We start from the raw sequence: 71,164 nt of genomic DNA, 5'->3' as shown, positions 1-71,164 counted from the left end.
AATCTGAAGAAGTTAGCTAAAGATGGCCTCAGCCAATTAATATCTCCTAATAATTTTTTTAAATCCTTAAAGGTGTGTAGCTCCTTGACTCTCATTTGTAAGTTTTGAGGATGGATTGTATGTCCTTCAATCACATGACCTAGATATTGAAAAGGAAATCTTTTGCACCTTCTGATATGCAATGCACAAACCCATTGCTGTGAGTGAAGTCTCTAATTGGGCAGAAATTTTTAAGAGTACATTTGAATTAGCATCAGCTAAAAGTATGTCATCCATAAAATGAATAATATATGCATTGGGGAATTTTTTTCTCACAGGCATAATACCCTGTGCCACAAAATTTTGACATAGGGCAGTACTGTTATGCATTCCCTGAGGCAACACTTTCCAGCAATGTCTTTTAACTGGTTATTTAAAATTAATTGCTGGGACACTAAATGCAAACTCTTTATACCCATCTGGGTGCAAAGGAAAAAACAATCTTGTAAATCTACTACTGTCAAATAATAATCTAAGGAATAGCTGCAGGAGAAGGCAGCCCAGATTTAAGGCTCCCATGGGCTCTACAACAATATTAATAGCTCTAAGGTCTTATAATGATCTCCAATTACCAGATTGTTTTCTTAATTACAAAGATGGATGTGTTTCAAGGGCTGAGTGTAGGCTCTAAATGACCAGCCTGAAGTTGTTCCTCAACCAACATGTGAGCTATTTAAGTTTTTACTCTGATAGGGGACAGTGACTAATCCAGATTGGCTCTTCTGTGAGCAAATTAATTTTTTCTGCTGTTGTTTGGGACAGGAAAAAGATCAGGGGCCCTACAAAAAATTTTGGCTGGATGCATTAATTAATCTCTATTGGGGAGATTTATTTATAGGTAGGTACACTGCCTGTAAGTTTCCCTCAACTTCCCTAGGAATAAAACCTTGATTAAGCCCCTCAAATGACATGATAGAATTTGGAGTTACTTATAATAATCCTAAACTGCTTAAAATATCTCTACCCCATAAATTTACTGATAACATCTAAAACATAGGCTTGAAAATTCCAGGATTACTATCTTGGACTTCCCAGCAAAGATCCTAGGCACTCTGAGCAGATTGAAATATCTGTCCTATGCCTTCTAAATTGGCAGGAGAAAGAACGATCAAGGCTTGCCATCGGAGAAAATGCCCTTTTATTGAGGAACAGCTCTACATATTTATAGAGCCAGGGGTAGTTTGACAGTTGGCATGGGGTGCTTTTTGATTGGTGGGTAAGGATCAGGTGAGCCAGCAGGACTAGTCTGATTGGTGGGTAAGGATCATGTGAGCCAGTATGGCTTACCATTGGACGGCAAGGACCTTCTTAGCAAGGGGTACCTCCATCCTGCTCATTCCCCTTACTCCCATACTAGTGGAAGAAAAGCCCAACGGGTCCTATCTACTACTCATCAACACCTCCGTTAGGCCCATACATCCTTTGGTTCTCAACCCATACACCCACCAGTTAACATTCATCTCAAAGATCCTAACACCTTCCCTGAGCCAGCAGGGCTAGTCTGGTGGGTAAGGATCAGGTGAGCCAGCAGGGCTCATCATTGGATAGCAGGATCATATGAGCCAGCAGGGTTAGTCTGATTGATGGGTAAGGATCATGTGAGCCAGCAGGGCTCACCATTGGACAGCAGGATCATATGAGCCAGCAGGGCTCACCATTGGATGGCTCTTCTTGGGAGATGGGGAAGTTAATCTTTAGAGCCAGGACAACTCCCAACATTCCCCCCCTCTTTGTTATTAAATGAGAGTGGGCATCAACTCATTCTGGGTGCTTCCTGCTGAGATGGGGCTGTGTGGGAGAAAGAGGAAGGAAGGAAGGAGCCCCCACAGGAGGGCAGAGAAGACCAATATCAACAAAGGTTCCTTGCCATCACAGATCCATGATGATGTCAGTCCATTCGGCATAGGTCTCAACTGGAGGTATCATCAGTAGCCAGAAGTTGGTAATTTCTGAGGAGAATCTGGTTAAAAGCTTGATTCGAAATTTTACCCACCTGAGTCTGAATGAACTTTATGATAGGAGGAAGGAACAGGCACAGGGAGTTTTTGTTTTTATATCCCAAATCCAATGGGGTCTCTGGGTCTGCAAGCTGCCTTATTGGCCCAAGGGGGGTTAAGTGTTCAACCCTGAGTGGGGGGGGGTACAGTGTTCAGCCTTTAGCGGGGGCTTGGGCATTTGGGCTTGAAGCAAACAGGTGATATAGAACCAGACAGAGGGTTTGAGAAGCCAGGTCATTCTGCAGCTAACTTTGTTTGGCATGACCTGCAGACCAGCTGTCCTGCACCTAACACCCTCAATTCCACTCTTCATTCCTAGTCCAATCTAGCTCCCTCCCCTCTCTATTAAGGCTGCTCTTCAAACTTTCTCCTAACTGGGTGTATTCAACTTCAGACAGGCTACACAGGGGCTTTGACCGTGATCATCTGGCAAACCTCTGACGCCCAAATCTGGAGGAGAGAATGCACCCCACCATGACCTTCATGTCACGGTGGACTCTCTGGATTCATGAGCGGGAGGTCCTGGGGGGTGGAAGAACAGGCACTCCTCTCTCTCTCTCTCTCTCTCTCTCTCTCTCTCTCTCTCTCTCTCCCACCCTTGTCTCTCTCCTAACCTATGGGAGCCTCTTATTCCCTCCCTGCAGACTCCCCCTTATTAAATTCTGCACACAAGTTTGGCCTTACTATCAATTAGACAATCAAAGTCAATGGCTCCCAGGAGGATCCCTAGATCCCACAATTCTCGGAGATCTGTTTAATTTCTGTGAGTGCTCAAAAAAGTGGAAGGAGATGTTGAGGCTTTTTCTCTTCTTCATTCTCACCCCTACCTATCCGACAGACGAAACCCCTCCCTACCAACCTCCCCTGTCAGCTCCGTCTAGCCCTTCAGGTGCTCCCCCTGACTAGGCCAACACCTTTATTTCCCCCCAAACTAGGTCCTGCCCCTAGTCCCACATATCATGGCCCCTTTAAGAGAGGTTTCGGACTTGAGGGCATTATCCTGGTACATGTCTGATTCTCTATGAATGACCCCATGCAACTCAAGCAAAGGTTGGGCTCATTCACCACAGATCCCACCACTTACATAAGAGAGTTTCAGTGGGTCCTCCAGGCTTAGAGCCTCCCTTATATGTTATTGGCCAATACTCTCCTTCTTGAGGAACGTACCAGAGTCTGGGAACTTGCCAGAGCCCATGCGGATGAAACTCACGGAGTTAATCCCAATTACCCTCCAGGGCCACTTGCTGCCCCAGATCAAACTCCCAAAGCCCCAGATGGCCATCATGTCCTTATGACATATTTCCTCTCGCAGAGCTACGATGACATCTGGGCCAAACTGAAAAAGCTCAAACAAGGCCCTGCCACCACCCAGACTGAGATCTTGGTGGTAGCCTTTAAGGATTTTATGCTCGCCCAGGTCCTGCAGGGTGCTTCCTTGGGTCACCACCCATCACTGAAACCCCCCCTGGGTGCCTGCTTCAAGTGTGGCAAGGAGGGACATTGGTCCAGGGCATGCCCTACACCATGAACTCTGCATACTCCATGCCCTAAATGTCAACAATAAGGTCATTGGGGCTCTGACTGTCGTAGATCCCGTAGGAGGCCTATGGCCAGGGAACCCTCCAAATTTCTGGGCATGGCAATCAATTGACGGAGCCTTGGGTCCTTGTCCCCAGCCATAATGATCAATAGACAGGAACCCAAGGTGCGGTTTCTGGTGGATGGGTGCAAGGTTGACTTTCTCCTTGACACCGGGGCTACCTTCTCAGTCCTGACAGAATTCTGGGGGCAAACAGTGCCATCCACCTCTCCTATTGTCAGGGTAGGAGGAAATACCATCTATCCAAGAAAGACTCCCCTATTACCCTGTTCCATAGACAATTTCCCATTCTCTCAGACGTTCCTAGTTATGCCCCAATGTCCAGTTCTTTTGCTTGGCCAAGATATTCTCTCTAAATTCAATACAACAATCAACATTTGGGCTCCTGGCATCAGTCAGGCCCCAGAATCGACCTGTTCATCTTTTCTGGCCCTTTTAGCAGAAGACTGGCCATTCTGCTCCACTTGTGAGGCTGACATGAAATACCATACTAACCTGGTTGACCAGATTGTATGGGATACCCACATCCCCTCTACCATTTCCTGCCCACCAGTTAATATTCATCTCAAAGATACTAACATCTTCCCCAATCAGGCTCAATACCCCCTGTCCACAAAAGCTCTTCTGAGCCTACAACCTATTATTCAGGACCTTCTTAGCAAGGGTAACCTCCATCCTGCTCATTCCCCTTACTCCCATACTAGTGGTAGAAAAGCCCAACGGGTCCTATCTACTACTCATCAACACCTCCGTTAGGCCCATACATCCTTTGGTTCCCAACCCATACACCCTGCTGTCTCAGATCCCCCACACTGCCACCCACTTCTTGGTCATAGATTTAAAGGATATCTTTTTGCCTTTAACCTGGACTGTCCTTCCTCAGGGATTTTAAGGTAGTCCACACCTCTTTGAACAAACCTTGGCCTCTGACTTCCAATCTTTTCACCCCCAGTGCCCCAAATCCACCCTCTTGCAATATGTTGATTAATGTTCAGCAAATCTCTTTGCCCACCTGCGGGGAGGAAAGCACCCCACCACAGCTTTAAGGCTAAGGTGGCCCTCAGGGACTCCTTCCTTGGGCAGATTCGAAAGTCCTAGTCCTCTCATCTTTAAGACTCGGCTGCTAGAGAGACGCTTACCCGCCCCTTTCTCTCCTCTCTTTGCAGCCCTGGGAGTATCCTGCCTCTCCAGAAGGTCTCCCATGGATCCGGCTCTGTCCAGGACGAGAGCTTCGACTGTCAGGATTCGGTGATGACCAATCTCTGCAGCTCGAACCTGCCACTTAGGCACTCTTGATTTTTTGGCTCTAGCAGGGATGCCCTTTTGCCAATAAATCATTTTCCTCCTTCTCTGTGTCCTCTTCCCTCCTCCTTACATGGATAATGTGTCCTCTCTGCCAGTCGACTCTCCCCTACAATGCCTCTTGGATCAAATATAGCACCCAGGCCTGGTCCACTTATACTTTAGGCAACCAACACAGATGGGCCCTTTTTGGGTCCCTGGATCCCTCCATTCTAAGGGATCTCTACCAGGCTTTCTTCTTGCTCCAATCCAATCCTGCTCTCTGCACCTCTTGCAAACCTCTACAAATTCTTCTAGCCTGACAAAGGGCGCTCAACAGATGACACAGTTCTTTTACTTAATTTCTTGGCCTTAAAGGGATATTGGGCCTCTCCACAAAAGGCCCAAATAGCATGTATTTAGGGTTCTCTATCTCTCAAGGGAAAAAGGCCACTACAGTAGACAGAAAACAGCTTATTGTGTCTATATCTACACCAAAGACTAAAGATGACTCTCCTTCTTGTTTGGCTGGGTACTTCAGGGCCTGGATTCATATATAATCTGGCCAAGGGCCCCCAAGATGAACCCCTACTCTCAGCGGTAGGGAAGCCCTTTAAAAAGGCCCTCCTCTGGGCACCCACCCTGCATCTCTCTGACCTCTCCCAACTCTTCACCTCTATGTAAAAACAGGGACAAAGTCTGGCCATTCTGGGTCAGGAATATGGCCCCATATTTGCACTAGTGGCCTACTTATCCAAACAGTTTGACCCCACAATCAGGGGCTGGCCCCCATGCCTCAGAGCCCTAGCAGTGGCCCATGACCTCCAGAAAGAAGCTTACAATCTTACCTTTGGCTCCCTGATAACCATCTCATCTCCTCACCATCTAAAGGATTTTCTCACTTACAAGGGGCTACAGTCACTTCCTCCTTCCAGGGTTCTATCCCTCCTTGTCTCTCCTTTAAAATCCCTCCATCTCTTTTAAGCCCTGCTCTCCATTAAACCCTGCCTCCCTCCTCCCATCTTCTCCCTCACAAGATTCCATCCACAAATGCCTGGAGATGATTTTACCCTGCCCTACCACCATTTCTGAGGGACCCCTGCCCTCTTCAGATCTTGTCTGGTTCTCAGATGGTAGCTCCTTTATACATAAAGGGGTTAAAGTAGCAGGGTATGCTGTAATTTCCCTCTCATCCATCATAGAGGCAAAACCTCTCCCACCCAATACCATCAACCAACAAGCTGAACTCATAGGTGACACAAGAGCATGCGAGCTAGCGGAGAGAAAAACCCTCTTCCTATATACAGATCTCCCATGCAGCCATTTGGAAGAAAGAGGGCTATTGACCACCAGAGGGATGGCAGTCATTAATTCCACACTTATTTCTGGCCTACTCTGAGCCTCCAGGCTGCCTTCTCCTCAGAAATTACCAACTCCTGGCTACTGATGATACCTCCAGTTGAGACCTATGCCGAATGGACTGACATCATCATGGATCTGTGATGGCAAGGAACATTTGTTGATATAGGTCTTCTCTGCACTCCTGTGGGGGCCCCTTACTTCCTTCCTCTCTTTCTCCCACACAGCCCCATCTCAGCAGGAAGCACCCAGAATGAGTCAACGCCTTCCACCATGCGACCAGCGCACTGGTTTCATTAATGAGGTTCTTGGCATAAAAGTTAACTAGTGAGATCAAAATAAACACACAGACTCAGTTACCTTTTTCTATGACCAGGTCCGAGATGGCTCCCCCTCTGGCTCCCATCTCGAACCACCCAGTAGGGCAGCAAGGATTACTCAGGGCTAGCAGGAGAGAGAGAGAGGGAGCACGCCAGGGAGTAGCCTTTTACTGGGGAACAAGAAATTCAGGAAAGAATTCCATCCAATGAAGGTTGAGGGGGGCAGCACTCCAAGGTCAGGGTCAGTGACTGGCCCCAGGGTCAGTGGTCAAGTCACACCCCCACACAGACAGGCTCTTGCACCAGGAGAGGGTCGGGAAAGCTCCAACACAGTTTAGCCAGAGCGCCTCAGACCCAAACCGGGAGTTGCCCAGTCACGTGTGAGAATGGCTCCCCACATATTCCCCCTTTCTTTTCTTAAAAATGAGGCAGCGGTTCACTCTTTGGAGTTTCTGCATTCTTGTTCCAAAGACTCGCCATCCTATAATTACAAAACAAAAGAGAATTAACAGCAAAGAGAATAATCCAATAATGTACCAGGCCGAGTGTTTAAGAATATTTCCAGGGTTGAATCCATTCAACTCCTTCAATATTTGGTTAGCCAAAGAAGAAGGATCCAAAAAAATCAGCTCTATTATTTTGAATGTCTTGGATATGGTGATGAAGTTCCAGAATATCCAAGCTATTATTACTATTTTGCCAAATACCTAACGCTTACAGAACTTGCCTAAACTATGGGTCACTTGTTGAGATGTTGAGAGCCACAGCCAAAGGGGTCCCAGCAAACTTCCAGCTGCAAACTTCCAGCTGCCGGCTGATGATTGGCTCACTGTGGCCCCAGCAACATCTAGCTGATTGGCTCCTCTGCAGTGATGTTCATTGGGCTGTTTCCCTGCCCTTCAGACTGCCAGCTGATGATTGGCTCACAGCGGCCCCAGCAACATCTAGCTGATTGGCTCCTCCACGGAGTTGCTCATTGGGCTGTTTCCCTGCCCTTTCAGACCACGGAGCTGCTCATTGGGGGACTTCTTTGGCTCAGCCCACGCGACCCAGCCAATCGGCCTGAAGAGCAGGAGGATGGGGGGAGGTGGTGAGGTTTGTGTAGGAGAGAGGCTTGTGGAAGCCGGTGGTGGCAGTTGGGCTCTGAGGTTTTTTTTTTTTTCCTGAGGAGCTGTTTTGCTTGGCGTTTGTAGTTCTAAAAATAAAGTTAGTTTCTTTTGACAAGTGGCTCCTGAATTGTGCCCAGCCAGACTGCAGCACCTAACAAATGCTTTTTAACCTTCTCCCAATCCCAGAGAGAAGCATTGTACTTGGCAGCTGTAACACACACATATTTATAATTTGCATGGCATTTAAGCCTTTCTTTAAATTTTAAAGCTGAAAGTTCATTACCTATGTCTATAACAGTCACCTCTAAGGCATTTAATTTAGTCTCAATCCTTTCATCAATATTTACTTGATTACGCAGAGCCTTGGAAGTATTTTGAGCTAAATTATTAAGAAACTTTGCATGCTGAATATTTTGAGACAATGTCAGAGACGCAGAAACAGTGGAGGCAATAAAAGAGACTAGCACTAAAACACCAACAATTATAATTCCAATAGCACATTTAGGTCTTGCTAGCTGGGCATGAATTTTCTGCAAGACTTGTAAACCAGTATCAGCATACCATGGCTCTGAAATATTAGCAGGTAATAAAACAAAAGAGGGCTGATGAAGTATCAGTATTCCTTTTCCTCCATTATAACTAGTAATACAATTGGTTAGGTTACATGTATTACAAGTAACAATATATCTGTCATCTATCTATTTAACTTTTACATTTCCAATAATTAAAACATACGGAGACTGGACACAGGCTCGTAAGCCATAGCAAGATCCCTCCTTACAGTTCTTGCCAACAAATTTTGGTAAAGGCTTGTCTGTAAAATGTAAGAACTCTGAGGCAGCAATTAAATGCCAAACATCCTTTTGAATACCACCTTCATTATAAGTCAAAATATTACTAACAAATCCTGCAGGTGTCATAGCAGAATTTCTTCGTAATTGTCTCTTATCAATTTTTGGAGACCAGTCTAAAATATACCCACTATCTTTAGACACCTTATGTTGTACAGGAAAAGTATTTACACAATCCATCCATCTAGGAAAGGTGCCAATCTCAATTGTAGAACTATTTGGACAGTGGGATATCCGTGGAGGTTTTGCAGAAATGACTGGCTTGTTATGGGAAAGTCCCATCTTAATTACTGATCCAGTATAAGGTTTTAAATCTCCATAAATAGAATTATCTGTCAGTCTAGGTCTACCAATCACTGTCTTTTCCTCGAATGATACTTTCAGACAGCCAGCATGTTTATCATAGGACCAACACAAAGGTAATTGGGCACTGTAGCCAGAGTAATTAAATCTAGTCACATGATTGGGAGTAATATGAGTATCTGTAAATCCTCCCATCATGAATGAGTCATTAGTAAATACTAGAATAGATTCTCCAGTCCATACAGCTGGGTGTACCAGGGGTGGATCTGGGAAATATGTCCAGTAAGTGTCTATCTGATTCCCCTTTGCCTGACATCCCAGTAGGGCAATTACTGTTGCTATCATCATCACTGGGGTCCTGTTCTTTCCTAGGAGTCACAGTATTCGGGAAGCCTGTGTTGTTAGCTTCTTCAAGTCTTCCCATGAAATCAGCTTTTCGGCTGGGTCAATCTGGTCTTTCTTCATCTTTTTCCAATATCTCTTCCTTTTGGATAGGGGCTTCTCCAGGTCGATCTTCAGTCACTTGAATCTGGGTTCTGTCTCTTCCATGTCTGATAGCGGGTTCAGGCACCCAAATAGGACGAAAAGCACCTTCTGGAAAGATACAAGCATGACCTCTGCCCCACATAATCACTGGGTCTGGGCCTTTCCATTGACCAGTCTGTAAATCTTTCCACAGAACTCTGCCTAAAGGGCCTGTTACTGAGAGACACATTTGCCTCTCAGCAGCAGTGTGACCTTCTGCGTCACAGTTTAAAAAATTTAAAACAAACAAAGCATGATTGAGGCTATTTTGGGGAGTCATAACCCTATCCCCCCCCTTTTAATTTTTGTAATTGAAGCTTAATAGATAAATGAGCTCATTCTACAATGGCTTGACCTTGGGGGTTATAAGGAATTCCTGTTTTATGATTAATTTGAAACTCTTGGCAAAATTGTTGAAAAGAAGAGCTTACATAAGTGGTGCATTATCTGTTTTAATCTGTAAAGGGCAACCTAACACAGAAAAACCTGATAGGCAATGAGAAATTACATGTTGAGTATTTTCCTTAGTACGTGCTATGGCAAAAATAAATCTGGAATAAGTGTCCACTATGACTTGCACATAACATAGCTTACCAAAATGAGGAATATGAGTTACATCCATTTGCCATATTTGATTTGGCTTTAATCCATGGGGATTTACCACTGATGGTGGAGATGGAGTGTGAATAACACACTTAGGGCATTGGCTTACAATTTGACGAGCTTGTTCTCTGGTAATATTAAATTTTTTATGTAAGCTAGAAGCATTTTGATGATGCAAGGAATGGGAAGCTTGTGCACACTAATATGAAGACATCTGTTGACAAAAAGTTACTAATTTATCAATTCTGTCATTACCTGAAACTAAAGGTCCTGGAAGATTAGTATGAGCTCGTATGTGTCCTATGAAACATGGGTATTTTCGCATTAGCACTGCTTTCTGTAAATTATGAAATAATTCAAATAACTCTTGTGATGAAGTATACCCAATAACTGAAGTTTCAATATTTTTAGTAACTCCGACTGCATATAAACTGTCAGAATAAATATTAATAGGCTCATTTGAAAAGTAATTTAAGGCACAAATCAGAGCTTGAAGCTCTGCTCTTTGGGCAGAAGTATAAGAAGTTTGCATTACCTCTGTGTGAACACGACTATAAAAACCTGCTTTACCTGAGCTTGAACCATCAGTGAACACCGATAAAGCTTCATCTATAGGATGTGCATGCACAATCTTTGGAAAAATAAGTGACATTAATGATGCAAATTGGATAATATTATCACAAGGATAATGGCTATCTATCTGGCCAGGAAAATCAGCAAAAGCTATCTGCCATGAGCTAGAAGTTTGAAAAAGCAAATTAGTCTGTTGAACAGAAAATGGAATAATTATGATATCAGGCTCAGATTCAATTAATTGTAAAATCCTAGTTCTGCCCTTAATTACTAATTGAGCTATGGAATCATGAAAAGGAACTAATGTTTTTTGAGGGGAGTGGAATAAATAAATCCACTCGATAACTCCTAATCTTTGCCATATGGCTCCAGTTGGGGTATGCTCAGTTGGAAATATTAATAAATACACTATTTCTTTAGGATCAACTCTAGTAAGCTGTGCATTTTTAATTGCATTTTCAACTCTCCTTAAAGCTAATTTAGCTTCTAAGGTTAGCTGACGTGGAGAGGTTGGAGAAGGATTTCCTTGTAATATCTGAAATAAAGGACTTAACTCAGAAGTAGTTACTTTTAAGGATGGCCTCAGCCAATTAATATCTCCTAATAGCTTTTGAAAATCATTAACTCCTTAACTCTTATCTGAAGATTTTGAGGATGGATCATACGTCCTTGAGTTATCTGATCTAGATATTGAAAAGGAGGCACCTGTTGAATTTTTTGAAGAGCGATGCATAAACCCATTGCTGTAAGCGAAGCCTCTGAGTAAAAATTTCTGAAAGTACCTCTTGATTAGCATGAGCCAATAATATATCATCCATAAAATGAATAATATACGCATCAGGAAAGCTATTTCTTCTGTGATCTATTGCCTGGTCGACATATTTTTGGCACAGGGTAGGACTATTATGCATTCCCTGGGGGAGTACCTTCCAGCAATATCTTTTAACAGGTTCCTTAAAGTTAATTGCTGGAACAGTGAAAGCAAATCTTTCACAATCTCTAGGATGTAATCTTATAGAGAAAAAAACAGTCTTTTAAATCTATTACCATCAAGCTATAGTCTAAAGGGATGGCTGTGGGGGAGGGAAGTCCTGGCTATAATGATCCCACAGGCCAAATTACATGATTTATCGCCCTTAAATCCTGGAGCAATCTCCAATTTCCTGACTTTTCCTTAATAACAAAAATAGGTGTGTTCCAAGGACTAAGTGTTGGTTCTATATGACCAGCCTGAAGTTGTTCCTCAACTAACCTATGAATTATTTTAAGTTTTTCCCATGAGATGGGCCACTGAGAAATCCATAGAGGCTTCTCTGTGAGCCAGGTGATTTTTTCAGCTGTCTTAGGGATCGGGGAAGTACTCAGGGTCCCTAGTAAAAATTTTGGCTTGGAGTATTTACTAATTTTTGTCGTGGAGACTGGTTTGTAAACAGATACTCTTCCTGAAGGGTCTTCTTATCATCTCCAGGAAAATACCTCTGATTAACTTCCTCAACTGACCTTATAGAATTTGGAGTAACTAATAACAATACCATTTTGGCTAAAATATCCCTTCCCCATAGGTTAGCTGGTAAAGACTCTAACACATAAGGCTTAAATACTCCACTGTTCCCATCGGAATTTTCCCAATGGAGATAGTTGGCACTTTGAGCGGGCTGTGAAATCTGTCCTATTCCCTCTAGGTTAGCTGGTGCTACATGTAAGGGTCAATTCCTAGGCCAGAATCTACTAGAAAAGACAAGATATAAGCCCCTGTGTCTAGGATACCTAGGAACTTTTTATTATTAATTTTAAGTTCTAATAAAGGGCGCTCTTGTCACACTGAGACCAGTACACTCTGTCCGGCGTTTTAGAAACTGAATTTACTGGCGGGCGTTTCTCTGAATCACAGGGCAATAAAATCAATTGGGCAAATGTATCCTTTGGAGTTTGCCTTAGGGCATAATTGGACCTTACAGTAACATTTACTTGTCCTTTAAAATTTGAATCTATCACACCAGGTATCACCTCAATGGCTCCCTTTAAATTATTACGTCCCAAAATTAAACCTGTAGTATTATCAGGAAGCGGCCGGAAAATCCCAGTAGGGATTTGTTTTGGCCCTGATTCAGAATTTAATTCAACTGTCATTGAGGGTCCTAAGAAAACTGTCTGCGATCTACATTCCGGTAAAAATCGCGGGCTGTCCTGGTCGGCGCCAGTGACATCACACCGTGCGACCTCTCCTCGAATTCCCCGTATTGTTGCTCAGCCCGGGGAGGGCTAGGAGGAAATGACGTTGAGAAGGCAGGCTGATCCCCGCCATCTTGATCTGCCATGTGGGACTGAGTCCTGCAATATCTATTATCACCAGTAGATGGAGCCCTGAACTTAAAATTGTGCATGCGACATTCCCACGCAAAATGGTTATTTTTCCCACAAACATAGCATCTCCCGAGGGGCTTTCGTACTAATTTTTGTGGCTTTAATGTTTCCTTTAGTGCCGCTGCTAGGGCTACTGTCTGCAAATGGGTAGAGTCTATCTCAGAACATAAGCTGATAAACTCAGAAACTGTCCCTTTTTTACGGTGCAGCCTAAGAACTTCCTGACAATATTTATTTGCATTTTCAAATGCCAATTGCCTAACAATAAACTCACACGCCCCCGGTCCCCGATCGACCTGTTTGCGGTCTTACAATCGGGCTACGAAATCTGAGTATGGTTCACTCGCACCTTGCCTGATTTTGGTAAGAATTAAATTGGATTGGTCTTTAGAGATAATCTGCTTCCAGGCACGTTTCGCACAATCAGTTATTTGATCGTATACTACAAATTCATAATTTAACTGTCTTTCTAAATCAGCAAATTCACATGTTCCTAAAAACATTTCTACCAGCGTCTGTAAATTTTGTCTTCTATTTCTTTCTGCCTGTTCAGTACAAAAATCCGTCCAATAAGAACGTCAAAGTAAGAAATCTCCTCCACTCAAACAAGATCTAGCTAACAAAATCCAATCACTAGGCGGGAGGGGCTGCGAGCAAATATTATCTATCAGGCTCTGTATAAAAGGCGTATTCAGACCATACGTCTCACATGCACTTTTTAGTTCCTTAATGGTTTTAAATGGGATTACAGCATGAACTCTAACTCTCTGATCTTGCTGATTAACTTGCTCAAAAACTGGAAAAAGTTGAAAACCGCTAGTATCTTCCCCCGCTTCTTGAGCCTTCTTAATACCTCACTGGAACGGGGTAAGAAAAGTCATTGTTAATTCAGAGTACCTGTTAAATTTTGTCCTTTTAGCAGGTAATGGCCGAATTCGAATAGCCTGGGCAGGCGGTGTTAAACGCAGCCTGTTAAAATTTCTCTAAGTCCTGAATTTCAACATCTGATTCTTCTCCCTCGGACTGCAAGTCATGGAAAGAATCTGCACTGTCGCCATTTTGAAATTGGGCTTCTAAGCCACGTGGCAGAGAAGAACTCTGTGCCCCTCTAAGAATCTCTTCCGGATTTTCCTCTTCCATCTCTTCAGGAGGACCTTCTAGGACTGTGGAGGTTTCTTCTCTATGACCTTCCTCTCTATAATCTCCCTGCGGGCTAGCCTGATCATGCAAGTTTAAAGTCACATTCCTAACTTTTGGTTTAGCCCCTAGAGCCTTTGTTTTTAATTGGCTCAAGGGAAAGGGAATTAACTTAGCCTCAGGTGGATTTTCCATTTGAATAGACCTAATAGCTCTCTGAATGCCTTTTAATAGATCTTCAGGGGGCCATGAACTCTGGCCCATATATTCAAAAAGACAACCTTCCAGAGCCGTCCATGTTTTTTGAATATTTTCTATACCTCCTGGTAATTCATTAGAAAGACAAACTTTTTGTAACTTCCTTCCTTATTTCTCCCAAGTAAGTAAATTTGGGGACTCTTGTTCACAAAACCAAGGGCAAAATTTGCCTACAATCTTTAAGAATTGTAATAACTGAGTTTTCTTTATCTGTTTTCCTTTCTGATTAATTATAGTGTCTAAAATAGTCAGATACATTTCCTTATCCGTAGAAGTTGAATTTCCCATTTTAATTAATTTAACGTCTCTTTCCTTCAATATCTCCAGGTACTTTTGTGACTCTAAATTGTCACCACTTCCTTTATCTTTATCTTTATCTTTATAGCGTGCTCCCACTCAATCTAGCTAATCTAGAATGCCCCCCTTGTGGGCGCCAAATTCCACCATGTGACCAGCGCACTGGTTTCATTAATGAGGTTCTTGGCATGAAAGTTAACTAGTGAGATCGAAATAAACACACAGACTCAGTTACCTTTTTCTATGACCAGGTCTGAGATGGCTCCCCCTCTGGCTCCCACTTCGAACTATCCGGTAGGGCAGCAAGGATTACTCAGGGCTAGCAGGAGAGAGAGAGAGGGAGCACGCCAGGGAGTAGCCTTTTACTGGGGAACAAGAAATTCAGGGGAGAATTCCATCCAATGAAGGTTGAGGGGGGCAGCACTCCAAGGTCAGGGTCAGTGACTGGCCCCAGGGTCAGTGGTCAAGTCACACCCCCACACAGACAGGCTCTCACACCAGGAGAGGGTCGGGAAAGCTCCAACACAGTTTAGCCAGAGTGCCTCAGACCCAAACAGGGAGTTGCCCAGTCACGTGTAAGAATGGCTCCCCACAGACACCCACTCTCATTTAATAACAAAGAGGGGGGAATGTTGGGAGTTGCCCTGACTCCAAAGACTAACTTCCCCATCTGCCAAGAAGAGCCATCCAATGGTGAGCCCTTCTGGCTCATATGATCCTGCTATCCTATGGTGAGCCCTGCTGGCTCTGACCCCTCGTCCTGCACATACTCCAGAGCCCCCATTGTTTGTTGAGCCGAGGGTAGCCCCTGCCCCCCCATATTTTGGTCCTGAAGGACTCAGGCTGCTGCCATGTCTGTTCCCATCCCCCCTCACCATGCAGCTTTATGTCTAGAAGCACCACCAGCGCAAACTGGGAGAAGTCTCTGCCCTACTGTGCCAAATGCCCAGTCCTGCCACAATTGAAACACTGCTCTCGAGAATGGGGTCTCTGGGATTGGGGCTGGAGTACCTGTTTTAAAGCCGCAGTGAGAATAAAACCTTGTAATTGTGTGGGACCAACATCCGCACAAAGGCGAATGAACTCAAAAACTGTCCCTTTTTTCTGATGGGGTCGGAGGATGTCCTGACAAACTTTATTGACATTTTCAAATGCTAGCTGTTTGTGAACTCAGAGGTGTCTGAGTCTCCAATGGATTTGTTTGCTGCCCAGTACAGGCACGCTATGAAATCAGAGAATTGTTGTTCTGATCCCTGTTTAATCTGACTAAAATCCATTTTAGACTGAACCCAGGAAGATATTTGGTGCCACGCCCTTTTGGCACATGAAGTGATCTGATCAGAAATGGCTAGATCATAATTCAATCATCTTTTTAGGTCTGTAAATTGCCCAGTTACCATTAACATCTCCAAAGGGGCATCAAAAGCCTTGCCTCCTATTCGTCTCAGCCTGTTTGGTACAGTCATCAGTTCAGTGAGATCGCCAAAGGAGATAATCACCCCCAGAAAGGCAAGATTTTGCCATAAAAACCAGTCATTTTGGGTTAAAGACTCATGGCATAATGAATCAAGCAGACTTGCTCCTGCCACAGGTGCTGAGCAAGCATGATTATAGAAGAAGAATCCAGCAGGTTGCAGCTATTAACAGAGATAAAAAGAAACATCTTAGGAAGGAGTTGCTGCTTCACAGTCATGGTGGAAATCACTATGGAAATCACCACAGATCCAGCTACCATTCCTCAGTATTTATCCTGAAGAATTAAAGTCGTCATGCTACAGTGAGACCTGCAAACCTATGTTTATAGCAGCACAATTCACAATAACCAAACAATGGGACCAGCCGAGGTGTCCATCAACAGATGAATGAATAATGAAAATATGGTAGGGAGAGAGAGAAAGAGAGAGGGAGGGAGGGAGGAGTAAAGAAGAGTAGAGGTTTATTCAGCCATAAAGAAAAATGAAATTATGCTATTTGCAGGAAAATGAGTGGAACTTAAAGACACCATTGTGTTAAACAAAATAAGCCAAACTCAGAAGGTCAAGGGGCCTATGTTTTCTGTCATATAAGGAAGCTAGAGAGGAAAAAGGAAAAGAAAGTTGTAAGGGAAGGGTGGGGGTACCATGAAAATTGAAGAAAGATCAGTAGAATAGAGGAAAGGGGCCAGGGGAGTGAGGAAAAGAGAGAAAGGGGAAACACTGGGAAATGATATTGGCCAAATTATATTGTTCTATCGTGTGCATGTATGGATATGCAAAATCTCACCATTTATGTACAGCTATAATTCACCAATAAAAATATGGAAAAATAAGTTAAAAAAATAAAGTGTCATGTCAATGGTATAGTCTAGTAGCTATCTAAACGGAACTCTTGTTGATGTTTCTTTTTCCTTAATTTATTCACTAAACAATTAGTCACATAAAATATTATGTTAGGCTGTAACCAAAGGATCAAAGTTCAAACTGTAAAGTAGAATAAAAACTGTTGATTAAATAGCTGCACTTTGTAAAATATTTATTTTATTTTATTTTTTACTGGCAATATGTCTACAAAATTAATTTAAAAGACTTTTCTTCACTGTCTATTGATTTTTTTATTATTTATTTCACCTCATGATGAGTACTGGAAATAATTTTGTCACATAGAGGATTAAAATATGAAGTACTTCAGGAGGCAGATGCACTAGGTACTGCCCCTGTAAAATTGATTAATTAATAACAGAAGGGACCTGAGCATGATTGCCGGCAGCACTCTGGCTTAAACATTTCCCTGCACAAAGGTTAGGGAACAGCAGAGTACAGCCAGCCAGCCCTATACTGGAGAGACCGTGACAACAAACCCAAACCACCAAGGCATCCAGTAAGTCAAGAGAACTTTTGAAGAAGTGAGGACTGAGAGTTTCTGAATCTTGAGGCCCCCTAGTGGAACACTGTAGGAACTACACCCTTGGCAGTTCAGCCAGATGACGGGTGGACGAACAGAGACCAGACAGAGTGAGTTATACTGAGGCAGGGGACTAGTGAGGACAGACTCTGCCTTCTTCCTGTGTCCATTAGATACCACCCTCAGGGAAAATAAAGAAAAGCAAATATTCTGGAATGCCTAAATTTAAACTTGAAATAGCTCAGGGTACCAAAACTTGTGTGACGCAGGACTGGGGCTCTAATGAAGGTGAAGCTATATTTTTTCTAAGTTACATTTTTTTGTACAGTCTAGTTACTCATCGTTAAAGAAAATTCCTTCTGCTACTCATAGGCTGTTGAGTAAAATCCAAACACCTCCCAAAATGGAAGCTGTCTTCATATGTGCTTACAGAATCTCATAATAATATAAATAATGTAGTGCTGTCAGTGAAGGACAGGCAACACCATGGTTTTCCCTCATGTGGAAAAGGAGTCTTTTTCATCAGTGAATCCCCAGAAGCTAACAAAGTGCCCAGGGAGTAGTAGGTGTGGACACTGTGGTGTGCTGTGCACATTTGTGGTGAGCTGCCTGCTCCCCACTGCCTTCAGGACTGAAGGAGGCTAAGAGGATTAGTAGCTCAGTCCTCTCTGAGAGGGCTGCCCACCCCCTTCTTGCATCAATAGAATAATAAATGGAGGGCTGTCGATATCTGGGCCTCCTGTCTCCATTCAGGCAACACCACGGAGCCTTCACGCTGCAGAGCTCCCGTAGGTTGGCTTAGGCCTTTCTCTGTGCCTGCCTCACAGTTCAGCTTCTCCCCTCTACCCAGTCCTGCCATTTTCTCCAGTAAACTTCCTGCTCACAAAACATAGGATCCAAGTCTGCTTCCCAGGGAGCCTGATCTGAAATAACAAGTTATCTATAATGCTGAATTGAACTGAAATGGCAAAAAAGCATGAACCTCAAAAAGCGTATTTCCTATAAAATAACCTAAGTGGGAAAAATCTGTTAATAAGTGATACCTACTTGTCTCATTGCTATGAATCTTCTCTAAGGAATCCCAGCCATGAGTCTGAACAGAACGAGAAGGACTAGTTTTCATGAGTCACAGACATATGGCAGGTCCTGCTGGAAGCCAAAGTGAAAGGCCCAAAATCATGAGGTATACTGTGGTCTTGTGCTGGCTCCATCCGCCACCTCCACCAGCTTCTCCTCAACCATCACGTGGTTCCAGAGGCCTGACCCACCACGTGATTTTAAAGCCAGTACCATGAAGCCCTAAATCCAATTGCACGGTCTTCTGCTCCAGGATTTGACAGTCACTTAAACCATAAATTCCTCACTTTGCTTAAGCTATTTTGTTGAGTTTTCTGTCCCTTGCAACCAAAACAATCTTAACTCAGTTCTACTTGAGCTTCAGGAATGCCCACAGAGACAAGACCAGCTGAAGGCTTTTTCCCCATATTTAGGTATTGGCAGATCAATGCTGCCATATGCTCCTTTTCTTTCCGCCACTTTTCTTTAATATCGTGTCTGCCAGGATCCTCATGTGTGAAGTATGGGTTCCTGATAGACAAGATGAACCTCCCCAGCCGTCCCACCCTTCCTGAGCCCATCCTCGCAGTGGAATAGCCTTGAGTGTGTGTCCCCAGAAGGCGACTTCATCAATGACTTATAAACAGCTACTACAGTACTATTTTTCCATTGCCCTGTGACATTCCAGGGCTCTGGGGGAGGTGCCTTCCTGCTTCCTTGGACATTCACCAATGGGGTACAGAGGTATGGGAGCACAGAGCCCTCGGCATCTGCTTTTGAATGAGTCCCAAAGAAACGTCTTACTATAACCCCTTGAGCTGAGGGGTGGTGGAGACTGATCCTACTATAGTTGGCCCAGAGTGGGCTCCATCAGGCTCCAAAGCTGCCCTCCTGATAGGTGTCACTATCCCGGTGAGCTCTGCCATAGTCACAAGGTTGGTGGTCTCTGTGTGGCATCCATCTACTAAAGAGGTTTAGATGTTCCGTGGCCCCCTGGTTACTCCAGACTAAAATGTCTTGTTATTTCCGCTCTCATGAGCAGACACTGAATGTGGATAACCCTAACTCAGCATCCGTGTGAGTTTTCTGACACCATGACACAACACTTGAGGTAATTCACTTATAAGGAGGAAAGGTTTATTTTGGCTCATAATTTCAGAGGTTTCAAGTCCATGGTCTTTGGGTCTGTGGCAAGGCAAAAGAGCATCATGGTGGGAGCACTGCTTACCTTATGGCAGCCAAGAGGCAAAGAAAGAGACAGAAAGGGGACAGGATCCCATTAGCACTTTAAGAGCATGCCCCCCCATGACCTAACATACTTCCGTGAGGCCCCACCACATAAAGGTGACACCACCTCCCAGTAGCACCAGAAATTTGGCAACCAAGCCTTTTAAGACATTTATCCAAAACAGAGCAGTATCTGCACCCTGCAGAGGCCCACCCCCATCCCAAAGGTGCCACAAATCAGTTTTCAAAATGTATCCTACTCACTAATATCCACTACTACTCACCAAATAGCCAAGACCTGATTTCAGATCATCTGCACTTGACTCTGTCCTGCTACTGAGATGCATGGATGGCACAGCCCTTTGCCCCTGGCCAAATTGTCCCTATAGTAATACATCTCTGGCCCCTACCTACCTTCTTCTCTGGTTTGTTATAAATAGGCTCTTTGTTTCAATTTCTTTATTTCACCAAGGGGACATGACCACTCTAAATGTTTACCTGGGTAAGTCACAGATCAAGTTGGTTCAGTGGGGTAGCATGTTTGGGGGGCGGGGCACCAAGTCTATAAGGAAATAATGAAAAAAGTCCACAGAGCCATGGAGTGAGTGAAGGAACTCGCAGGGATGTTTTTAAAACATGTAAGACAGCACCTGGAACAGCAAGAACACTCAGATGTCATTGTTAGTCATCATCTGAGAGCAGAAACTGTCAATAACAGCCTCCAGTGTAGCCCAGTGCAGTGGTGAACACCTGTAATCCCAGCAGCTCCGGAGGCTGAGGCAGGAGGATTGCGGGTCCAAAGCCATCCTCAGCAACAGTGAGGCACTAAGCAACTGAGACCCTGTCTCTAAATAAAATACAAAATAGGGCTGGGGATGTGGCTCAGTGGTCAAGTGCCTCTGAGTTCAATCCCCAGTACCAAAAAAAAAAAAAAAAAAAAAAAATCTTCCAGTCTAGCAGAGGCCCCTCTAGCTGCCTACTCAACGTGACAGGTCCTGTTTTAATCCCTCCTTTACACTGGGAAGAAATGTTATGCCTGAAGAGAAGATCCTGCTGCTAAAGAAAAGTGAGTTACTGCTCTGGAAAAAACAGTCAAGGCCACATTGTTCTTCTCTTTCTGACTCAGGATTCACCTGACCACCGCTCATGGGTTCAGCAAAAGACACGGAATACACTGTTCATCAAGACCGAAAGACTAGAAACCTGTGGTCTCCAGGATTTTTTTTTTCCAAAAGCTCTTCTTAGAACTAGAAATGCTGGAAACTAATCATTTACAAAGCACTCCCCACACTGCTATATAAACTCAGCAATGCTTTGGCTTTAAACTTTAAGCCATCTTTTTAAAAACAAACATAAAAACTTTTTTTATATCTCTCCTGGCAAACAGAATAATCTGAGTCAGCAAAAATATTTTTATAAAACGCACACATAAAAGACCATCAGACTCAAGCAAAGAAAAAAAAAATCAGTTGGTTTCCATTAAAGGTGCTGCCAGGTGAAAATTGGTTTCAAAGGCACTGGAAACAGAAACTTTGAGAACAGAATTTCAATTGGTTCAAACAGCCTCCTTAGAATTTGTGCAGTCATTAGTTACTCTGCTGAAGTAATAAAAGAGGTTTCTATAGGAACAACATGAGGGTGGTAATGGGCTGTGGTCACAAGAATGCTGAGGGTTCACAGACTCAGGCAAAGGCGTGGATACCCAGGGCTTGCTACTTGGCATGAGCTTAAAAGTGTCCTTTTAATGAATGAATAAACCCAGCTCCTAATACTCCAGAGTTTTCTGCTCCACAGGGCTCAAACCAGACAGAACCCAGAGGTGTATTTCTGCTCCAGACATAAGAAAAAGATGGATGAGTTCATTATTTATAAGTCACTGAATACTTTTTGGTAGGGAGATGTTGTTAATCAAACAACATCCAGTTTATTTGATTAGAGATTAAGATGATCCATAAATTCAAAACCTTCTTGAGATTAAAGGGTTCGCTAAAACATGACAGAGCTAGTTTAAGGAATAGACTTCATTAAATATTATAAATTCCTGGTACTTGGGTTCCATAACATCTCTAGTAATTAGAGAAATGCAAATCAAAACTAAGATTTCAACTCATGCCATCAGAAGGCAGTTATCAAGAAATCAAACAACAATAAGTACTGGTGAGGATGTGGAGAAAAGGTACACTTATACATTGCTGGTGGGACTGCAAATTGGTGCAACCACTTTGTAAAGCAGTATGGAGATTCCTTAGAAAACCTGGAGTAAAACCACCATTTGACCCAGCTATCCCATTCCTGGGTCTATATCCAAAGGACTTAAAAACAGGATGCTATAGTAATGCAGCCACATCAATGTCTACAGCTGCTCAATTCACAATAGCTAAACTGTGGAACCAACATAGATGCCCTTCAACAGATGAATGAATAAAGACACTGTGATATATATACACAATGGAATATTACTCAGCAACAAAAGAGAACAAAATTATGGCATTTGCAGGTAAATGGATGGAGTTGAAGAATATCATGCTAAGCAAAGTAAGCCAATCCCAAAAAACCAAAGGCCAAATGTTCTCTCTGATAAGTGGATGCTGATCCATAAGGGGGGGGGGACGTGGGAAAAATGGAGGAGCTTTGATGACATGGAAAAAAATGGAGGCAAAGGGGAAGAGGGTGGGGGCAGGAAATGGTGGAATTAAATGGACATCATTATCTCTAGGTACATGTATGACTGTGCATATGATACGACACTACATCCTGTACAACCAGAGAAATGAAAAGTTGTGCTGCAATTGGGTACAATGAATCAATGCATTCTGCTGTCACATATACCTAATTAAAATAAATAAATAATGTTTTTTAAAAATGGCAGTCTCAATATAGATCAGATAGTGAGTAAAGAAATGGAAGGAAGGGGTGATTGGGAGTTCACTGCTTTCCCCCGGGGGTGGAGAAGATGGGGACAGGAACTAGTCATTAAACATCTTCCTAGTTGTAGTTTGCAGAAATGAGGGCTTTCTCTGTCTACCAGCACCCAGGACTACCCTGCAGGCAAAGAGACAGGCTGCTTAGGAAGGGAAGAGGGAAGGCCAACAAAGACACATGCCCAGAGTCCAGCCTTCAGGATGGCTAAGAAAAGAGACAAAAAAAAACCTTGCAGGTCTCCCTGAGAAAGACCACCAGGCAATCCTAACAGAGCTTACCTGAACTCTTTCTGGGTTCCACCTTACTGCTCTCTTCCACATGCTTCCTGTTTGCTGTGCATTTCCAGAGCCACAGGGGAACCTATCTCTAGTTTTCTTGGGTGAGCCTAAGAAACAAGCAGGGCTTCTTTCTCCCCAGAGGGTCAGATTAAATGAAATGTGAAATGCCTCACACAGTGCCTGGCGCATCACAGACACGCAGTAGATATGGGTTCTCCCCATTTTGAGAGTCCGTGGTCACATATATTGGATGTATTTCTGGAGGGGGAATTGGATACATTGTAGATTCTTCCAGAAGTTCACAATTTTCTTAACAGGGCCATTGAGGGAGGGAGGCAAGGGAAGGGAAAGAAGCATACTCTCTTTACTGGTGTTGGTAGTTTTTCCTCAACTTGGAGTATCCAGCACCTTCAGGCAGTTAAAGGTTTGGGCCTGATGCTATCAACAACCGCTGAGATGACCGCACCCGCAGCCTTTGCTCCGTTCATCAGGGCGTGCTCCACCTGCAAAGCACACCAGGCCACAGGGCAGTCAGCACCCATCCTAGCCTGGCACCCTCTGCTGCCTCTGCCCCACCATTCCCCTTCAGGAACCAGCCTGCCCGGAGTCTTTTCCCAGAGAAGGAACCAGCCCGTGCTATCATATATTTCCAAAAATTCTAGAGCTGCGAGAGACCAAGAGAGGCCAGGACTGCTGGAGACGGGCACCCAAGGCAGACAGGCTTTCTCTTGGGAAGCATTCAGGGGTCTTGGTCCTCATCTTCCTGCAGCACAGGGGCTGGCTCCAGGCGGGGCTTAGAGGCCACTGAGCCCTTTTTATGGGGAACCTGAGAGCCAGGGAGGGGAATTCACTTGGACAGAATTGCAATATATCCAAGGTTAGCCCTTGGCTGGGACCCCCTGACTCCCGGGCCCAGAATTCCTCAGAGGGCTTCAATCATGCCCTGCATCCTCGGGGGCTTTTCTTCACATACAAATGCTCATGGGATGGGAGATCCCTCGTATCAGAGCCCACCAAGACCCTGAGCACTGGAGCACACAGAGTGAAGCACAGGCGAGCAGAGGAGGCAGAGTCCAGAAGAGGGCAACCAGAAAGCACAAAAAGGAGCGGGAGCAGGTTGGAGGCCTGGCAGTGCTCACTGGGGGGCATGAGGACAGCAGAGAGACCAATCATAGGATTTGAGCCCAGTTAGTTCAGAGAACAGAAGAAACAGAAGAAATAAAAATGGAAAAATTATGATCCACCTTTAACCTTGATTTTTGGCATCCAGTTAAAAGGAAACAATACACAGTTCGTCGGTTCATCTCATGAGGTTTTGTCAAGGGTCAGCTACTAACAAGAACCATCCAGATTCTTACAGATACTTGGGCTTTCAAGTCTCCCGCACGTGTACTCTATTAATTCATCAATGCCCTGTACAACAGGGGGTGGGAGCGTCACACAGCCAAATGCAACAAGAGGCAGGCAGGTAGATAATGGAGAGGAGCAGGGAACACCAACTCCCACACACCCTTCAGAGCCACAACCAGGTCCTGCAGAGGCTCACTATGCAAGAACACTGGCCCAACCGCCTGATCAATTGGTTGTTCAAGAAAAGCTGGAAATTTTATTTTTGTTTTGGAAAAAAAATTAGATGGTATTTCTTGATATTTATGGTCTAATGAGCAAATTTATGTTTTACTTATCTCCTCAATTTTCATTAATAGGACCTGAGGATTTATCTCAGATCATTATTAAATTGCTATTTAAATAACGTATAACATTTTCACTAACTTTTATATGGACTTATAGATTATGAAAACCCTAAGATTGTCACAGCCTTAAATAAATGCCACTTTTCTAGTTATATATCAAAATGATCCTTAATAAAGTCATTAAAAATATATAAAAAAAAAGAAAAGCTGGAATCCAGACCTCTTTATGTAAAATGTCTAGATTTTTAAATGTTGGCAAGTAACTTGAAAAACATGTGACAACAACAGATCCAAGATGTGACCAGCAGTCTGCAACTTTAACAATTCAGCATCCGCCTCAAGTCTCAGAAACCGAGCAACTAGACAGAGACCACCACCCTGGCTAAGGGCCGAGCTGGGACTTCACTCGGGTGGTGTTCCCATCAGCACCAGTGCTTTTCCTCCACCTCCACGGGGGAGCAGAGGTGCACATGCTTCCTGAACCACACGGTCCTGTAAAAACAGAAAGCCCAGCTGGCACAAATAGCATGAGGAAGCCAGTGATGGGCCACACTGATCCCTGATGAGTTGACAGAGCCCAAGGAAGCTCCACGGGAAGCCACCGTCAGACTAAGTGGGACCACACCTGCTGGCTCCTGTGCACGCCGTATCTGAGGTCGTTGACGAAGTGCTCACAGTTCCCTTCGATGAGGCTGTACTGCACGATCTTGTTGATCATGTTCTTCGTGCGCTGGATGATCTTGTCCACCGGCAGGGGCAGGTAGGTCCCGTCCAGCTTGTTGTTGATCTTCCAGGAACACCCGTGCAGCACGTCCTGCAGGCGGCTATATTTCACGACTGCGCGGTTGCTGAAGACAGAAGTTATGCTGCCAACCTCAAATTCCTCACCTGGAGACCAAAAGGAAAAGAAAAAAAAAAAGTGGGAAAGCTGCGAGGGGGTGGGGCGGGGCGCTGGCTCAGCCCAAGGCTTCGGGAGGGGCTTGGATTAAATGAACCTCCAAGGACCACCTTTCCAGAGAAGCCTTGGGCCTGCACACTCCACTCCCACAGGAATCTTTTAATATCCTCTCCAGAAGCTCCTTAGGCTGTGGCCCTGTCCTGGCCAGCACTGACCTGACCAAGCCTGAGGACCTGAGTCTTGTTTCCTAACCAGAGTTCACTCACCTCTACCCTCTGGATAAGTGTCAGCTCTGGGTAAAGGGTGGTCACATTCACAATTACATGCCTCCGTCAGGTGAGGACAAGCGGTCACAGCTCTGAATGTCCACTTCCACCAGTGCCCACCTACATCCCCTGGGACTTCATCTCCACTCAAACATAGGGATTTTTATGAAGGGTTTTTTTGTTTGTTTTGTTTTGTTTTTGCAAATGGGCTGAAAGTCTTTGAAAAAGAGAGAGAGATTTGAAAGGTGCTGCCTTATGTTAATCCTCGGAGGAGACAGAGACTCAGAGAGGTTAAAGAACCTACTGAAGCCAGTGCATGGTCATTTAAAACCAGCTAGAAGACAGGATTTTGAATGCTCTTACCAAAAACAAATGATAAGTGTTTGAGGCATTGGATATGCTAATTACGCCAATACGATAACTACACCTTGTGTATCAAGACACCACACTGTACCCCATAAGTATCTATCATTAATGTGGCATATACACATAAAACTGGGGGGGGGAGATTGTTTTTTCACTGCAACTACTTTGATAGGCAAATCCATGTCCCCCCACCACCACCTCTTTGTAAGGTGTCCAAGAGCATGAACTGTTCCTCGTTCTTCTCCTCAGACAAGAGCAAACTTAATAAGAGCATGCAGTAGACAATTGAACATTCGGGAACAGAGATGGCAGAATTCGTTTTTACAGAAAGATCTGAGGGGGGTGCATAGTGTTAACCATTTCTTTGCTTATGCAAGAGGGGAGCTCGTGGACTGCGTGTGGAAAGGGGAGGTGGAGAGGAGTTTTTACATTCTTCAGTTAGGCTCTAGACAGGAAATGCAGAAGGAAGTGGGTGGGGCTGAGAAGAGAAGTGGCTCGGGAAAGGGGCTCTGCTCAGTGGTGAGGTCCCAGCAAGGTGAGAGACTGGGCCACAGCAAAAGGACCACACATGAGGATAAGTGTTAACAACAGGCTGCGGCCACAGGCCTGTGGCATGTTATTCTTTGGTAATTTCATTCTGAACAGTCAATGGGATACTAAAGTCAAATGTCCTCAGAGAGTAGTGACCAGTGACTTCTTCCCCCACCCTGCCCCCCAGGCACCATCTCCTGAGGCCACCCTGTGCTATTTTCAGTTTTAATTGTTGCCCCTTCTGTTCCAGTCCCTCTCCACAGTCACCACCTGGTCCCCTGAAATCTCCACTAAACTTCCATTCACCCAAGTTCAACGTGAGGCTGGAGTTAATGCTGCTTTGAGAACAGATGAGCCCTGGGTCCACATTTAGGGTAAAGCAGCAAGAATGAGGATGAAGGTGTCACAGGAGAGCTCAGGAGCAGGAAGCAGCATTTGGAGATAACGGGAAGGAAGTGACAGGTAAGCATCCACCACCACCCCCTCAGGGGTATCTGCAGAAATATGAAGAAGGATGCTGAACTGCTGTCAGTACAGAATGGAGGCTTGTGTTCCTAAATTTGTTCTCTGTAAAAGTGCTCTAGAGGTCCGGGGAACTAAGGGGACACTCTGCATTTGTGTCTCTCAGGCTGGACACTCAGTGGCTACTGGAGAACAGAGACCAGGCTCTACTTCACAGTTAATGAAGGTCCAGGAATGCTCCAGGGTGTTTTATTGCCAGAGAACGGCAGCAGCTGAGGGACACGGTAATTGAGTGTACTTGTATTTATACTGATAACTTCAATGTCAATATTTCAGTCTTGTCTCCTCTCTTACTCGGAGGAGCCAGATGGACCACATAGTCATCTTCTACATAGATGGCCCAGTGCTCATAGCCAATTCGAAAAATCTCAATCAGGTCTCCGGGTCTGGGTCTTGGTTTGATCTGTAATTGGGGAGGAATAAAAAAAAGAAGAATAAACTGCACAGACCCAAGGAACTCCCAAGACCCCTTTTGGGGATGAGTGAGCTACAGTTCACATATAGATCCCCTCCCTGGAGTTCATCTCTTAACAGAAAGAAAATGAAACTGCAGGATGCCCCTCTCCTGCCACCATCCGCAGGATCAAGCCGTCGGGGCCGTCTATGCAGGGATCACGCACTGCCTCGGCTCCGAGTGCACAGTCTATGCCTGTGATGAGTGGCTGGGCTACTTGAAGCACTTCTCCTTTGAATGAGCATGTTGCACTTTCGGAGGAGAAGGCACTGCAGGGGCACTGAAAGAGGGGGACCCTCCAGAGTTTGGGACCAGGGAAGGCAGGATGCTTGCTGGTCAGTGGTGTGATTTGAGGACCACAGGTAGAGCTCTGCCTCATCCCAGAACCCTCAGCCCTATCCACCTTGTAGTCTTGACCTGGTCATCACATTTATGGAGTCCATTTAATAGGGAAACCAGGGTCCAAAGCCCTCCTTCCCCTGCCAGCACCCTGATTTCCTTGCAAGTCCCCTGGATGGGCCGCCTCCTCTGCATGCCCACACCACCAGGGGCTGGACCATTCCAGGCCTGCTTGCACAGACCGCACACCAGCTCCAGCCTGGCAAAATCAGTGAATCTGTTATCAAGGGAGTTGAACCACATCTCCCCGACAAAAGGTCTGAGCCTCTTCCAAGTGTGTCCTTCCTTGAGCACTGTCCCTCGGCCCTGGGAGACCCTAGAGCGTGTCCTTGTTTCTTTAATCATGGTTTCACAATTCTTTAAATTCCTCCTGTTTAAACTACTACGTGGTTTCTGTCTCCTGATTGGATCCAAACTACTGGTAGACTATCTGTCAAAGAGGCCTGAAGGAGAGAGTGTCCATCTAACAGGCATTGTGTGTGTGCATGTGTGTGCATTTCAGGGAGAGAAGTAGAGAGACAATGAGGCCATGATGAGCATCCACGTTGTTAAAATACTTGTCAAGGGGCTGAGGTTGTGGCTCAGTGGTAGAGCGCTTGCTTAGCATGTGTGAGGCACTGGGTTCGATCCTCAGCACCACATAAAAATAAAAAATAAATAAAATAAAGGTATTGTGTCCATCTACAACTAAATTTTTTTTAAAAAAAAGTACTTGTCAATCACTCCATCTGTGTTAGATCGCAGGGCACTAGGAATTTCCCAGAAAAGAAAATGGTACAATCTTTAATGTACATAGTGAGGTGGGTATGTTGGTGAATGTGAGAATGCATGTTTGTGTAACATAAATGTGCCTGCTTGTGTGTATGTGAATGTGTAGGTGAACATAGATGAAGATGCATGAATATCTGGGGGTCCATAAGTGTGAGAGTGGCTAAATGCGTTCACATTGCCTCGGGCTCCCCTGATAATGGATTTCTTGTAATAATCAGAGTTCTTTTATCCTTGTTATTCCAGTAGTTGTGCTCAAAAGCATAAAATTTCCCCCTAAATTCTTATTCCCAAGCTCCTCCTACCTCCCAAACTATGGCTGTTTTTCCAGGAGTCATCCTGGGAGGAAGCTTCTGCTCACCAAGGCCTGCCTGGGCAGCAGGTCAGAGGTATGAACTACTCCAACCCGCCTATCTGCTTTCCAATGGCATTGCTCCTTACCCCGGGCTGCAATGAGTTTCTCACTTAGTCTAATTTCCTCAGGGCTGTTTCTCTTCTCCCACTTCCCAGCCTGATTTTTCCTGGCTGAGGACAGTCGTTTGCCAGAGGAAGAATTTGCAGAAGTAAAAGTGGCTCTTGTACTTATTTCTTTAAAAGCTTTTATATCATTTACATTCCATAAGGTGTATGCATTTTAATTGTACAGTTTGATAGCTTTTATAATTCATAGTCTGTGCAGCTGTCACCACAATCCAGTTTCAGAACTGACCACTATATCCCGACGACGCCCCATGCCCATCTGCAGTCCTTCCTAGTTCCCACCCCCCAGACACAACCTATGCCCATAGCTGTCACTTCCCTTTCTCTCTACCATCCCCAACCCCAGCCCCAGGCAACCACTAAGCTACTTTCTGTCTCTGTAGATTTGCCTTCTCTGGACATTTCATATAAATGAGATCAGTCACACAGCAGGTGGCTTTTTGTGTCTGGCTTCTTTCACCCACAGTAATGTGTTGTCCCATCCACATCATGTCAGATATATCAGGGCTCCATTATTTAGAGGCACCACATTCTCCCTCACTGATTTTGTTCTTTGTTTTTGTCAATAGTATTTTAAGTATTCTGGGTTCTTTGCTTTTCCATACAAATTTTAGGATCACTTAGTAGATCTATATTTTTTAAAAAATACTTGTATTTCAGGAGAGTTTGCATTTAATTTATGCATGGACTTGGTAAGGGATTTTCCAACCCAGACATGGACTGTCCTTGCATTTATTTACAGGTTTTTTACTCTTCCTCACCAATAGTTTATGGTCATATTTTTTGTGTGTTCAATTTATTTTTGAGTATTTTTATGCCATAATGAATAGTTATTTTCTTAATTTCTCTTTCAGATGTTTTATAGCTGAAATATAGAAACACCATTGATTTTGGGGCATTAATCTTACATCCTGCAATGTACCAAACATATTTATTCATTTTAATTGCTTTGTAAGTGTGTTTTTATACAAACATCGATTAGAAGTGATGAGACTGAACATCCTCACCTTGCTCCTCATCTACTCACTTGCCATTCAATATGTTAGTTGCAGGTTTTCATAGGTTCTGTTTTTCAGGTTAAGAAAGATCTTTTTTTTTTTAAGAGGATTTTTAAATTTTTAAGAGAATTTTTATCACGAATGGCAGCTAGATTTAGTCAAATGCTTCTCCTGGGTGTTTTAATCAGATTTTGCATTGCTGTAACCAAAACATCTGACAAGAATGACTTCGAGAAGGATAAGTTTATTTGTGGCACATGGTTTCAGAGGTCTCAGCCCATTAACAGCTGACTCGGGGTCCAAGGTGAGGCAGAACATCCTGGGGGAAGTGCCCAGTGGAGGAAAGCCACTCAGCTCACCTGAGTCAAGAAGCAAGGACCAGTGGGAGTGAGGAGAAGAGGCCAAGGGAAAGATGAATGCTTCCAGGGCACCCCACTCCACAGTGACCCACCTCCTCAGGCCACACCCCACCTGTCTACTGTCAGTCCATTCAAACTAGGATGAACTAATTAGATTGCAGCTCTCATAATCTAACCATTCCACTTCTGAATATTCCTGCATTAAACAGGTGATTTGGGGGGAAAACCTCATATCCAAACAATAACACCGGGGACATTGAGAGGATCCTATGATTGTGGTCCTTTGCCCCATTAATGGTGTTTTACATTAACAGATTTTGGAGTGGCACACCAAACTTGCATTCCTGGGATAAATCTCACATTGTCATTGTGCACAACCTTTTCATGTGTTGCTGAATTCAGTTTGCTACAATTTTTCTGAGGATGTTTGCATCTATATTCTTAAGAGATAATAGTGTCCAGTTTTCTTTTCTCTGTATATCTTTGTCCTTCTTTGATATCAGGATAATTACTGTCTTCATAGAATGAGTAGGAAAACATTTACTTTGTTTTCATATAAGTTTCTGAAGGATTGGTAACCTTTCCTCTTTATACATATGGAAGAATTCTCCAGTGAAGTCATCTGAGCTAAGCCTATTGTTCCACCCTCTGTGCTAGAGATTGAACCTAGGGCCTCAGGCAGGCTAGGCAAGCACTCTACCAAGCGCTACATCCCCAGCCCCGTAAAATTCCTTTCTAATGTTTGTAAGACTGGTGGTGAGTCCCTTCTTTCATTCCTGATTTTGTGAATTTGAGTTCCCTCTCTTCTCTCTCTCTCTCTCTCTCTCTCTCTCTCTCTCTCTCTCTCTAAAAGTTTGTCAATTTTATCTTTTTGAAGAACCTGGTTTTGGCTCTATTGATCTTTCTCTATTCCTTGTTTTATATTTCATTGATTTTTGCTTCAATAATTATTTTATTCTTTGTGGTTGCTTTGGGTTTAGTTTACTTTGTTTCTTTGCTAGTTTCTGAAGGAAGGAGATTAGATTGCTGATTTGGGGTCTTCTTTTCTAATGAGGGTTTACAGCTATAAATATTCTTCTAAACACTGTTTTAACTGCATTTCATAAAACTTCAAATGCTTTGTTTGCATTTTCATTCAGCTCAAAGTATTTTCTAATGTCTCTGCTTCTTTTCTGACACATGAGTTATTTAGAACTGTTTTAATTTCCAAATACTATGATTTCCCAAACTGTTATGATGTTATTTCATGTGATCAAATAAAATATTTCATATTATTTCAATCTCTTTAAACTTATAGACACTTGCTTTAGGTCTTAAAATAGGGTCTACCCTGAAAAACATTCATGTACACTTGAGATGAAGATATATTTTGCTGTTGTCAAGAAGTGTCAGGACAAGTTGGACTGTGGTTCAAATTTTCTACAGTCTCATTGATTTCTTGTTTAGTTGTTCTGTCCATTTTCAGTAGTAAAATATTGAGGTTTCCAAACTATTATTTCTGAATTGCCTATTTCTCCTTTAATTCTATCACGTTTTGCTTCGCACATTATAGGGTTATTTGCTGGGTGAGCATGTGTTTTCATAATTGTTATATTTTTCCAATGAATTAATTTTCTGTCATTATAAACTGTCCCTTTTTCTGATAATATCCTGACACTCCTGCTCTTGCTACTATTTACCATCTTTTTGTATCCTTTTACTTTAAACCCATCTCTAACTTTGGATTTAAACTTTGGATGGGATACGACTCAACCTTGTGCTACTGAGTCAGATGACCTCTGCCTTTTTTGAAACATTTAATCCATTCACATTTAATCAGGTTGGATTTATGTTTGTCACTTTACAATTGGTTTTCTACAAATTGTATGTCTTTTTTAATTTGTTTTTTTTGTTTGTTTGTTCCTCCAATATTCTTTTACCAATTTCTTTTGTATTAAATACATACATAACTTCCAATGTATCATTTTTATCCCTTTGTTGAGTTTTTATATTTTTAATTATCTTCTTGCTGATTGCTCTGTGGTTGTCACAATATGCATCTTTACTTATCACTATCCACTTTAGGGTAATGTTAACTGAATTCCAGGAAAATGTGGAAACTTTGCTTAACTTTGTTTAACTCCCTTCCCTCCCCTCTCCCTTATCCTATTATTGTCAGATAAATCTACGTAAGTTGTAAATTCAATATCATGTTAGAAATATCATTTTATACAAACTTCCATTTTTAAATTAACTAAGGGAGGAAGAACATACATGTATAATACAGAGAGAATTTTATATTAACTAGGTATCTGTCATTTCTGGTGCTATTTCTTTCTGTCTAGTTTCATATCCTGATTTGATGGAGCTTTTTTTATTGCACTATTATTATCATATTTATTACATCTTTGCATGCCAGAAGACCAAGGACAGAACTGAAAATTATTATTTCATCCAATTGTCTTTTAAATGAGCTTCATGCTCTCTTTTATAATATAATAACCTTCCTGGTACTGTGATGGCTCGGATCTGGAATGTCCCCCAAAGGCTCCTGTGTTGAAGTGTGGTCCCCAGTGCAGCAGTGTTCAGGCTTTGGGGAGGCGATTGGCTCCTGCGTGCTCTGACCTCATGAATGGATTCCTCCATTGGTGATTTCACAGCAGAATGGACTACCAGGAAGTAGAATCCGTTGGAAGATGTAGGTCTCTGGGGCATGACCTGGAGGGGTACACCTTATCCAAAGCAGTGGGGACAGCCAACCATGGACTAACACCCTAAGCCAAAATAATATTTTCTCCTTTAAATAGTTTCTATTAAGTATTCTGAGAGACAGAAAGCTAAGCAGGTGCTCCACATTTCCTCCTGTGGATTAGAATTACTCACTCGGGCAGCCTGCAGTCTTGACCTTCCATGGTCATGTGCCACTGAAATGACCATTGTTATCAACATGATCTCCGGGCCATGGCACTTCCCAACTGTGCTCCTAACAAGGTTGGTTTCCTCGGCTGCCACTGTCAGGGCTCCCGGGTGGACCACACTGCAGCCTGCAGGTCTTCCTGAGGTTCTGAGTTCTGTAGACCTTCTCCAGCCGACACTTCTCAAGCACTGTACGTACACCTCTGATAGAATTTCCAGACCCTTTAAGTGGCGTCTTGAGCAGTTCTGTCAGACCTTATTTTTGCTTTTGGGGGAGAGGATGTGCTAGAATCTGAACTTAGCTATTCCAGAAATCCTGCTCACTGTGGGAGGATGACTTTTTATGGGAACAAAGCAGACGGTGTACACCACAATACTTCATAAAAGGATTCGAGGCCAAGAGAAATTAAGTTATCTTCCCAAAGTCGCAGAACAAGTCTGTGGGCCACAGCCGGGACCAGAACTAGGTCCTAGCCAGACCAATACTTCTGCCTTAAAAGGGAAGTGTGGTGGCAGTCAGCATCTACTAGAGAGCCCCCCAAGCCAGGCCTCTCACCCAGAAAGCAAAATTACAGGGCAGAACTGAAACTGGATTTCATATTCTTTTGCCCTAGGACCAAGGAAAGAGAAACGGATATAGCCCTCCTTATACCCTAGAAGATGGTGTGTCTGGGAGCTAAGGGTTGCGAGGACAGCATGTAATGGTGACACTGATCAGAAGCAATGCGATTATGGCAGATGGCACGAGATGGATATGGTGAAGCAGGGGTGGGGAGAGAGGGAGGGAAGGAAGGGGAAGAGCAGAGAGGAGCTTTCTCTTTTGAGAACATTAAAAAGGAGCAATTACCAATTCTCCTTGTGACTCAAATGTTAAGAGTGTATCATGTCTCCTTAAGCAAATGCCTCTGCCTTGATAGATGGTGGAAGGATCTAAAAGCAATGTTTCAAAATGTCCATGAGGAAGTCTGAATCCCAAGCATTTTCAAACTCTTTTTTAAAATATGAACACAAGCCAGGCACAGTGGCTCACACCTGTATTCCCAGCAGCTCAGGAGGCTGAGGCAGAAGGGACGCAAGTTCAAAGCCAGCCTCAGAAACTTAGGGAGGCCCTAAACAACTTCTAATTTATCATTTTAATGATAAAACCCTGGTTTTATCTTGGTAAAACCCTGTCTCTAAATTTAAAAAATAAAAAGGTCTGGGGATGTGGCTCAGTGGTAAAGCATCCCCTGGGCTCTATCCCTGTACTTCCCCCCCACCAAAAAAAAAAATTAACATAGGTTCAAATTATGCATGTGCTGATACAGGTAAACAGTTGAATTACCTTTAATTTACAGTTTAAGTATATACAGATCTTTGATTCTCAGATTTTCTAATTAGTTTTTCCTTTTGAGAGAGGGAGATGACTTACTCCCTTTAATGTCTTTAACTGGATACATGCACTAACTAGCTGAGGCCCTTTCCACCCTTCTATACGCGTGATACACAAAAGCCCAGAGGCCTGTCCTTACTGATATGGTTACCTAAAGGCCATTAACATCTAAGTCTTAACTCTGGACAAATAAGAAAGGTCCGTGGATAAAGGATGAGCAATAAGTGTAGATGCAGGTGCAGAACTCAAATCCCTCAAAGTTAGCCATGTCTGCCCCTGATCAGGGTGGAGGCAGAGATGGCAACAGCACGGCCACAGGGAAGGCTCTGCTGAGTGTGAGATGTTGTGTTACCCTGAACCAACCTCTGACTCCATCTCACTCTACCTGAGCGCAAACCCCTGTACCTGGGAGTCCTGCCCAGTGCCATTCCCCCTCCACCCAGGCCATCAAGCCAGATGGACAGTCACATCTGTTCTTCCTGGGAACATGTGGTTCCCCCATAGACCTACTTCCCTACCCACCACATAGCCAATGACTTCCCACCCCTGGAGCACAACAACAATCAGAGCTATCGAAGGATTCCTGTTGTTCTTTCCTGGAATAAATGAACACAGACAATAGGTAGTGGCACCAGTCTATGCCAGAGGAAAACCTGGTGAAATCCGACTTCAGCCATCAAGGATGCAGACAAGCTTTGTGGTGCAGGAAACAGAAAGCCCAGGAAACAGAAAGCCCAGGATTGTGGGGGGCAGGGGACATCTGGAGGATTTGAAGGAATTTTCTTTCTTTAACACCTGCGAGATTGCCCCTTGAGGGGACAGTAAGGTCAAAAACTGAATGAGATTCACACAGACCTAAGATTCATCGGAGCTACCCACTTTCAGTTTTCGCCCACTGTAAACTGATTGTATCAGGCATGGTTCTCAGTGTTGATCACACCTTGGGATCACCTGTGGAGTCTTGAGAGGTTCAGAAGAGGCTAGCGCATGGCCTAGGTGCTAGAATTTCAAGCGCCATCCAGGATACTAAATAAGGTCAAGGTTACCCTCTTTTGGAGACTCTTCCAAGTTCCCCTCCTTCTCTTTCTTTACTTTTCCGTCTTCCTGTCCTTTTGGAATCACAGGAACCTGTCCCTGTCCTCCCAGTGGGCCTCCAATCCCACATGATTCTCCAAGCTTCAATTCCAGGGTAAGGTTTTCTTGACTTCTCTCCTTGGAATGAGCTGTTATTTCAAAACCCTCCCTTCGTGAGCTATTTATTTCCTTCGTCCAAGGTGGCAGCTCAGCTCTGGCCTTGTCCCAGAAGTGGGTACCCACTCAGAAAAACTGGTCTTACGTAAGGCCTCCTGGGTAAAACTGGGTTCTGAAAGTACTATAAATTCAACAGGTGTGTGTGGTGCAGGGAAGGCATGGAGCCTCAAAAGTTGACATGGCAGAAAAGAGAAAATATCCATGAGAGTCGTTCCCTGCCCCACACCTTCAGTTTCCCTTTCTGCAGTTGTCATCTGTGGTCAACCACAGTCCCAAACTATAGAGGGACATTTCCAAATTCCACACAATGGAAATTGCACACTGGTCTGAGTAGCACGTCGGACGAGGCTGTGGGAGAAGGAAGGCGCCTGGCTGTGGTGGGGGCTGAGGCCTTTCTGATGTGGACTCAACAGGAGACAGAAGGTGAGAAACCAGAGACAAGGAGGCAGACAACTCTCGTTGTGCTGGCTGTGAAGGGAGGAGACACAGTGGAAAATGCCAGGGCCTGGGGTGGGGGCGCCTCCTAGATGGGTATAAAGCCGGGAATGAGGCTCTGACAGAGAGGGAGACGCTGCAGACGGCAGAGAAGGAAAGTTAATCGGCAACCCAAGGAGTCCTGGGAAAGAAAGCAGAGGGGCCAAGATCAGGAGCGCGCTGAGGACTCAGCCTGAAGACAGAGAGGTCAGGGAGGGCCTCCCTGAAGACAGAGGTGTGTCTTCAGGTGATTTGCTCACAGCCTCGCCTGACATTCTCCTCCAGCAGTCTCTGCACTGCCCTCCAGGTGGAATGATCTCCCAGATCTTCACATAATTTTCTCCTTCTTGCCTTTGACATCTCAGCCTAGATCTGACTTCATAGAGGTCTCTCCTGACCATGCCGTCCAGAAGCCACCGACTAGGGGCGCTTAAACAGACATTCTCTTCCCTACTGTTCTGGAAGCTGGGAAGTCCACCATCAAGGTGCAGCAGGCAGGAGTCATTCTGGGGACTCTCGGATAGCTGCTGTCCCACTGTGAGCTCACATGGCCTCTTCTTCATGTGTGGTACAGGGAGTGGGTGGGGAAAAGAGAGAAAGAGAGCTCCCTGGTGTTTCTTCCCTTTCTCTCTCCCTCCCCCTCCTCCTCCCCTCTGCCCCTGCTCTCCCTCCCCCTCCCCCCTCACCAGTTGTGTTTCTTCTCTTAAAGGCACTAATCCTATCAGCTCGCCACCCCCATGACTACCCTCAACTACTTCCTTACTCCAAATGCAGCCACACTGATGGCTTCGGCTTCACATATGAATCTGGAGGAGACCTACACACCTAGTGCCTAACAACTCCCATGGGCTGGCTGGGAAACCAGGGAAGAACAGTGCTGGCAATATGGAAAGACCAAGACAGGAGGAAGGAAAGAGACTGGTTCATCAGAGGAAGGGAGACAAACACACAGCGGGCGGGATAGCTGGTGCACATGAGCGGGCAGATGAAGACAGAGATGACATGTGGACACAGGGAATAGAAAGGGTAAGGGAAAGGATGCTGTCAGGTGGGTGTGGACCTATGTCCGTGTCCAGAAATCGCTAAGGCCTAACTTCTGGAAAACAGCAGGAGTTCCTTAGGTACTGGAAGAACAAGATGCATTTATTTCATCTGCCCTCCTCTCTTGGCATGAATTCACTTATTACAAAAGCAGTGATTCCATGCATTTTAAAGAGATGTACATGGATTGGTAACAGCAGCAGAAACAATAGTTTGGTGATTGCAGGGTTGCATCCAGAGCTGCACAGTGGCCTGGGAGAATAAGTAACACTAGAGAAGGTAAAATGAGCATGCCCACCAAAGATACATGCAGAGACACAGACCTCCACCAGGTGTCAGGCGAAAACAGAACGGCCTGTCATGGCAGGTGTTAGTCATAACTCTCCACAACAGAGAAAAGTCATGAACCCATGTGTCAATGTCATAGAAGGTCCCATATGGGGAACTGGTAATGATGTTGCGCTTCCTCTTCTACTATATTATTTTCTTTTGTAACCCAGGAGGACCTTGAGAGCAAGAATAAAAATATCCTTCCAGACCTCTGCTGAACTACAAACTACAAAGCAGCAATGCTATGAACGCCCTATTTCACTGTTCCTGAGTCAGATCCTTACTTTCACCTCTTCCTGTTTTGCCAGTAATATGTTGTTCTACAGGTCTACTTTTTGCTTATAACGTTACCAAATGGAATTCTAATGGTGATCCATAAAAAGTTAACAAGTCTAGCAGCTCAATTCACAATAGCTAAAATATGGAACCAACCTAGGTACCCTTCAACAGATGAATGGATAAAGAAAATGTGGTACACATACACAATGGAAGATTACTCAGCCTTTAAGAAGAATGAAATTATGACATTTGCAGGTAAGTGGATAGAGCTGGAGAATATCATGCCAAGCAAAATAAGCCAGTCCCAAAAAAACCAAAGGCTGAATTTTTTTTTTATATGCAGATGCTAATTCAGGGCAGGTAGGTCCTAGGGAAGAATAGAGGTACTTTGGATTAGGCAGAGGGGCATAAATGGAGGGTAGAGGGTATGGGGATAGGAAGGACAGTAGAATGAATTGGACATTGTTAACTATGTGCATACATGACTACACAATTGGTGTGATTCTACATCATGTACAACCAGAAGAATGAGAAGTTATTCTCTATTTATGTATGATGTGTCAAAGTGCATTCTGTAATGTATGACTAATTAGAACAAATAAAAAATAACAAGCCTTTACAAAAATTTTGTAAATGAGTCATTAAATATCGAAAAGTAATGGCCACCCTGCAGCTATAGTTAACCTTCTGCATCATAAAACTTGCTAGAGAAGTTGACGTGATAATGGTGTTAAACTGAAAACGTGTATGAGAACACTGACCTTGTCCTGTGCAATACAGAGGTCTTATGAATGTTCACAACTGTTATCAACTTGTTCTGTTCTGTTCATTTAAATCAGTCCTTGGAAGTATAATTTAAACAAATGGTCTTGAAATGTGCTAGAAAGTGGGGTAGTGTCCTGTGAAAATTCCCTTCCCGGAGAACCTGAAATTCTCATTGGTCATTGAGCTTGATAATTCATTAGTCTGACAATGATGACGTAACAACTGACATCTCTATAATCCTAAACAATTGACCTATAGTCTCGACTGATGCTTTTGTCTTCTACCATATAATGAGAAATAAAAACCCATGACTGCTAGAATTATTATTTTACCAAACAGATCAAGAGTCTAATATCATTTAAATGGAAACAACCACAGGGTCATGGTGAGCCAGTGATAACTGTATAGCCAAGTTCTTCAGCATATCCTGAGCCCCTACAATTTGTCACAGTAAAACTATTGCAAGAAGCCCCCATATAAAACACTGGGTCCAATCTCTTCATTTTCTTTATAATTACAAACCTCTTAAAACCTCTGTAAAGATCATATATATATAGATATATCCAAGGGAACTGAAAACATGTCTCCTTAAAAACTTATACATGAACATCGATAGCAGCTTGTTCATAGTAACCAAAAGGTGGACACAACCCAAATGTCCATCAACTGATAGGTGGGTAAACAAAATTATACACATATAATGGAATATTATTTGCCAATAAAAATAAATGAAATATAGGTCCATGCCCATGCATAGATGAGTCTTACGGTATTATGCCATGTGAAAAAAAAAGTCACCAAAATTCACATATTGAAACCATATTCTGCATGAACTGTCCAAAGTAAGTAAATCCCTAGTACCAAAAAAAAATGAGAATTAAAATAATAATATACAAAAAGTTGTAGCCAATAAGATACAAATGCCATAAAATAGAATCACAAGAAATACAAAAACATCAAAAATAAGAGAAAGCAAAGAAAAAATTGAAAAAACAGCACATAAACAAATGATAGACTTAAATCTAACTATATTAATAGTCATATTAAAAAATTAGACTTGGGCTGGGATTGTGGCTCAGTGGTAGAGTGCTCACTTAGTACGGAAGGGACCTGGGTTCAATTCTCAGCAAAATATAAAAAAATAAAATAAAAAAATAAAGGGGCTGGGGATGTGGCTCAAGCGGTAGCGTGCTTGCCTGGCATGTGTGCGGCCCAGGTTCAATCCTTAGCACCACATATAAACAAAGATATTGTGTCCGCCGAAAACTAAAAAATAAATATCAAAAAATTCTCTCTCTCTCTCTCTCTCTCTCTCTCTCTCTAAAAAATAAATAAATAAATAAATAAAGGCATTGTGTTGTGTCCATTTACAACAAAAATCTCTCTCTCTCTCTCTCTCTCTCTCTCTCTTTAAAAAATTTTTAAAAATAAAATAAAATATTGGAGTAAATATCCCAATTAAAAGATTTTTGGATTGGGTTAAAAAAAAGTAAAACCCAACTTTATGCTATCTACCAAAAATGCATTTTAAATACAAGAGCATGATTCACTTAGTAAATGCTATTGAGTACCTGCTGTGCCATACTGAGCATAAACTGGTTAAAAGCAAAAATTAAGAAAAATTCATATATCATGCTAAGACTCATTAAAGAAAGGTGGCATGATTATGTAAATACCAAGCAAAGTAGATTTCAAAGCAATGACCATTATGAGGAATGAACAAGGTAATGTCATAAAGATAAAAGAATAAATTCATCAAGAGTAAACAACGATCTTAAATGTTTTCATGGTGCTTTGGTTTGCGTATGGTTTTATTTGCATATGGTTTATATACCCTTACCAAAAGGTTGGTGTTACTGACGTTCATTCAACAGGGAGGAGCTGTGTGTGGCTTGGCAGGGGGCCTGTAGGTTATCGCAGGAGTGTTCCTGGAACCTAGCTTTCTGGAAGCCCTGGGTTCTCAAAATTTCAAGCCTGGCTCCAGCTCTCTCTGCTTCCCTGATTTGAGACATGACTACTTGTCCTAAAACACTCCCACCATGATGGGATGCCACCCACCACTTTCCCTAGAGGCCAAATCACTGGGAACACCTGCTTTGGAAGTTTGAACCTCCCCAACTGTGAGCCAAATAAACCTCTTTTCTTCATAAGTTGGCTGCCTCAAGTACTTAATTGTTGTAAGGCAAAGTTGACTTGTACACATACATATTAACAGTCCATTACAATTAAGAGTTAACTGATAGCATTGCAAGGAGAAATAAAGAGATCCACAATGACAGTCAGAGATTCTAATACTTCTAAATAATAAAATTGATAGAAAATGTAAACAGAAGATATGAACAACACTATGAACCAGTTTGCCTTAATTAATATTTATAGAACACTCTCTCCAACAATATAATACAGGTTTTTCTCAAGATCTAACAGAACCCTTACCAAATGGACCATAATTGAGGCCATAAAAGAAGACTCAATAAATTTAAATGGATTTAAGGAATTCAAAGTATACTTTCTGACCACAAAAGAACAAATCATAAATTAATAGCAGAAAGATATCTTGAAATTTTTCAAGACTTTGAAAATTAAATATTTTTCATAACCAACAAGTCAATGAAGAAATCAAAAGGGAAAAAAAGCAAGCACTTTGAATGGAACAAAAATGAAAATATATATATCAAAACTTGTGAAATTCCACCAAAGGAGTGCTTTGGGGAAAGTTTATGGCAATAAATACCTATAATAGAAAAAGAAGGAAGGTCTCAAATGAATGACCTCTACTTCCACCTTAAAACCTTAGAAAAAAGAAGTACAAGTTCAGCCCAAAGTAAGCAAAATTAAGAAAACAAAATAAAGACCAGAGAAAAGAACAGAAAACAATATAGAAAAATAAAATCAAAAACTGGTTGAGAAAATCAATAAAACTGATTGAAAACCCTAACCAAATTGATCAGGAAAAACACTAACCAAACTGATGAGAGGGAATTCAGAGAACACAAATATCAGAATGAGCGAGGTGACATCACTACAGATTCTATAGATAATAAATTGTAAGACCATTATTGTTACAGTTTGGATCTGGAGTGTCCCTCAAAGGCCCACATGTTGAAAGCTTGGTCCTCAAGCATGGTGCTATTGGGAGGTGGTGGATCCTTTAGTAAATGGGGCTTAGTGAAGTAAGGTCATGGGGTATGCCCTGGAATGGAGATATCAGGACTCCATTCCAGTCTTTCTCTTTGCTTTCTGGCCATCATGGCCTCCTCTTCCACCATGATCTACTATGCTGCTGCAAGGCCAAAGCAACAGGGACAAGAGATCATGGGCTAAAATCTCTGAAACCATGAGGCAAATAAACCTTTCCTCCTTTTAAGTTCATTTATCTCAGGTTACTTGTTGCAATAACAAAAAACTGACTAGTGCGATTATGAACCACTTTACACCAGTAAATTTGACAAGTTACTGTGCCGAAGTGGAGAAATTCCTTGAAAGACATAAACTATGAAAGCTCACTTAAGAAGAAATAGATAACACAAATATCCCCCTAGCTAATCAAAGAAATTGATTTTACTGTTAGGATCTTTCCCACAAAGAAAACTCTAGGCCTAGATGACTTCACTAGTAAATTCTTCAAAACATTAAAGGAAGAAATCATGCTGGTTGTGCGCAAGAAAAATCATGAAATAGGAATAATTCCAAATTCATCTTATGAGGTTAGCATTACCATAATAACAAAACCAAACAATTACAAGACAATAAAATTAAAGACCAATATATTTTATGAATATAAATGCAAAAAAAATTCAAACAAAATTTTGTAAATTGAATCAAACATGACATTAAAAGGATAATACGTAAAGGTCACATGCGAACTTTCCCCAGTATTACAAGGTTGGTGCAACATCCAAACACCAATCAATGTTATTAAAACTAAAAGGAAAAAATATGTCATCATCTCAACAGGTACATAAAAAGTGTTTTTTAATTGAACATTCATTCTTGATTTGAAAAAAAAAACTATCAAAAAAGTAATAGTACTCAATCTAGTAAATAGTACCTACCAGAAACCTACAGTTTACCTCATACTGTTTTAAAACTAAATGTTTTCCCTTTTAAAGAAATTAGACAAAGATATTTGTTCTCATAATTTCTAATAAGCATTATACAGAAAGTTCTAGCTAGCATAATTTAAGAAAAATAAATGCATCTAGGGTAGAAAGAAAGGAGTAAAGCTGTCTTTATTTACAGATGATATGATCATCTGTCAAAAAATCTAATGGAATCCATCAAAGTAAGTTACTAAAGCAAATAAGTCATTCTAGCAAGGTTGAAGAATAAGAGATAAATATACAAAACTAACTATGTTTCCATTTACTAGCAACAACCAAAAATTGAATTTTTATGTTAAATTTAAATGTGGGGTGAGTGGAGTACCAGGGAATGAACCCAGGGGTGTTTAACCACTAAGCCACATCTCTAGCCCTTTTATTTTCAGACAGGGTCTTGCCAAGTTGCTTAGGGCCTCACTAAATTGCTGAGGCTGGCTTTGAACTTGTAATCCTCCTGCCTCAAACTCCCAAGCCACTGGGATTATAAGAGTCTGCTTGTTGGCCCAGCTTGAATTTTAAAAAAAATTAATACCATTCCAATAGTATCAAAAACATGAGACACTGCCCAAAGATCCACAAATATTTCAAAAGATATAAAATATATTTAGAAGGAAAATTATAAAACATTGCTAATAAAAATTAAACAAGATCAAAATAAAAGAACACGTTTTTATTGGCCAGAAGTTTCTGTACTGTAATTGACAATTCTCTAAAGATTCAGTGAAATTCCAATCAAAATCTCATACTTTTTGTAGAACCTAGAATGGACAAAACAACTCTGAAGATTAAAAAAAAAAAAGCAGAGTTGGAGGACTAATATTACTTGCCTTCAAAAGTCATTATAAAGCTACAGTAATCGAGATGGTAGGATAGTGGAATATTGGCCTCTCAATAGACACACAGAATCAACAGAACAAAGTAGAGTCCAGAAAGAGACCCACAGCTATATGGCAAAAATACAAAAGCAATTCAATAAAAAAGGAAAGCCCTTTTTAATTATTAAAATTTTTATTAGTTATACATGACAGTAGAATGCATTTTGACACATTGTACACAAATGGAGCACAACAGCTCATTCCTCTGGCTGTACAAGGTGCTGAGTCACACCAGTGGTGAAGTCATACTTAGAGTAATAATATCCATCTCATTCCACTGTCCTTCCCAACCTCATGTCCCCTCCCCTCCCCTTACTCCCCACTGCCCAATCCAAAGTTCCTCCATTCTTTCCTATCTCGCCATCCCCATTATGGTTCAGTATCGGCTTATCAGAGAAAATATTTGGCCTTTGTTTTGAGGGGATTGGTTTATTTCACTTAGCATGATATTCTCCAATTATATCCATTTACCTGAAAATGCCATAATATTCCATTGTATGTATATATACCATATTTTCTTTATCCATTCATCTCTTAAAGGGCTGGTTCCATAGTTAGGTATGTGAATTGAGTTGCTATAAACATTGATGTGGCTGTGTCACTGCAATATGCTTATTTTAAGTCCTTTGGGTATAAACCAAGGAGTGGGATAGCTGGATCAAATGGTGGTTCCATTCCAAGCTTTCTGAGGAATCTCCATACTGCTTTCCATAGAAGATGCACAAATGTGCAATCCAAACACCAATGTATGAGTGTTCCTTTTTCCCCACTTCCTCGCCAACATTTATTGTTGCTTACATTCTTGATAATTGCCATTCTGAGTGAAATAGTTTTGATTTGCATTTCTCTAATTGCTAGAGATGAACATTTTTTTACATGTTTGTTGATTGATTGTGTTTCTTCTTCTGTGAAGGTCTATTCAGTTCCTTAGCCCATTTTCTTTTTAACAACTGATACTAGGACAATTGTATATTCTTAAGGGAAAAAATAAACTTTGATCCATACCTCACAACATATACAAAAATTAATCCTAGATATATCAAATATGAAAGGGTAAAATATAAAATTATAAAATATCTAGGGAAAAAAGAGAAATTTTTGTCACTTTGAATTAAGCCAAGATTTCTTAAATACAATACCAAAGGCACAATAAAATTGATAAATTGGATTTCATCAAGATTTTAAGACCTGTTCTGAAAAGATAAGCTACAGAGGGCTGGGGTTATGGCTCTGTGTAAGAGCGATTGCCTAGCATGTGTGAGACACTGGGTTCAATTCTCAGCACCACATATAAATAAAAATTAAGGTCCATCGACAATTTTTTTAAAGTATTAAAAAAAAGAAAAGCCACAGAGAAAATACTGCAAAACATCATCTGGTTAGGAATTTATATGTAGAAATTATGAAAAATTCAGAAAACACACAAACCGATAGGAAAAAACAGAAACAAAGATTTGAATGCTTTGACAAAGAAGATATACGTGGATATACATGAAAAGATGTTTAACATCATTAGTCACGAGGGAAATGCAAAATAAAATGCAAAATAAAACCAACATGAGAAACTTAACATCTACCAGAATTAAAAAGAACATGGAATGACACCTCTTTGGAATTCAGTAAGTTTAACAGGCCACCTGCCATTCATCTAGCAATTTCATTCCTAGCATCACCTCATAGAAAAGAACATACATGTGCATACAAATCCTCAAACACAAATGTTCACGACTGCTTTATTTATCGAAGCCAAAAATTAGAAACAACCCAAATGCTTATCAACAGTTGAATGGATAGACAAATCATGATACATCCACATCAAGAACTAGTGCTCAATAATTTTTTTAAAAAAAAGGGGGGGAGAAGTATTGACAACAAGTAACCACAAGGATATAGCTCAAAATAAATATGTAAAATTCTATAAAGAAGATAGACATAAATAGAGCACATGCAACTTGATTTCACTCCATAAATCTCTAGAAAATGCATACTAATCCACAAAGACAGAAAGAGATTGGTTGTTACCTGGGGATGGGGACATCATGGTGGGAAGAGGGATTACAAAAAGGCATAAAAAACACTTTTGTGCTTGATGGAGATACTCATTATCTCAGTTGTGGCAATGGCTTTCACATCACAGTTGTACACATACGTCAAAAGCTATCAAATTGTACATTTTAAAAATGTGGAATTAAATATGGGTCAACTATACCTCAGTAAGATTTTTTTTAAAAAAAGCATAACTGACATCTCAATTGTTGTGGAGATTTATTAGACACAATCTAAATAAAATACAGTGCAATATATAATGCAGTTTCCATAAGGTCAAAATACTCACTCTAAGAATGCTTGCTAGACTTACCTCAGCTGCTTGCTTTATTAACTTGCCCTCCCTCTCAGGCTTGCGTGTTGAATCCAACTCTATACTCTTCTGGGTGGGTGTGGTCTCCACGTTAATGACGGACTTCTCTCTAAATGATTGTTCAATCACATCCTTAACAACACTATTTCACAATCATTGGAAAATCTGTAATACCATCACTTCAGATTTGTGATTTAAGACCTTTCAGGTTTGGGCTTTGCAGGAGACATTTCCCCAAGCCTTGTTTCTGTGAAGCCAGTTGCTTTCATACAGAACAATTGCTACTTCCTGGTTTTCTGCTGTCTATTTAAAACGTTAGTGATAGCAATGTGTAATGTGAAAGTGGTCAGGTGCAAAATGGAGTCACTGACGTCAAACCCTATGGAAACAGAGCCAGCCAGAGGGAGGCCATGAAGGGTAGGTTTTCATGCACAAATTTCCCAATAATAGGAACTACAGCAAGGAATTCCACAAAAAATCACAAACTTTCATAAAGACCACTGCAACCTAGAAAAAAAGAATATTTCCAGCAACTAACTGTTCAACTTGGATTGGTGCCACCCTTCTCATTGGTCCTTGAACACCCTTATGGGACAGAGTTTATGTAATCCTCCTCATTTTGCCTTTGAAGTTTCCCTTTACCACACTGCCTTGAAATACATTCATGATTTCCATAGCGTGTGCAAGAATCCTGACTTATTCCCAAATAAATATCATAAATTCATTGTTCTTCAGAGTCCATTTATCCTTCCTTCCCTTCCCCTTCCCCTTTCCCTCCCTCTCTTCCCCTCCCTCGCACTCCCTCTCCCCCATCTCCTCTCAATTGACTTTTCAGGTTTTTTTTTTTATTTGCTAATCTTTTAAAATGTTTATCCAAGTGATACTATAATATGGACTTAGAGGCTGCTTTTGCCAAAAGCATTTCACTTGGGCCTATGATGCAAAAAAACTTGGCGTCTTGGGCTTCATTTTGTATCTGTCTCCTTTGCGCTGATCGGTGGCCTTGGATTCCAGCAGCTGCAGGTCTACACTGAAAGCACCTTAGGATGTGTCAAAACTATCCCCCAAGCAATGGCAACTTTCTTATTGCCACCTACAATGCCCTGTCCAATCTACAATGATCCTGAGATACAGATCAGATAATGATCAATTAGACCACAGTTTGATCAAGACTACTGGTCTATGCATACTTCTGATACCACTTGCTATAAAATCTGGGTGCTCGTGTCAATTGCCTCAAAGACAGAGCTAGAAATGCTGGTTCCTAGTCTGCCCAGTATGGCCATACTGACGAAGGCTCCTTTCCTGCTTTTCACCATTATTTTTCCATTTGGTTTCTGGGGCAAGTGGGCAGACTTGATTTGCTAGAGCCCCTTAGTCTGCCCTCTGGCCCACTACTCAGGTAACAATACTTGCACACTAACTAAAAGAGGAAGGGGGAAAAAAAAAGCACCTAAAATTTTATAATGAATCGTAAAGAGGCTCTGCGCCTTCCCTTCTCATTCCAGGGGAAAGCCTCCTGAACTCCTGAATTGTTTCTTCCAATAATTAGCTCCATATTTCTAGAAATCTTCTTAAGCTACAAAGCACTACAACTGCAAGAAATGTGAAAGAAATCAGTCTATTTTTGCAGAAGAGGACTGAAATGGAAGGCAAGAACATGCCATTGAGATAATCTATTTGAGTGAAGTATTTCAAAGCCAAAAAAAAAAAAAATTCCAGGTATGAATCCTATTTGTACTGCCCACTCTCCAACCTTGAGCTAGTAAATCCATGTGTCTGAACCTCAGTTTCATCATCTTTAAAGCAGAGGTGATGTCTGTCTCAGAGTTTTCTAGAGAGTGAAATGAGAAACCATATCTATACATTTGCTATATCACCAACTCAAAAAATGACTTGTTTTACCTTTCCCCTGGATTTAACTCATCTCCAGAACTCAAGGTGTGTTCAGCACAGGTCTTCTCCAAAATTTCAGCCCCTTGGCATTTTTGTTTAAAGGAGGAAAGTGGCATGCTTTTAATGAAAGTACATTGAGTCAATCTGCAAGAAAAATTCCATCATTCATTGTTAGTGACTGACCAGCAACATCATAAGCCTCCTGCTAACGTGATTCAAATTTTAGAAGTCTGGAGAAAAACCCAGCGACTAGAAACTGTTACAAGGAATGCCACAGCAATCCAGTCCAAGCCTAATGCAATTTATTACCAGAAGCACACCAGCCTCCTGCTCACTACTGGTGGTGGTAGGATGACTCACACAGAAACCCCTTCAAGATGTGTTTTAAGAACTGCCACCAAAGTCAATTTTTCAAAACCTTTTCCCATCCAAAGACCCAGTCCTTTCATGCAAAGACTCACCCCTGCTGTATGCTTTCACTGAGTTCTGAAATATCCTGCTGAGGCTGCTTGGGCAGGAACTGGACCAGTGCTTGGGAACCCACAGATTCTTCTAATTCAGAGAAGAGGGGTGTTATTTAAGCCACAATTGCCTTCTCTGCGATTGACACCTACTATAGTGGAGTTGGAGCCAGTGCCCTGAGTTATGCAAGGGTGGACGTGGAGCTCAGGTCTAGAACTCTGCCTGTCTCCAGGTTCCTCCTCAATAAATTTTGGGATAAAGGAGGTGCTAGAGAGTGCACAGCTTCCCAAAGGGGAGACTTTGGGATTGCTGGGGACAGAACCTGAGAGAGGATGAAGAGGTGCGAAGGGAGTCCCCAGATGTCTTGCTCGCTTTAGTTAAATAAAAAATGATCATTTGGAAATACCTCCTTACTAACTTATTTAACACGACCAACAAACGTCTACAAGGAAGGGTTTGATGGCGCCGACCATGCCCAACGACCAGCTGGGATTCGGAGAGCAACCCAGGAAGGCTTCCAGGCCCCCGCCTCGTGGGGACGGTTGGCGATCCCGAGGCAGACCTGAGTGGGGCACCGCTGCACGTCCTGGCCCAGGCTGATCTTCACGTGGCCGGATACTGGCGAGTCTGCGAATGGCCTTGAGGCGCGGCAGGGGCAACCTAGCGAGGTGGCGCGAGAACTTACTATCCCTCGCAGCCGGGCTCAGGCCCATTCCGTGGCTGCGGCCCCGCCGGCCCCCAGGCCTCGCAGGGGACAACGCTCCAGGCGAGTTCCCAATCGGCCAGCCGGGATCCGCGGAGCCGCGGGATGGTGGCACTGGGGCAGGCACGGCGAGGGACAATCGAGGCGGAAGGGCAGAGGGGCGTGGTGCCGGAACGCAGCGCGCAGTAAACGGTGGCAGCGAACGCGCGCGGGGACAACGACGCAGGCAGCGAGCGTGTGCGGAAGGTGAGAGGCGAGAAAGCAGCGCTCGAGACCGTGCGGGGTCTGGGCCGGGGGTGAGGGGACGACCAGGGCGAGGGCTTAGGTGAAAAGGCTCCGAGGTGGCGCTTAATCGAATGTTATGGAGCAATGGGGAGACGCTTGGAGAGGAGTCTGGAGGAGATTAGGGAGATAGGGTTTTAATTAAAAAAAAAATAATAAGATAAATTGTAGAAAATCAGATGTGACTGGGTAAGTATTACTGTCCTTGATGGAGTCTGCCTGCAAACGGGATATTCTGTCAAGGTATAGATAGGTAACAGCGGACATGCTTGAAAACGAGGTGTCTGCTGTCCTTGGGAGGACTTACCTGCAAAAGGGATGTTCTACCAAGTGGGCTAGGAGGGCACTAAGAAAATTTTTATTATCTGTTCTTAACAAAGAGCAGAGCTCAGCATGCTCCAGGCGGGTCACTTCTGATTAGAAAGTAAAACTTCTGTATGCTATGTTTAATTAGCTGAAAGACCTGATTTATTGCTGTTGGAAGGCTGCCTTCTTTGTTCACAATACTATAAAAAGATTGCTTGTATACAATAAAGGACTTTTTTTCTGCTGCTGCTTTGCTTGCTCTGCTTCTTCTTTCTTTCTCATGCTGACCTGCGAGTGAATTACTGCAACTATTGTTTATATAATATATATATACATATATAATGTAATATGTAATATATACAAAATCTCATGGAATGCATGTGGTTATTCAAATTGCTCGTGGGTACACCATCCTGCTTAAGAATTTGAACACATCTGCTATGCATGCTGCATCTAAGCCTTCCTCCTTTACGCTACCGCCCTGCTCCTTGAATCCTGAGTTTTGGGTCTATGGTGTCCTTATTTGGATTTGGTTTTGGTTCATTGGTTTGGTTGGTTTTTTGAGACAGAGTCTGGCTATGATGACCAGGCTGGCCTCGAACTCATGGGCTCCAACCATCCTCCTGCCTCAGCCTCTGGAGTATCTGGGACTAGGGGACTACCATTGCATTAGTCCTGATGCTCCTGGGTTTGCCCTTTCTCTTTTAAGTTTCTAAATCCCTTCTTTGCATCCCTAATGCATTGTTTTGTTTCGCATATTTGAAACTTTATAAAAACTAGGGTATGGTGTGGTATTTGTGACCTTCCAAAATTCATAGCCTGAAATCTCAGCCCCTAAGGAGATGGTCTTAGTAAGTGAGGATTTGGGGAAGAAATTAGGTCTTGAAAGCAGACCCCTCATGAAGAGGATGTAAGGAGGATTAGTATACTTACAAAGGAGGCCCCTAGAGAGTATCCCCTTCCATCATGTGAGAAAGCAGAAGTGGCTATCTGTGAATCAGGAGTTGGGTCCACACCAGTCACTGAATCAGCTGTAGAGGTCTCAGGCTTCTCAGCCTCCTGTGAGAAATAAATCTCTTGTTCATAATATTTTTTAACAACACACCAAAACGGACAAAGAGAATGGTATCATGCCATGTGTTCTCTTCTGCAACTTTCTTCTTTCTATGATATATGTGTATTGTAGTATACAGCTGTAATTCTTTAATTCATTTTCTTTTCTTTCTTTCTCTCTTTTTTTTAAACTAGGGACTGAACCCAGGGTGCTGTACCACTCAGCAACATCTCCAGTTCTTTTTGGAGACAGGGTCTCACTAAGTTGCTGGAATTTGTGATCCTCCTGCACCACTATGCCTGGCTCTGTAAATCATTTTCACTGTTATAAAAATAGTCCCTTATGTGTTTATACCGTTTTTTATCAATCCAGTGACCAAGCCACTGAGTTGACTAGTTAGCTAGTTGTTTGACTTTCCAATTTGGAGTTGGAAAAAATTGAAAAGATCTCAAACTGTGCCCTGGTGTATGCAAGCAAGAGATTCCATGGGATTTAATATGTAGGAGGGTATGCAAATAATCAGCCTCATCAATTTCACTTCCACCAACATATTAGAATTCTTTTTTAATTACATCTTCATCAATACTTAGTTCTACAACAATTCTTAATTTTTCCACGAGAGTCTACTTAAAATATTATTTTACTAAAGTTTTAATGTGCATATTTCTGGTCACTAAAACAGTTAAGACATATACACACACAAATATATATATACATATCTGCCACTTCGATTTCTTTTTTTATTAAAAATAGTTAATTAATGAAAACACTATAGGGAACATTAATAGGAAATGGTTGAATAAATTCTAGTAGATCCAGGCAATGGACTTCAATGCAGTCATTTTAAAAATGTGCTTTTGAAGCACATTTGTCTATCTGGGATGTTTCTTTTGATATCGTATTAAGAGAAAACCTACTGTACAGTATTAGAAAATACTTGGAAATTATCTTCTTATTGATTTTCAGGTGTTCTTTGTATATTCTTGATATTCATCTTTAGTCAATTATAATTGTTTAGATATACAGTCAGCCCTCCATCTCTGCAGGTTCTGCATACGCGAATTCAGTCAAGCAAAGATTGAAAAAAAATTTAATTATGTGCTGAGGGTACAGCTCAGTGGTAGAGCATTTGCCTACCATGCACAAGGTCCAGGTTGGATCCCCCACATTGCAAAAATCAAAAAATTGTGTCTAAATTGAACATTTATAGACTTTATTTCCTGCCATTATTTTCCAAACAATACAACAAGCATCTCCATTTCATCTGCACCTTGATCTTGGACTTTCAGCCCCCAACATTTAGAAAATGGAATTCTGTTGCTTAATCTGCCCAAACAGTGTTATTTTGTTATGGGAGTTCTACACATGAATGCCTCTTTATTTCTCAGCAAACCAGAAGTGAATCTGGGTGGAGGAAAGGGTGCCACTGACCATAGGTCACAAGATCTGTGTTGCTGGGGCTAGGACCAGGATCCAGGTCTGATTTTCATGCAGGGTTCCATGTCCTTGCGCAACAACTGTCTCTCCACCTTTGGTTTTTTCCTCCCAGTGTATGTAGATACTCTTCCTGAACACACCCATGATCAATTTCCCCACAGAAGCACCTTCTGCTGCTACCCAGCTCCACCTACAGCAGGATTGGAATAAACTCCTGGGCTTAGTACCCAAAGCCCTGTCAGTTGCACCCTAAGCCAGAGCTTCGCAGACATTAGTGTGCTCCAGAATGACCTGGAGGGCATGCTAACATGTACATTCCCTCCTGGGCCTCGCCTCTAGAGAGCCCTCTTCACGGGGGCTGGGGGAGACCCCCAAACTTTGCATTTCCAACAACTTTCCGAGTGCTGTGAATGCTGCCAAGGAGCACAGCCTCCAGGACCCTCGTGAACTCTCACTTCCAGCCCCGGAACTGCGACTCTTGCCCCATGCACTTGACCCTTTGCCCAGCTGGTCCTGCCACAAGTTCTCCACTGCCAAGTCAGACACTGTGGTCAGATCCAGGGACATCCCAACTCAGGCCAGAGTCGTGTTTGTTTGTGTGCAGAATGATGGGTTTCAATGTGGCATATTCACACACGTAAAAACAGTTTGATGCGTTTCACTCCCTAGTGCCCTCCCACCCTCCCACTCTCCCTCCCTTGCTCTCCTCCTTTATCCTACTGGTCACCCTTCTATTTTCTTTTTCTTTTTTTTTCTTTCCATTATCATTTATTCTCTCATAGGAAGATTAAAAAAAAAAAAAAAAAACTCCAAAAAGCAAAATAACCACACATTGGTCTAGGTCACATTATAAATCCAAGCACTGGTGTGGAATTTCAGTGGAGAGAAGAAAACTTGTAAAAACCCCCCAAAGTCATAAGAAAGTCTTCCAATTTAACTGTCTCTGTTTACCCATCTTTATATACCACCCAAGACCATCGATTCTAGGCTAGTCTGATCTGTAAGAGGGGTCAAAGCAGCCGGAGCAGGCATGGATGGAGGGAAAGAATGAGAACCAAAAGACATCAAGGAGCTGATTTGTTTGAGAAAAGCAGTGGTTCCTCGGGTCACAGCTTCCAGTGGCTGAGATGTAAAATGCCTAAGAGAACAGATCCGTGAATTAAATGGATTGCTTTTTGGGAGGTGAAAGTAGAATGAAGAACATGAGATGACAAGAGTCTGAATTTTTTTTAAAGCTTCAAGGTTTCAACAGAATGTGGATGTATTTGAGCTTTTAAAAAGGATAGAGGTTTTAGAAAGGGCAAAACCAGGGCGCACAAAAGACTGGGGATTCCCATGACCCTTAAGTGCTTCCTGCTCCAGGAAATAAAGTGTCCACTGGAGGTCACACCGACTACTCAGGGCAAACTAATCCATCACCTCCCGAAAGCTTTTCAAACCACGATTTCCCCATTTATTTTGGTCCCCAAGCAGTCGTCTTCTTTAATGGCCTGTAGACTCACTCCCAACTACCCTCCTGGGGGGTAAAAAAATAAAGGAATTCCCCCTAGGCTGGCCCCAGTAACTCAGCAGTAAAGTAAGAAGAAGGGTTGGCAGCTTCCCAGAGACTAAAACAGTTTGAGCCTAAATCTACCTTTCCAAGGATGGAAAATTTATTCAGATAATGTTTGAGAATTCAAATATGCCACAATAGAATAAGAATTAAAAGGTAGAAATCTCACTCTTCCCTACACCTCTACCTCCCCTACTGCCCAAGCCATCCAGACATTTTACCACTGTCATTACCATTTCTTCTAAATGGAGGCCCCTAGGCACTAATCACACAGGCAAGTGCATGGTATTGTAAGAACCCACCACAACTTTTCCATTAAAAAGCTGTAGTCTCTGTCTCTCTGGCTACATTGGTGGTTCTCCGGTAACTTCGATACTTTAAAGGCTGCAGAAGCATGCAAAAGAATTTCATTTCATTTTTTTTAAAAAAAAAAAAAAAGTTAAGAAAGGTCTCCAGGAGATGGTGAGTTTAATTTGTCTTGTGTGGATAGAGGGTTGGAGAGACTAGGAGAAAGCACAGGACGCAGAGGTCTTCTCAGTGTAGTCTTCTCCCTCATTTTCATCTTCACCATCCACAGAGAGAGCGGCATACTTGCTTGAAGAACTGAACTTAGAGGCTGGATTTTCCTCAGGTTTCTTTGGCTCAGGTGCAGATCTGGAGTCTTGACCCTTTTTTCCCTCTTTCCTATCTGACTCCTTCCAGTGATCCTTGTTCCCTCCATCTCCTGGACCACCGCTGGAGTTCCCAGTTTGGCCTTTTGGGACATTCATTCCATCTATTTTATTATCTTCTTTCCTTGTGGGTCCTTCCTCAGATGGCTGAGCTGGAGCTACTTCCCCCCCACCACTTATGGGGGATTGCTGCTCTGTGTCTGAGCTCTGAGATGGAGCAGGAGGGTTAGAACTTCACTTCACCCACGCATTCTCCTTTGGTGGAGGGGCTCGCAGTACCTTTAGAGGCTGATCAGGTTTGGGAGGCTTAGAAGTTGGAGAGTGACGGTCTTCCTCCTTATTGAGTGTCGCGACCCCTCGCCGGCAAGGGAAACACGAGACAGGATTCTTCTTTCAGCAGTTTACTCAGGACCTTTGAATCATGATGAGAAAACAGGAACAAGAGAAGAAAGATCGCGTGCCCACGAGCGGTCGGTCTGCCCTAGCTTAAGTACCCAGCCTTGCCAATGAACCAGCACCACGTGGAGGAGTCTAGTAGGTACAGCGCAGCGGAAGCAGGCCAGAGCCCAGCCCACAGCCCAACAAGGAGTTGTTTAACAACTCTAACCTCTGAGTCATCAGAAGCAGGAAGCCAGCGCCATTTTCAGGGTGCGGTCGCCGGCTCCCAACAATTGAGTGTTTCATTTTCTAGAGGCTTCTCTCTCTCCTTCGTGCATTTCTGCCAGGTGTGGCTGAGGTTCCAGTCTGTGATGACTTCCTGTCCTTGACCGTTCCGGTTCCCGAGTTTCTTCACTTGGCCAGCTTGGGTGTCTCTCCCTAGGCCGCCATTCTAGTTTTGGCTCATCCAACCGGCGCTGCAATTTCTCCTGCTCCTTCTGTAGCCGTTCTTCTACTCCTCTTTCTCTAGCAGCTGTGTCAACAGGTACTGCCCCTCCAAAGATGGAAGCTGCTCGACTGGACTGGGAGGTGCTGTAAGGGACCGGCAAAACGTCGGAGGAAGAGACCACTCATGCAATTAGCAGAAGGGGATTTATTGATCCAGCATGCTGGGGCTCCGTGACCACTCAAGAAGGGAGAGCAGCCCAGAGCCCAGAGCAGGGGTTGAACAATGCTTAAGTACACTTTTTGGGGAGGGCGGGGGCTTTGCATACATCACAGTCTCCTTTAACAAATCACCATACACCGCGGGAAAATCAAACAATAATTCTTAGACTTGATTAGTACATTCATTGGCGGGAACAGGGCTGGCTGGAGTGATAGGTCGTTCCTAAGGAGGGGGTTACATTTAAACTGATTGGTTCGGGCCCTGAATGCCTACGTGACAAGCTGCACAGGGTCTTGAATGCTTATGTGACAAGCTATACAGGGTCCTAGGCTATAAATCAACTAAATGGCCAGTAGGGCATTGTCTTTACTGCCTCAGGAATTTAACCCAGGCTTTGCAGTTTAGAAGCAGGTTTACAATGCCTGGTCCTTTACATTTTAACTCAGGCTTTGCAGCTCAGAAACTTTACCCTTTCAGTGCTAGCAGGGGAATCATCTTCCTTAGGAGTACTCCGAGTCTTTAGATTCAGTTTGGGTCTTTGGGGGGGACCTCTATCATCACGCCTATAATCATCCCGAGAGTAATCATCTCTGGAGCTGTCATATCGGTCTTCATAACGGTCCCCGCCTCCTCTGTAGTCATCCCTTTGGTACCCACTACCAAATGCTCTTCTGCCACTGCCTAACTTGTGATCATAGCCTCTATCATAATCTCTGCTGCCTCGGACATCATAGCGATCCCGGCCCCCATATCCATCCATATCACGACGTGGGCCATCACGATATCCATCTCCATATCCATCCCGATATCGGTCGGAATCATAGCGATCTCCATACTTGTCTCCAAAGCTGTCATCACCTCTTCTAGGCGGAGAGTCGTCAAAGCTGTCTGTGGCAGGTCGGGCTCTCCAGTCGGTGTCTGTTTTGTCAGAATCCCGATTTCTCTCTCGGCCAAAAGAAGGATCATCCCTGTCTTTATCCTGTGCTTGATCAGCCACATCCCCTCGAATTCTCCTGTTACCTAGAGACTCTTCATTGAGACTCAGGGCACTGAGCAGGGAATCCAGGTCCTCACACTCAGCATAACCAAAACCTTTCAACCTCTCTGGATTGCTGGATTCACGTGGTAAACGCATGCACTGATATTTAATCCTCTAAAGAATTCCTTAATGGAGTCTTCTGTCACATCATAGGGCAGGTTCCCTAGAAAAGCAGTGTGGGGTGGCGATTTAGGAAGACGGCTCCAGTCAATATTGGGTTCCCCAGCAGCCGGTGGAGCAGTGGGAAGGATGGAAGTGTCAGTTGGAGGTGCCCTGTACACATCATCATCATGACTCTGCCAAGGGGTTGAAACATCTCCTTCCAGGTCATCTGTTTCATCAGCCCAGCTGACTGGTTTGGGGACATAGGTGCTTCCTCCATCAGTCCCTCCATCCTCAGCCAGAAAGTCTGTAGGGAGATAGTCTTCCCCTTCTTCTTCTTCTTTTTTGTGAGGCGCCATGTTGGAAGAGGGAGGGAGAAGGCAAAGCCACCCTTCTATTTTCATGGCCTCCCTTTCCTCAGGTCCCTGGTTTTTTCCTGTAGCTTCCACATGTGAGGGAAAATAAGGGTAATGTAATAATATGGATACTTCTTTCTTTGGGTCTGGCTTATTTTGCTCAAGATCACAGTCTCCGGGTCATTCATTTCTTGCAAGTGAGATGATTTTGTTGTCCTTTGTGGCTGAATAAAACTCCCTTTAAAGGGCAATCTTCCTGAAGGTTGAAGAGGACTGAAGGGCCCTCCTAAAACACAGAGGTCTGGGCCAATCTCAGACACAGGGCTGCTGTGAGACACTGCAGGGGTCCCCCTGTTTGTATTCAAGTGAACAAAGGAAGCCCAGAGAGGTGAAGAGACTTGCCCAAGGGCACACAGTGCATTAGGTCAGCAGCTGAGCAAGAATCCAGGTCTTCCAGGGGCTGCCACCTGCTCCCCCTGCAGTTTGCTGCCTTGCTTGAGATAAGGGGTGCCTGCCTCCCTCCCCTTTTCTCACTTCCTTTTTTTTTCTTTTGACCTCAGCTGCTCCTTGGCATTACAGCTGTTGCTGAAATAGAGTCACGGGGGACCATAAAACTTGGATAAAGGAGAGAGGAGAGAGGGCAGGGAAATGAGGGAAAGAGATGAGACCTTTGGTGGCCAGGGGAGGAAGAATGGGAAGCCGCCCCAGGCTGTCCAGGAAGCTGGGGGCGGGGCTGCTGCGGGAACCTGCGCACGTGTCCCAGCCCTTGCTCTGACCCAGTGAGGACTCAGGTGAGCCCCCAAAACACAAATCCTCTGAGTCCCAAAGAGGCCAGCCTCTGGCTTCCCTCCAAGTGATCACGTGCCTCAGACCCTGGGGCCCAGTTCCTTGTTCATGGTGGCTTAGTGCCAGCGTCCCACCCCTACAAAGAGGCCAAGAACTGCAGTTCAGCCACAGCTGCAGGCTTTGTCCTGCTTCACCAGAGCCTGGCGGGTGTGGCCCTGCAGGTGGCCAGCTACCCCACAGATAGGCTCCAGGTGGCATTAGGCCCCTGCAGAGCGCAGGTGAGACTAACAGCTGGAGGAGCTCCCAGGACACTGAGGACCTGGCAGGGGAAGGTGAGCCCATCCAGGGGAGCAGGGCTCCTGGAATCAGGATCCACAGCCCCAAAAGGAGCGGCCCCGCCCCTCATGTCACCTGGGGAAAACCTGGACCCTATTCCTGACTGCTTCATCCTGCAGCCGCCAGTCTTCCACCCGGTGAGCAGCTGCCCTCACCTGGGACTTCCTGGGTCTCAGGGATCCTCCCTTTCTCCTGGGCGGACTCCTCCTGCGTTGGGGGGGGGGGGGGAGAGGACCTCAGTCTTGGGCCCAGCTTCCCCAGGACCTGCCCAGGGTTCTGGAAGGCTCTCTTGAGTTTAGCACAGTGGTTGAGCAGCTAACTGAATGTGAGTGACTGCTGGACATTTTAACTTGGTGAAGCCTGGGAGCCGAGGCTGCGCCCTACTGGGCTGGGAGGCCAGCAGGAATGGGGAGTGGGTGGGATCTTTGAAGGGGACCCTGATTAGTAGGAAGGGTAGCCTCATCTCCAGCCTGGAAGGGACAGTTCCAGGGGAACCTCCCAATCAGAGATGGGGGTGGGGGGTCCCTCTCCTCCTCCTCCTGTTCATGAGAACTTGAAGCCAGGCAATGCTTAGAGAAGGCTGCCCCCCACCCCCCCAGGGGACACCCCCACTAGCAAGCACTAATTATCCTTTTCCCTTAATTGGCCCTCTCCTCCCAAGGGCAGCTCAGTTAGTTACACACCCTGCCTGGGCCAGGGAAGTGGAAACCACTGAACTTGAAGCCCTGCTAAGCTGTGGGTGGCCCTGGGCATGCTGACAGGAGGGGGCCCTGGGCTCCTCCCAGGAGCCTGAACAATGGGCTGAGGCAGCTGCACAGGGCCCCAGGGCTACTTGCTTCCCAGGCTGGAGCCTGTCACCAGGAGGCAGCTCTGGGGACTCAGCTCTTTCTGGCTGGTTTGGGCTTCTGTGCACTGCTGGGAGTTGGCAGCAGTGCATGAAGGCGCCCCGGGATGCTGCCCTCTTCTGCTATTCACACTCCTTCTGCCAACAGCTCTGCAGAGACCTCACTGTGCTGGGCTGGGCCTGAGCCCAACAAGGGGAAAGAGCAGGCTTCAGCTCTGGAGGGGCTTGTGACCTCCCAGGGAAAGCAGCCAGCCAGACCCGCTGCACCAGGGCCCAAGGGCCAAGGCAGCCCTGCGGGCAAAGTGCCCTGGGAGGACAGGGGAGGGAAGGAATAACTCAGGCATGAAGTGGATGATGCTGGGAGAAGGCATCATGGTGGAGGGAGGGCAGAGGAACAGCCAGGAGAGGCAGGGGGTTGGGAGAGTGTGGGGGGGTGGGAGGAAGGCCAGGAGAAAGGGACCAGGAGGGCAGCAGGGCCACTGTTAGGTCCCCTTCAGGGCTCCACCTAGGGTCAGCTCTCAGCTCCAACTTGCCATTCTTTCTGCCTCCAGGTCCCACTCTGGCCATTAAACTGTCCCAAGAAACTTCAGTACCAGGCTCTGGGCACCAGGTGGCACTGAGTGAATGACAAGCCTCACTGGGGACACAGCAGCCTGTTGTGTCCTAAGAGCTGGGGACAGCTAGCTGGCTGCAAGGGAACTGAAGGGGCATCCCCAGTGTGATGTAGCTTAGACTCCTCCATGACAGGCAGTTGGCGGAGAATTTCAGAGGGAAGGGCTTTTTCCTGTAAGGACAGGTTCTGTTTGGGGTAGGGAAGTGGAGTTGTCCTGTTTTTCCCTCCCATGCACTGGACATGGGGTCCCTCGGGCCTTCCTCCAATCCGCAATCATGGGTCTCTTCCCTCATTCAGGTGATTCCGTATGTCACAACCATTTTTGGTGGCCTGCATGCAGGCAAGATGGTCATGCTGCAGGGAGTAGTCCCTCTACGTGCCCACAGGTAAGGGGGGGACCAGGGGAGCTGGAGCCCAGCTTCAGCAGCGTCGAGCTGGGGGCTCCTGTCTGCCTTTGGGATCTCTGTGGCCTCTGACAGACAGCACTTTGAGAGCCGCCCCTCCCCTCAGGTTTCAGGTGGACTTCCAGTGTGGCTGCAGCCTGCATCCCCAGCCAGACATCGCCATCCACTTCAACCCTCGCTTCCACACCACCAAGCCCCATGTCATCTGCAACACCCTGCACAGTGGACGCTGGCAAAGGGAGGCCCGCTGGCCTGGCGTGGCCCTGCAGAGAGGGGCCAGCTTCCTCATCCTCTTTCTCTTTGGGAATGAGGAGGTGAAGGTGAATGGAAGGGTCAGGTGCGAGGGGTCCTGAGCTCATTTCCTTGCACCCATCCTTCCCTCAGCCAGTTCCCTGTCACCGTGGTGGGTGGCATTGTGAGGAGAGGACCAAGGAGCTGCCACACCTGGTTCCAGGCTCCCTGCACCCACAGACTGCTGGACATCCATGGAGCCTGGGTCTGGAGAGGCCGCCTCTGCCACATCACAGCCAGCTGACTCCTAGGCCTTTCCTTCAAGGGGAGGGGCAGGGGGTGCTGGGGCTGAACCCAGGGCCCGTGCATGCTGAGCGGGCGCTCTGCCCTGGGCTACACCCTGCCCCTCTGAGCCCACTGATGTCTTCACTCATGGAATCCACCCCCACCCCGTGAGGGGGCACTTTGTCCATCCCCATCTTACAGCAGCTGCACAGGACAGGGAGAGGGCACTTGTCCACTGGCCTCTGAGATGGACGCCTGCCAGGAAGATGAGAGGGTCTTCAGACAGCTTAGGCGGGAAGGGCGAGAGGGACTGAGGATAGGACAGCACCGGCCTCTTCAGCCTCGGTGTCCTCCCTGTCAATGGGGACAGCGATGATGCTCTGGGCCTGCCGAGGAGAGGGGCTTCCTCGGGGACAGGGACGGGCACTGACGGGACCAGCTCTGCCATCTACCAGCTCTGTGACCTTGGAAGCTCTCTTAAACTCATCTGTAAGTGTCCTTACGCTGCAGAGCTGGTGTGGAGCCACAGAGGGAGTCTCCAGGTAGAGGTGGCTGCAGAGCTTGGGACACAGTGATGAGCCCAGCCAAGCTCAGCTGCTGCTGAGCCTGGTGCTGTCTGCCTCTCCAGGTGAGTGTGAACGGACGGCACTTTCTCCACTACCGCTACCGGCTCCCACTGTCTCGGGTGGACACCCTGGGCATATTTGGTGACATCTTGGTGAAGGCCGTTGGGTTCCTGAATATTAGTGTAAGTTCCCTTGGGGCCAAGGCCCGGGGTCTTTGTCTCTGCCTTCCTCTGACTCCTGGGCAGACCTGGGACCCTCTCACTTACCCCAGAGCAGCAGACAGAGGAGGCCTGTAGGTCAGAAATAGCCCAGGTGTCCTATGTGAGGGAGGTGCAGGGGAAGGTGACAGTAGAAAGGGAGGCCAGGAGTGGTGGCAGGAGTCCGTGCTGGCTGTGGGGTCTGGTTTACACTAGGAGCTAAGGACAGAAGGAAAGAACCGGCATGTGGGGCCCAAGCAGGCTGAGCTCACCTGCTCTGTCATTCCCTCCCGATGGATTTAAAAATGCAGATCTTTGGGACCTGTCACCAGAGTCTCATTGAGTAAGTCTTTGGTGGCCTAGAATTGGTAGGTTCAACATACCAGATTCAGGAGCCACTGAGGAGCTGTGTGGGAAGCAGGGCAGGGCAGGTGGGGGCCAGATGAGTGGCTCCTGGGCTTGTGGTGGTCTGAAGAGTTGTTTTCCTCTCTCTCTGGACAGCCATTTGTGGAGGGCAGCAGAGAGTATCCCACTGGATACGTGAGTCTCTGGGGGCAAGGTTGGCCTTTTGGTTGGACAAGACTCATGGGGTCAGCCTCTTCCTCCCCCTGCATGAACTGCAGCCACACTGAGCCTAGCTGGCCCCCCTCCTGCTGTGGTTGTCATGGATAGGACTGGCTCCTGTCAGCCCAAGGACAGCCTGGATGTGGCTCTCCCAACCCTTCTCCAGGGCCAGCCTAGGGAGGATGGGGGGTGGGCAGCTGGCAGGAGGTGCCAGGATCCATAATTCCCACTGGGAGATGACTTCTGCTTAGAGCTTTCAATCCTCAGAGTGACCCTGAGAGGTGGCTGGGGTTGGTCTTGTGTGACAGAAGGGGAGATGAAGCCCATGAATTGGTCAAGGTGTGGGATGACTGACCCACTGGCCAGCTCTCCCCCATTTCCCCAGAGCTTGTGGGCCTCCGGATGCAGGAGGATCCCACTGGGGCTCCAGTCGCTCACCTGCTGCTGTGAGAGACACAACCCCAAAGCATCCCCAGTGTGGAAGGATAATGGCAAGAGGGTCCCTCCCAGCCCATGACCAAGGGTTTCCTTGTGCCCCTTTCTTTCCTGACAGCCCTTCCTGCTGCAGAGTCCCAGGCTGGTGAGTGAAGCTCCTTCCTTGTGTCCCCTGGAGGTGTGGCCTCTTCTGGGCTCCCTCGGGCCTGGGAAGACACCTGGGTAGGAGGCCAAGGAGCTCCCTGTGGTGGGAAATGCCCTTGGTCTCAGGATTTCCCTTGCTCTACCACGCGGCCTGCGCAATGGTTTCATTAATGAGGTTCTAGGCATAAAGTTAGTTAGAAGAGATCGAAATAAAACACACAGACTCAGTTACCTTATTTCTATTGCTAGGTCCGAGACGGCTCCACTCTCTGGTTCGCTCCTCTAGCCGCCCAGCAGGGCAGCAAGGATTACTCAGGGCTAGCAGGAGAGAGAGAGAGTAAACACGCCTGGGAGTAGCCTTTTATCAGGGAGCAAGAGATTCATGGGAGAATTCCATCCAATGAAGGTTGGGGGGGGGGGGCTGCACTCCAAGGTCAGGGTCAGTGATTGGGTCCCCGGGGTCAGTGGTCAGGCACACCCCCACACGGATGGGCTCTCTCATCAGGAAAGGGCCGGGAAAACTTCGACACAGCCAAAGTGCCTCAGACCCTTAACAGGAGTCACCCAATCACGTGTTAGAATGGCTTCCCACACCTTGCTTTATGGGAGCCTGCAAGGTGTGGTTGGGCCAGGCAGCTGCAGCTGAAACTCCACCTTCATTAGACCTTTTCTCCATTTATTCTGCAAAAAGATATTTGATGTCCTCTGTGCCAGGCCAGTGCCAGGCTCTATGACAGAGGGACAAGCTGGTCCTAGCCCTCCATGCAGCCACTGCAGCTCAGGACCCAGCCATGGGAGAAGCACATGATGCTCAGACACTGGAGCACTGAGCTCAGCCTGGAGGCAGGGGAGGCTCTCAGCAGGCCAGCAGCAGGGGTTTAGTAATGAAGAGAGCTGCACTTCCTGCTGCTAGCCCATGGCAGAAACTCACCTGTCCCCGTGCGCTTCCATGGCCCCTGACAGTAGCCCTCGCAGCTGTTCCTAGAGGCAGGAGACCCTTCCAGAGCTTCACAGCCAGCCATCCCCTTGTTCCTTCAGCAGGTGCCCTGCTCACGTGCTCTTCCTCAGGGCCTCTGGCCGGGGCAGGTCATCATAGTTCGGGGAATGGTCTTGCAAGAGCCAAAGGAGTAAGTATCCAACCAAACATCACCTCCTTTAACCTCCCAGCACTGCCACATCACCCCTTCTTACAGATGGGAAGGCAGAGGAGCAGCAGGTAAGGTGCCCAAGGTCACAGAGTTTATGAAGGTCAGGCTGGGACCAGCAGTCCCCCTTGCAGTAACATCTTCTCTCCTGGTGCCTCTGGTCAAGCCACCATCCCTACATCTGGATACCAGGGAAGACACAGACAGAGACCCAGAGAGAGGAAGTGGCCTCCCAGAGTGACACATGCTTGGTTTAGCAAAGAGCCAGAACACCCCAGAGAGGAGGGCTAGCTAGTACTTGGAAGCCAGAACTGGGAGCCACACCATTACTTGCACTTCCTTGCTTGTCCTCCAGGGGGCGCTCAAGTCCTGACGGTCTGCTCAAATCTAAATAGACAAGGGCCTGCCTGCCTACCTGGAAGAAAGGTATTGGATGTTATGGCTTTGGGAAACCAGACTGCTGGCACACTTACTACCTGTGCAAACTTAGGGCAGTGACTCTTCCTCTCCATGCCTCAGTTTTCTAATTATTTAACTTTTTTTTTTTTTTTTTTAGTTTTAGTTGGACATAATACATTTATTTTTATGTGGTTCTCAGGATCGAACTCAGGGCCTTGCTCGTGCTAGGCAAGTGCTCTACCGCTGAGCCACAACCCAAGACCCAGTTTCCTTATTTTTAAAGGAGGTATTGATTTTTACACTGACTTCAGATTGGTTCTTTTTAAAAAATAAGGTTTTTTTCTTAGTTGTTGATCGATCTTTACTTTATTTATTTATACATGGTACTGAGAATCAAACCCACTGCCTCACACATGCCAGGCAAGTTTGCTACCACTAAGCCATAGTCCCAGCCCTCAATTTGGTTCTTAAAATAGTACCTGACCGGCGGTAAGTGCTCCACAGCGTGGGAAGCAGTGAAGGGGAGTGGGGGCACCATCCTCTCCACTTTAGGCTTAATTTTCATTTATTTTTAACTCCTTGATGGTGCTACACCCTGCCATGAGTGCTCCTGGTCACACATAAGAAGCTGGCATGAAGCACATCGTGGGTAGCAGGGCCTTGCAGAGCCAGGAGAGACTCTTGTACACTGTGTGTGCTTGGGAATGTCACTGCACCTCTGCTTCTGAGTTTCCCTATTAGATAAAGGAGAATGTTAATGTCAAGGTGATGGGAAATGATCAGGTGCTCCAAGATCAGGACCACACCTCCCTCCTCAGACCTTTGAGGCATGTGGCCCGGTTCATATCCTGTCTCCAGATCATGTTGTTGTTATTAGTGTCACAGCAAATAACCTAAATGCCATTTCCCAAGGGCCGTGAATGCACATGTCCTCAGAGGTCAGACTGGCCACATGAGTAGGGAGGACCAGAGTGGGAAGGGTGTGAAGTGGGAAGAATATTTCCAGGGGCCCAGTCACACCAGATCCTCTGGTGAGTTCTAAAGAGAAGTTGAAAACCCTCTTTTACATAAAGTCTATTTTTCAATATGGAGTGAATTTGGAATTGGAGAGTACTGTGCCCCACAGAACCTTCCTCCAGGCCCTCCAGCTGTGCCCCTGGGCATCCTTCAGCACCTTGCCTCCAGGCTCCTTCCCAACACTAAGCCCTTGCCTTCTCCTCTCCAAAGCTGGAAACACCTGCGGCCCTTTCCTGGTGGGGATCCATGGAAGTCCCAGAGGCCCTCCCCAGGAGACTTCTAGGACTGCCCCCCACCCCCTGCATCCCGTCTCTTGCCCTCAACTGCTTCTGCTGGGATCCAGCCCACAGCAGCTGCAGGGCTGGTGCTTCAAAGAGGGTCCCTTCAGAAGTCATGGAACAGAGTCTGGGGGTGCTATTGAGAGGAAGATGTCAGGCACAGAATGACCAGCCCCCCAAAACCTGGAGTCATGAGTCCTGGTCCACGTCCCAGTCTGAGGCCGCACCGTTGTTCCTAGTAAAGCAGCCAGTCCCCTGGCTTGCTGTCCTCACCACTGCAGTGGGCTCCTAAACCTCTCAGCTCAGGCCCTCAGTGAGGATTAAGGCAAAGGCAAACCCTGGCTCCTGTAAGACCCCTACTGTGCTGCAGGGACTACCTAGTCTTCAGGTACATTACCTTCTGGGTTCCTACTTGTTCTCTGTGTGTGTGTGTGTGTGTGTGTGTGTGTGTGTGTCCTTCAGAGGTAAATTTTGTATTATGTAATAATAGTTTCAAATGAAAGGTATCATTTCAGTACTGACTGTGTGCCAGGCACTGTTCTAAGTAACACTTTACATGTATTAACTCATTTAATTCTAACAACAACCCCAGAAAACAGACACAGCACTGTTACCATTCCTAAATTTCAGTAAGTGGGCACAGAGACATTAAGTGACATGCTCTTGATCACAGGACTAGATAGCAGCAGGGTTAGGGTGGAACTGCCCCAGCCTGGCTCTAACCACTAGGCAGCTTGCACATATTGAAGACAACACTTGACACAGAATTAAACACACAGTAAAGGTCAGCTACTATTGTTATCATCATGATCCCCCATTTTCAGGAGAAGGAATTGAGGCTTAGGCCAGGTAACACCCCTGACCTCCAGTCAGTAGACAGCAACCCAGGGATTCAAACTCAGGTCTAAGCCTCCTGTTCTCTCCACTCCTCTAAGCTGTGGTGGGTGCCAGGATCCAGCCCTGAGCCTGTGGGAGGAGCCCAGCCCTGGATTCTGAAGCCTCTTCCCACAGCCCTGCTGCTCCCTCAGGGTGTGCCATGGCCTGAGGGCAATGGAGGCCAATCCCCTTCTCTGGCCTGTTCCTGCAGGTTCACTCTGAGCCTGAGGGAGGAGGCCACCCGCACTCCGGTGATGCTCAGGGCGTCCTTCACAGACAGAACTCTGGCCTGGGTCTCACGCTGGGGATTCAAGAAGCTCATCTTGGCCCCCTTCCTTTTTCACCCCCAGCGATTCTTCGAGGTGGGTCTGATCCAAGCAGCCACATCCCTCCAGGAGGGAGAGCACAGCTCAATTCCCAAAGTGGTCGGGGACTGGGGCATGTCCTGGCAGGTAGATGTCATGGGGCCAGGAAGCCAGGCCGGCCCAGCAGAGGGTGCATCTAGGCATTGGCCCTCAGCCCTCCACGCTGATGCCCAGGTTCCTGTGCCCAGAAACTGGCATGATGAGTGCAGGTGGGGCCCAGCGTCCTTTTGTTCAAAAGCTTCCCTGATGATTCCCACAGGCGGCCAGAGTGGAAAACCGCTTCCTGAAGCCAGCCCAGTTGTAGAAGGTCACCTAGGCCCAGGGTCAGTGAAGAGCTCTGTGGAAGGCCACAGTGCACTGGTGACAATCTAGGTCTTCCTCCAAGGGAAGAGGGTCTTGATGGGCAGCACGGCAGGCAGGAAGGGAGGCTCTGCCTGGAGTCCCACACCCACTCAGGCCCTCCTCACCAGGTGCTGCTCCTGTGCCAGGAGGGAGGGCTGAAGCTGGCACTCAATGGACAGCCGCTGGGGTCCACCAGCCTGGACCAGCAGACCCTGGAGAGGCTGCGGGAGCTCCGCATCAGTGGAAGCATCCAACTCTACTGTGTCCACTACTAAGGAGGATTCCCAGGGGACCCCGGCCAGAGAGAGGACGGCCTGTCCACTCCCAGGGCCTGTGGTGGGGCCCCACTCTGCTGCCTTCATTAAACTGTCCTCCTGTCACCATCGTGTCAGGCCTGGTTCACTTCCGGGTCACAAGCCTAACTCTGCAGGGGAGCTGGGGGCCCATAGCAGAGGAGGCACTGGGTGTAAAGGTGGCCCCAACTCTGCTCCTACACCAGGGGCCCGGATGGGGCTCCATCTTCCTTCAGGGCCTAGAGTCCACTCAGGCGGACAGGTTCTGTGGCCTAACACGAGGACTAAAACACACACTTTAAAGAATTCAGACATTGTTTTCACTCTTATCTAGAGGTTCTGGGGAAGTGGCCCCTCCTCCCCTGGAAGTTCCAGGCCTTGTCTTCGACATCACTCTGCCATGCCCAGGGCACAGGCATTGGCCTGTGGTTGGAGCTCTGCTGCTGCCCTGTCTAGGTTTCAGCCACTGCGAAGCCAAGGAGAGACAAGACGCCCTGATTTCATAAGCCCAGGATTGACCCACACCATCTACTCTCCCAGTGCATGGGCTCACAGAGCCTCAGTGACACGCAGCACAGCTGCTCATGATTTTGGCCAAAGTAAGTCACAGGGCCACACTTCAGAGAAGCACACTAACAACCAGCCCAGAAAGGGAGAGAACCCCATGTCTGCCAGTCAGCCACAAGGTCCATAGCTCCTGAGTACAGTCACGTGCCGCAGAAGCACATGTCAGCCACCTGGGTGCACAATCCACGGAGGTCCCACGAGATTGTCTCCCAGGCTGTGCCCGTTGTGCTGGACCATCTGGGTTTGTGGGAGGACACTCTGTGGTGTTCCCACCATGACAGAATTGCAAACAATGCATTTCTCGGAGCTTGTCCTCATCATTAAGTGACACGTGACTGTATTTTGCAGATTAAATAGAACAGGGAAAAAAAGGAAGGATATAGAGAATTTGAGTCATATAATCAAACAGCTGAGGTGAATAAGTACTTTTAAGACTTGGTACCCTCCACACAGAGAGCAATGCTCTCCACATCCTGCCCTGTCTCCACTTTCCAAGGCTGGCCAGGAAAAATCTTAGTACATTCCCCAGAGCAGAGATTCCATAGCAAATATGCCCTGATTATAGTCCAGCAAAACTTGAAATCAATGAGAAAGATAACTGACAAGTGGCCACCTAGAAACTGAGGCACAGGTTTCTGGATAAGGTCCAGGTCAAAGAGGAGAAGATAAAGGGGTGGAAGAGCCAGGGACAGGAAGATCCCCAGGCCCAAGAAAGCAGGGAGCAGGCAGCTCAGCCCCACCCAAGCCTGCTGAGCTGGGCACAGAGCCCGTCCTGGTTCCTTATCCCCTTAAAGTAAGCCTTACAACACCATAGGCCTTCCAGATGTCCTCAGCTGTTTTTGACCTTTTAATTCTCCACAAAAATGTTTGGAGTAAACTTGTCAATTTCCACTAAGTTTTTCTTTGTTTGGTTTGGTTTTTCTTTTGGGTTAGAATTGAATTGATTGTGTGGACTTTGGGGACAAGGGGACTCTGCATCTCTACATTGGTTCCTTTCAATCATAAACACAGTGTCTCTCTCAATATATTGAGCTCATCTTTTATATCTTTCAATTAGGTTGAATAAGTAGGTGAATAAGTACTTTTAAGACTTGGTATCCTACACACAGAGAGCAGTGCTCTCAATATCCTGCCCTGTATCCACAATGGCACAATAGTCATTATATTTATGCTCAGGCCCTTTATAGTTTTTTACTTGTACATTATAGTTATTCATAATCTCGGGGCTCATTCTGACACGATCATAGAAACACAGAACACAATTTGCTCTACTCCACCCCCAGGGCTTCCCCTTTCCCTCCTCCCCTCCCTTCCCCTGTTCCCTTTCCTCCACTCAACTTCCTTCTATATAATTATAGATTTTTTTTCTTTTTAAAATTTGTACTTCGTTGACACTGATACAAAAATGTACCTGATTTATGCATAATTGTCTTATTTCTAGTAAAGTTGCTGGATTCTTTTAGTACTTCAAAAAGACAACCATAACACTTGCAAAAAAATTGATTTCTGATTTCTTCCTTTAATCATATCTCACACACCCACAGTCTCCCCCTCCGTCCTCCTTCCTCCTCCTCTCCTAAATGTACTACATTGGCCAGAACTCCCCGACCAGTGTTGAATAGAAGGCCTGTTAGCCAGTTTCCTTGATCTGTTCCTGACTTTAGGGAAATATTACTAATATTCCACCATTTAATATGGTGATCATGATAGGTTGGGGATAGAAACAAGTTTTAGGGCAAAAATTTTTGGCTTTTTCTTAGTTCATTAGCAGATTTTTTTTCTATTTTTTTTTTTAAATGAAGAATGAGTGTCAAGTTTTAATGGATATCTCCAGCATTTGTTGATATGATCATGTGTGGTTTTTCTTCCTTAATCTGTTAATGAGATGAATCATGGTAAGAGGATCAAAGACCTAGAGGTAAGACCAGAAGCTTCGTGACTGCTAGAGGAAAACACAGGAGAAACGCTCCAGCTACAGGTGCCGGCCAGCACTTCCTGAATAGGACTCCTCTAGGTCCAGAAATAACAGCATCAAGCATCACCGGATGCATCAAATTAAACAGCTTCTGCACAACAGAGGAAGCGATGGGGGTGGGATGGGAGCAGGACTCCGCCAGCTGCTCCTCTCATCAAGGATTGCCATCAGAGAATATAATGAACCCCAAAGACTCAAAAAAGAAAAAAATGATACTAACCCATTCAATACACAGGCAGATGAAGTGAACAGACATTTCCATAAAGAAATCCAAAAGGCCAACAATTCCATGAAAAAAAAAAGTCCACCAATTGTAGCCATCAGGGCAATGCAAAGGAAGACCACACTGAGATTCCATCTGGCCCCAGTGGGAATGGCAATCATCATCAAGAACTCAAACAGTAATAAATGCTGGTGAGGATGTGGGGGAAAAGGAATCCTTACACACTGTCAGTGTACCTGTTGGAGAATATTTGGGTTGTTTTCCTTTGGGGGCAATTATGGGTAGAGCTGCTGTCAACATTTGTGGATGACTTTATGTGAAGAAGTTTTCAGTTGTCTATAGTAGACACCTAGTTAGGGTGCGTGGGCTCTCTTGTCCAGCGAGGAGGTCCATGGAACAGGGTAGAGGAGAATGTGGCTTCAGAGTCACTATTCAAGACCTCTGGAGACCAAGCAGGAAGCAGGTCTGATTTTACTGTGCAGTTACCATGTGTATATACTCGGGCAGTAGCTAAGCAGATTTCAGGCACCACCAATGCAATTTATGGCCAACTGTCCTTGTAGCAACCAATCGAGGAACGGGCTGTGGAGCAAGCACAGGGACTACAACACATGGCCTCATGCCCAGGGCTGTGCCTATCGGGTAAGCAGTCTGCCGCTCACATGCCTAGCAAGAGGGCAGTGGTTTGCCACTCAGACACCCTTAATGTATGCCATGTATGCAGTACTCCCTGCACTTGTCCCCACCTTAGGGAATCGCTGGTCATGTGGTAAATGTACATTTAACTTTATAGTTTTAAAAAAACCTACCAAGCTCTTGTCCAGAGTTGTTCCAGTGTGACTGCCTGATTGTGGATTCCCATCAACAATGCCTGCCATTTCCATTTGTTCCACATCCTCTACTGCACTTGATCTTG

General features: G+C 45.0%; 2 protein-coding genes and 1 pseudogene across 4 annotated transcripts; 1 reads left to right on the top strand and 2 right to left on the bottom strand.

Annotated features, from left to right (window-relative positions):
- Nucleotides 1–23,389: 23,389 nt before the first annotated feature.
- On the bottom strand, nt 23,390–49,529 carry Plaat5 (phospholipase A and acyltransferase 5). Of its 2 annotated transcripts, none has more exons than XM_026382287.2 (6): nt 49,370–49,529; nt 48,816–48,933; nt 46,459–46,567; nt 27,551–27,659; nt 25,299–25,561; nt 23,390–23,482 (listed from the first exon to the last, which is right to left on the bottom strand). In XM_026382287.2, exons 1-6 carry the CDS (start codon nt 49,527–49,529, stop codon nt 23,390–23,392), a joined length of 852 nt encoding a protein of 283 aa, XP_026238072.2. The 2 variants fall into 2 exon arrangements, with proteins under 2 accessions (XP_026238072.2, XP_026238073.2); XM_026382288.2 differs by having other exon boundaries at nt 48,816–48,906; nt 49,379–49,529.
- Nucleotides 49,530–54,651: 5,122 nt separating this feature from the next.
- Nucleotides 54,652–58,259, bottom strand: LOC113177761 (eukaryotic translation initiation factor 4B-like; annotated as a pseudogene).
- A 70-nt stretch (nt 58,260–58,329) lies between these two features.
- LOC144254359 (galectin-12) lies at nt 58,330–67,559 on the top strand. Of its 2 annotated transcripts, XM_077797430.1 has the most exons (9): nt 58,423–58,622; nt 60,240–60,328; nt 60,453–60,666; nt 61,491–61,610; nt 62,127–62,165; nt 62,743–62,769; nt 63,807–63,895; nt 66,695–66,845; nt 67,319–67,559. In XM_077797430.1, the coding sequence occupies exons 1-9, from the start codon at nt 58,554–58,556 to the stop codon at nt 67,463–67,465; spliced, it is 945 nt and encodes a 314-aa protein (XP_077653556.1). In that variant the 5' UTR covers nt 58,423–58,553; the 3' UTR covers nt 67,466–67,559. The 2 variants fall into 2 exon arrangements, with proteins under 2 accessions (XP_077653555.1, XP_077653556.1); XM_077797429.1 differs by lacking the exon at nt 62,127–62,165 and having other exon boundaries at nt 58,330–58,622.
- Nucleotides 67,560–71,164: the final 3,605 nt, after the last annotated feature.

This window comes from Urocitellus parryii, chromosome 4 (assembly GCF_045843805.1).
Source record: "Urocitellus parryii isolate mUroPar1 chromosome 4, mUroPar1.hap1, whole genome shotgun sequence".
Lineage (NCBI taxonomy): Eukaryota > Metazoa > Chordata > Mammalia > Rodentia > Sciuridae > Urocitellus > Urocitellus parryii.
This window is presented reverse-complemented; position numbering and strand designations above follow the sequence as displayed.

Excerpts from the sequence above, each read along its gene's own strand:
- Plaat5 (XM_026382287.2), bottom strand. The coding sequence starts at position 49,529 with ATGGGCCTGAGCCCGGCTGCGAGGGATAGTAAGTTCTCGCGCCACCTC. Across the intron at positions 46,568-48,815 it reads AGTGAAAGCATACAGCAGGG|AGAGAAGTCCGTCATTAACG; the intron begins GTGAGTCTTTGC and ends ACAATCATTTAG. Across the intron at positions 23,483-25,298 it reads GCGTGCACAGGAGCCAGCAG|GTGGAGCACGCCCTGATGAA; the intron begins GTGTGGTCCCAC and ends TGTGCTTTGCAG.
- LOC144254359 (XM_077797430.1), top strand. The coding sequence starts at position 58,554 with ATGTCACCTGGGGAAAACCTGGACCCTATTCCTGACTGCTTCATCCTG. Across the intron at positions 62,166-62,742 it reads GAGAGTATCCCACTGGATAC|CCCTTCCTGCTGCAGAGTCC; the intron begins GTGAGTCTCTGG and ends CTTTCCTGACAG. Across the intron at positions 66,846-67,318 it reads ACCCCCAGCGATTCTTCGAG|GTGCTGCTCCTGTGCCAGGA; the intron begins GTGGGTCTGATC and ends CCTCCTCACCAG.